The sequence below is a fragment of the Schistocerca gregaria genome, chromosome 7 (assembly GCF_023897955.1).
Source record: "Schistocerca gregaria isolate iqSchGreg1 chromosome 7, iqSchGreg1.2, whole genome shotgun sequence".
Lineage (NCBI taxonomy): Eukaryota > Metazoa > Arthropoda > Insecta > Orthoptera > Acrididae > Schistocerca > Schistocerca gregaria.
Window position 1 is genome coordinate 53,475,020 of NC_064926.1, and position 72,089 is coordinate 53,547,108.

At 41.9% G+C, this 72,089-nt stretch overlaps 1 non-coding gene across 1 annotated transcript; it reads right to left on the bottom strand.

Annotated features, from left to right (window-relative positions):
* Positions 1-38,467: 38,467 nt before the first annotated feature.
* Trnas-cga (transfer RNA serine (anticodon CGA)) lies at positions 38,468-38,542 on the bottom strand. Its single transcript has one exon. It is a non-coding gene; the product is annotated as a tRNA-Ser (tRNA).
* Between the last annotated feature and the right edge of the window lie 33,547 nt (positions 38,543-72,089).

Below are 72,089 nucleotides of genomic sequence, written 5' to 3' on the forward strand. Positions count from 1 at the left end.
CTGTATCCAACACCTTTGCTAAAAATTTCTTACGTGAAGTTGGACACGTTAGTACAGTCATTTCAGATAACGGACCGCAAATCAGACCTGGTGTTTTGGTCACGCATGTTTCGGAACCATAAAATCAAACCTGTTTTTATTTCATTGTACTCACCACATTGTAACCCGTCTGAACTGCTTATGAAAGAAATCAATAAGCTTTGAAAACTTTATTGTCACAGAGAGCATCAGCATTGGGACAGATATTTACACTTATTTCAAAACGTGCTGAATGAAATGCTCCACTGCTTTACCACCTATTCTTGTACTAAAGAATGAAGAACCACCGAACAGAATCAGAGAGCTTGTACCGTTTCCGAATACACGTAAACTTCGACACAAAGGCATAACTGTTTTGGCTATTAAATATATAAAATCTGAAGCAGACAAAAGGAGAAAACTACACGGTGAAGCAAATGGAGAGAAATTATATATTGGTCAGAAGGTTCTCATTAAAGCACATTCATTGTCACATGAGGAGGAACACTTGAGTCACAAATTGCTTCTAGTTTACAATGGACCTTACAGAATGCGACGTATACCGCATGATAATTGCGTTGAAGTTGAAACTCTGCATACCAGAAAGAGTAAAGCTTTACACCACATTTCACATATAAAACCGCTTATTGAAAGACAATCTGCTTTTTAACTTTGTCTTTGCCATAAATCTTTTCACTTTACGTTACTAGTACTCGTATGCTTTGTCATACTTAGAAATTGTTAACATGCAACAATGTTTGAAGTTAAAAATCCAGTCAAGATCCAAGAGAACTTATTTAAACAGAAATTACGAATGCATTGTTATAGGAACAGACGACACAGTGCTGTTATTTGTACATTCTTGCTTGTTAGTTGCACGATTACGTAATGAGACTATAAGCCTCATATACTTAGAACATATACTGGCACTGCTAATGAGATTTTCATGCAACATTCTGGTTTACTTGAAAAGACGTTCTTTATTTGAAGTACTTTCTGTGGGATTAAAGATGACTTAGCATTTGGTTTCATTGACAGCTACACGATTATATCACGACGCTACTAATGTGTGACACAATTTACATTGTTGCTTTTGTGCTGTATCTGCTTTATATCTGCACAGTTGTTTTGAATTCTTCTGGAAAATAAAACATGTTTTAGTAGTACCTTTGTGGTATAGCTACAATAAGACAGCCATTTTGTAGCAGAACAATATGTTACAGTGTAGTACTTTCTTGATCATGGTACTGTACGAAATAACTACGATATCTATACGCATAGCATTTCACTTTTGTTTATGATGAGGTAAGTACAGTGACTTCCACAGAACTTTGCTTACTGACGACGATAATTACGACACTTGGCACATTTTTTACCTTTAAGGAATGACAGAGATTATGTTACAACAAGACGCACAATTTAGCGCTACAGGACACCCATTTGAGTGATAAATTTTATACTTAAAAACGTTTATTTTTAAAGATTTTCGAATTACAATTATACAGAGGTTTTCCGTGATACATTTCATTCCATTGCTGTAATCTGTAACACCTGAGGGTATAATTACATCAATCCTCAGGGGGGTACACGCCTACTTTGTGTTCCATGTGTTTGGCAAGCACAAGGAGCCCTAGATAATATGGTATTTGCTTATACAACTTTACACATCGGTACCATATTTCTGTAACACAGAATTACACAGCTATCTGATTATTTAACAGAGAAACAAACTTCTTTTTCTATGTCAGTACACAGTTTTATAACTTCACACTTATGAAATTGTATTTTGTCTGTACTTTGTGAACTGTTCATATTTTTTCAGAACCATTGTGATACTATGAGAGCTTTGAATGATTTATTTGCTATGGGCTCATGATTTTTAAAGTACGTTTGAGGTATATGACACTATAGAAATGAGCAGAGAATTGTTTTTAGGTTTTGAAATTATTGCAGAAAGCTACGACGTTTTTGAGATTTGGCTGAGTTTTTATGATATTGTTACAATGACGATGTGTATTATGCTGTTGAGGTACGTTTATGATCAATAAGATGGTGCTACCACACATGAGGAATGTGATTACGTGTTGATATGTATATGAATAATGAATAGAAGTTATGGACTCTGGTTTGTGAAAAAAAGATGTTGGAAACCAAGAATCGAACTTTAAGAGGTATGAAATGTGTGTAATTGCGTGAATGTGTCACAATGCCGGCGAAACTTTTTTGGACACTATTATATTTACAGGATTTTGTTTCTACACATTTGTCTCAAAATTCTCGACCTGTGAAATTTTATATGAGACTGTCACGGTAGTGCAAACTGGTGTCGTAAATATTTCGGTAAGAAAGTTAAGTGACCACCTTCACGTAATGCTTCGTAGGCACCCAGCTAAGCGACATTCGCCTTGAAAAAAACTCTTAGAGTGTGACTTTCCGAGGCACAGGTGGAGAAAAAAGAAGAGGCCATTATCCTCGCTATTGACATTCCTTTGTAGAAAGCATCGCAAGTACGACACGCTTATTACTTGGAAACATATTGTACTTTGTGCTACTTACTGAAATGCTTATGAATTGATGGGAAATATTCTTACATCTGCACACCTGTTTATGACAAGTGTCTTTTTAAGAGAATTGAAAGAATTTCTACTAACTTATGAAATGCCACATGACTGCTGAATGATATTTTTATGTTTTGTACATAGTTGCTTATTTCATTTGATATCTGTTTTCCAGGTGTGTTGCATAATTGGTTTTATAAAGTAAAATTAAATGCATTTGCTAATATGACTGGATGGCATGTACTGATATATATATAATATGACTTTTGAACAATATTAAGGTAAATACTTTGTATTTTCTCCATCAAAATCTTTCATTTGCTAACAATGCCTATCAGTAGTTTGGCGTTTCAGACAACACAAAATGTGGAAGGATGTCAACACATTTGCAGCATTGTGTACTTCGTACTGTAAAGGAAGAGTTAAGAGGCGACGATTATTTGTATCTGCATGACAACGGACGAAGCCAATGGACAACTTGTTACGCATATTCCTGTTGAAATAATTGTTTACTTGTTTTCCCGAATCGTCTTCTATACATTTCGTAGCAGAGCTGTCTATTAACTAGGCTTGTAACTTAAAAACCGATATGATATAAGAAGTACCGTTGTTCACGCACAAAAAGACCAAGGCAGCAAGAGAGCGAACAATTACCACGAGAATTTGAGTAAAATTTTCGTACGGGATGTGGAAGTGCGTCTTTGAACCTGTGAGGCAAAGCATACAAATCTTGAAGACAATGCAAAAGACTCAGACATTAGCACCCACTTCAACTGGCTTTCACTTCAACGTAAAAGGGATCTGTGATGAACCAACACTGCATCATGAAAAAGTGTTCTATCTTGGACTAATGTTTGCAATGTTGTGACACTAAGTGGTCACACCAACAAATTTAGTGATTCAGAAGTTGTTTCAGTTGTTCCATACTGATTTGATGTAACATCCTCGCATAAATGAGTATTTTTTTCAAATACTGATAGTAATACGCTTTTACTTTTAATAACTGGAAACAATATATATATATATATATATATATATATATATATATATATATATATATATATATATATCCTCGCATAAATGAGTATTTTTTTCAAATACTGAGAGTAATACGCTTTTACTTTTAATAACTGGAAACAATATATATATATATATATATATATATATATATATATATATATATGTGTGTGTGTGTGTGCGAGTATTTTTTTCAAATACTGAGAGTAATACGCTTTTACTTTTAATAACTGGAAACAACACACACACACATATATATATATATATATATATATATATATATATATATATATATATATATATATATATGTGTGTGTGCGATTACAGTGCCTGATCTAGAATCGCCATAGCTACCCTATCTTTGCACACCGACATACTTATGCAAATTACTTCTTAGGTATATTCTTTTAACTGATATGAAACGCAATTGACTGTCTGTAAGTTACTTTGAGGGTAAGGAATGGTTATCAACAATACTAGAAAAGGCTTCGTTATGAAACATTCACATACAAAAGCACACTGTTTCGGTGACGAAAACTATGAGCTGTCAGAAAAATGTGTCTGTTGAATTTACATGAAATGTCGGTAGTAAAAACGATTCGTAATATCATCATGAAAGCCGCATTTAGGGACTGCAGTAGATTCTTACCTTGCCAACGACAACTTCACGCTACTCTGTCTGCACTGCAGGAATGATGTGGTGAAATAAATCGCTGGGAGTAGTTTTAATTTATTCCTCAGACTGTTTTTTGCAAAGTAAATTTTTATTTCTTTTCTCAAAATAGGCTCCACTGTCTATGCCAAGTGCGGGGCGTGACAATTCAGGGTTTGCCCTATCTTTATGTTCTTGTTTCAATGCGATACCCTTTATGAAGCAATTTTAATTGAATAACAAAGTACTTTGAAATAATATGTAGCCTTTTGATGACACAATTGAAAGCTGGTCTAACACGAACCATAATATATTTTTAGCCCTGTAGTTTATTATAAATTTTACTTTTATCCCCAATACTTAGATCACGTAAAACGAACTCTTAGTTTCCATACTGAAATACTTTCAACTAACAATTGCAGGTGGAAAGTAATTAGAATACTGAACATATGACTGACTATTCACTCTGGATACTAATTCGTAGATATTGTTAGAGACAACGAAATCTGTACACTACCATACATCGCTAATAGCGCTTATTGCAAATAAAACTTTATGCATTGTACCTTCTTCCAAAAGCGTCGTCGTTCTATAAAATCATATCAGTATCATTTTCTATCCTCAGTCATATCAGGGAGCCACTCAAACATGTTTCATTTCTGTGTGGCACATCCGGATCCAAGCTTCTCACTCTGCCATGACACATCACTCCCTCTCTGGTTGACAACTATTTCCGACTCGAGAGATCTGTCCACAAATACGATCTCTGGTAGCCAAAGAATAAGTCACTCCGGCATTTAGGCATGCAAAGATGCTCATAGAGGCAAACATTCCGAACAGCTATGATTTGTCTTGACATGTACATTCAAACATAGAATTGGCAAACATAGCAACAAAGTATAATGGATGTGATATTTACATTTTAGAATCATTTAGCCTAATACAGATAACTTTCAATAATATTGACTTTCCGATATAACTGGTAAGCAATGTAATGGTCTAGATCACTTTAGTATATACACAAAATTTTGCCACACACAGAACTGTGCCGGCCGGAGTGGCCGTGCTGTTCTGGGTGCTACAGTCTGGAGCCGAGGGACCGCTACGGTCGCATGTTCGAATCCTGCCTCGGGCATGGATGCGTGTGATGTCCTTAGGTTAGTTAGGTTTAAGTAGTTCTAAGTTCTAGGGGACTGATGACCACAGATGTTAAGTCCCATAGTGCTCAGAGCCTTTTGAACCATTTTTGATTCTGGCCGTGTGACACACACACACACACACACACACACACATCTACATCTACATCTACATTTACATCCATACTCCGCAAGCCACCTGACGGTGTGTGGCGGAGGGTACCTTGAGTACCACTATCGGTTCTCCCCTCTAATCCATGTCTAGTATCGTTCGTGGAAAGAAGGATTGTCGGTATGCTTCTGTGCGGGCTCTAATCTCTCTGATTTTATCCTCTACTAAATGATCCTGTAACGAAGCGCGCTGCTCTCCGTTGGATCTTCTCTATCTCTTCCATCAACCCTTTCTGGTACGGATTCCACACTGCTGAGCAGTATTCAAGCAGTGGGCGACAAGCCTACTGTAATCTACTTCCTTTGTTTTTGGATTGCATTTGCTTAGGATTCTTCCAATCAATCTCAGTCTGGAATCTGCTTTACCAACGATCAACTTTATGTGATAATTCCATTTTAAATTACTCCTAATGCCTACTCCCTGATAATTCATGGAATTAACTGCTTCCAGTTGCAGAGCTGCTATTTTGTAGCTAAATGATAAGGGATCTATCTTTGTATGGATTCGCAGCATATTACACTTGTGTATATTGAGATTAAATTGCCATTCCCTGCACCATGTGTCAATTCGCTGCAGATCCTCCGGCATTTTACTACCATTTTCCATTGTTACAACCTCTCAATACACCACAGCATCATCTGCAAAAAGCCTCAGTGAACTTCCGATGTCATCCACAAGGTCATTTATGAATATTGTCAATAGCAACGGTCCTATGACACTCCCCTGCGGCACACCCGAAATCACTCTCACTTCGGAAGACTTCTCTCCATTGAGAATCACACGGTGCGTTCTGTTGTCTAGGAACTCTTCAATCCAATCACACAATTGGTCTGGTAGTCCATATGCTCTTACTTTGTTCATTAAACTACTGTGGGGAACTGTATCGAAAACCTTGCGGAAGTCAAGAAACACTGCATCTACCTGTGTGTTACACACACACAGACACACACACACACACACACACACACACACAAAGTTATCCTGCTGCAAGGGGCCAACACAGTCGAAGAAAATATCAAGCATCAGGAAATGCAGGTTGCCGCAATGATGTCCACTATGTCGAAAGTAGTTCTTGAGTCCTCAATTGCTACCATAGGTCCCATATAAGTCTAGATGAACGTCCACATCATGTTACTACTGCACCATGTGCGTGGGTGGTGACAAACTTGGACTCGAGCAACGACTTCGTGTAAAATGAAACTTGTTTCATGCAGCCAGGTGCTACGTTTGCATTCATCCACGATCCACACTAAAGATAATCACAATTAACGAAATGGTCTGATTCTTTATCGAAATTAGTATGGGCAGTCTGTGGCGATAGTCATAGCACAGATCGCCGCCTATCCTGCTGTAGGCACAGAAGATCTTCCGAACGGCACAGTCTGCGATGGAGCGTGGCCGTCCACCGCATTGTCAACAACTTGTATACAAATTCGTAACATCGTTACGTCGTAGCATGCCACAGGGTGATAGCCAGTCTCATTATGCTCGTAACGTTTTGGCGGATCAGTGCATTAAATGATTTTGCAACTAATTCATAACTGCTTCCGAAAGCACGTAGTAAAGTTTACCTGCTCATACATACCCATCTAGATACCGTTCACATGTAGGTGCGCTTAAAGTGATTGACGCGACTGGAGCAACGGTAACTGTCTTTGCATTTCATAGTGAACACGTTTATATCGACATATCAGAATCTATCGTTTTTTCAATAAAACATGCTCTCCACATTTTCACACAGTATTAAGCAGCTTGAACCTTTGGCGTTATTTAAATGAAAGCAACGTAATACAATACTATCTGGTATGCGAGTAAGTGCGAATTTTTTCCTCTTACAATCTTCTAATATTACTTGTGCATATTCATACGAGAGGGATATAAGCGTCTGATAACAACAAAAATACGACTGAGGAGAAATTGGAAAAAGCGATGTATGTTTCACTTGGTAAAAAATTCGAAAAGCTAATACTGCATAATTTCTCTTTATTTTTGACAGGTATAGCTGTTATTTACTGTCCTTAGCATGATACATATCCATGGACTATTCTGCTATCATGACGTATGACAGTAATATTTGAGAAAAACGTTCTATCTGACATTACAAAAACAAGGATTGAAAACAATACATTTTCATACTGTACAAAAAAAATACAGTACGAAATGGGCTCATTGTGAATTACAAGAACAACTTTATACTAACGTTTGAAATAAAGGAAACCTTTACACTGAAGAAGCACATTGTACACGTGGCTACGTCCTTATTCACAACGCTCATATGTAATTCTTAAAAATCACAATATACAGTAAAATGCATTTCTGTACATCTGTTTACGTATGCTTTACATGTTCCACATGCATTGTGGGTGCACCTTAGAAGATGTGTATGGTGCAAATGGAGACAGTATAGCAAAGATGAAGCGCATACTGTTTGTTACAGCCACTGTATGGCTCTTACATCAGTACTGTAATATCAGAAGGTAAATTATTCCCTTTTCAGATTTAAAACTTCAGACTCAGACAGTTTTCCATAGACGTCTGTATCGCTACCTGCAATAAAAGTGAAGAATGACCGGGGAAGAAGGGAGACAGTAACTTGCTAGCGGTATGTATGTGAAGTGCATTACGCACTTTGATCTCACCAATAGGTAACAACTTATGCAAGTATATACGAAAGAGTTTCGTGGTAACAACGGGCGATGGCTATATCTTTCTCTTATTTTAGTGTGTATAAAGAGCTTAGGAACGTGAGGAGGCTTACTTTGCATCGTTGTCGTGGTTCGAGGTTTAATGGCGTGGCCGTTATTTAGACTATAAGCAACGGAAGCATGCTGTTGTGACGCGATGAGTTTCGTTTTAATGGACCATGCTTCTGAGACGAAGAGGGAGAATAACGTGAATGCCTTTGCCCCCAAGTGGAGTTACCACCAGAAACAACCAAGATGCGAAATATTTCTGCGGTGAAGCAGCAGCAGTAGGATATCAAATGGATGTTACGATGCCACATTTACACATCGGTGCGGCCAAATGATTGACATGAATTAGGCCTAACCAGTTTTCAGAGACAGTGATTATGAACTCATAAGAACAAGGTCAGCCCAGGCGAATGATTAGGTTACAATTTAAAAAAAGTGGAATTTAAATTAATGGTACAAACTCTGAAACAACAGACGCTGAGTTTTGTCACACAACTGCTATCACTGGAGCAATTATAAAGAACCTGAGGAAAATGTTGTATGGCCAGAAAAAGCACTGGACGTGCTGCCAGACCAGAATCTTCTCTATTCAAATAACACCCTGTAACCCATGAACTTACAGTGACGCAGGAAGGTCGTATTAGCGCACGTATGGCAGTACCATTATGACCACTAGTATGTTGCTTTACGGTACCTTGTGCTCTCAGTGCACCAGCTCCCGACAGACTGGTTTGGCCCTAGACGGTAGCCAGCTAATGAAAAGTGTGGGTTATGTCTGAGTAAGTTTAAGAAGAGAAAGTCGCATTCATATAGTGTTCCTGTGTCAGCCGAAAAAAAAGTGTTAGGATACTGTTGTTGTTGTTGTTGTGGTCTTCAGTGCTGAGAGTGGTTTGATATAGCTGTCATGCTACCAATTCCTGTGCAAGTTTCTTCATCTCCGAGTACCTACTGCAACCTACATCCTTCTGAATCTGCTTAGTGTATTCATCTATTGGTCTCCCTCTACGATTTTTACCCTCCACGCTGCCCTCCAATGCTGAATTTGTGATCCCTTGATGTCTCATAACATGTCCTACCAACCGGTCCCTTCTTCTCGTCACGTTCTGCCACAAACTCCTCTTCTCCCCAATTCTGTTCAATACCTCCTCATTAGTTATGTGATCTACCCAAGTAATTTTCAGCATTCTTCTGCACCACCACATTTCGAAAGCTTCTATTCTCTTCCTGTCCAAACTATTTATTGTCCATGGTTCAAATGGCTCTGAGCACTAAGGGACTCAACTGCTGTGGTCATTAGTCCCCTAGAACTTAGAACTACTTAAACCTAACTAACCTATCACACACATCCATGCCCGAGGCAGGATTCGAACCTGCGACCGTAGCAGTCCCACGGTTCCGCACGGCGCGCCTAGAACCGCGAGACCACCGCGGCCGGCTATTGTCCATGTTTCACTTCCATACATGGCTACACTCCATGCAAATACAGTCAGAAACGACTTCCTGACACTTAAATCTATACTCGATTTTAACAAATTTCTCTTCTTCAGAAACGATTTCCTTGCCATTGCCAGTCTACGTTTTATATCTTCTCTACTTCGACCGTCATCAGTTATTTTGCTCCCCAAATATCAAAACTCCTTTACTCTTTTAAGTGTCTCATTTCCTAATCTAATTCCCCCAGCATCACCCGACTTCATTCGACTATATTCCATTATCCTCGTTTTGCTTTTGTTGAAGTTCGTCTTATACCGTCCTTTCAAGACACTGTCCATTCCGTTGAACTGCTCTTCCAAGTCCTTTGCTGTCTCTGACAGAATTACAATGTCATCGGCGAACCTCTAAGTTTTATGTCTTCTCCATGGATTTAAATACCTACTCCGAATTTTGCTTTTGTTTCCTTTACTGCTGGCTCAATATACAGATTGAATAGCATTGGGGAGAAGGTACAAGCCTGTCTCACTCCCTTCCCAACCACTGCTTCCCTTTCATGCCCATCGACACTTATAACTGCCACCTGCTTTCTGTACAAATTGTAAATAGCCTTTCGCTCCCTGTATTTTACCCCAGCCACTTTTAGAATTTGGAGTTTTTCAGCCAACATTGTCAAAAGCTTTTCTCTACGTCTAAAAGTGTTAGAAACGTAGGTTTGCCTTTCCTTAATCGTTCTTCTAAGATAAGTCGTAGGGTCAGTATTGCCTCACGTGTTCCCACATTTCTAAGGAATCCAAACTGATCTTACCCGAGTTCGGCTCCTACCAGTTTCTCCATTCGTCTGTAAAGAATTCGCGTTAGTATTTTGCTTCCTTGACTTATTAAACTGATAGTTCACTAATTTTTACGTCTGTCAACACCTGCTTCCTTTGCGATTGGAATTAAAATATTCTTCTTGAAGTCTGAGGGTAGTTCGCCTGTCTCATACATCTTACTCACCAGATGGTAGAGTTTAGTCAGGACTGATTCTCCCAAGGCCGTCAGTAGTTCTGATGGAATTTTGTCTACTCCCGGGGCCTTGTTTCGGCTCAGGTCTTTCAGTGCTCTGTAAAACTCTTCACGCAGTATCGTATCTCCCATTTCATCTTCATCTACATCCTCTTCCATTTCTACAATATTCTCCTCAAGTACATCCCCCTTGTACAGATCCTCTATGTACTCCTTCCACCTTTGTGCTTTCCATTCTTTGCTTAGGACTGGATTTCCATCTGAGCTCTTGATATTCATAGGAGTGGTTCTCTTTTCATCAAAGGTTTCTTTAATTTTCCTGTAGGCAATATCTTTCCTACTCCTAGTGAGATAAGCCTCTACATCCTTACATTTGTCCTCTAGCCATCCCTGCTTAGCCATTTTGCACTTCCTGTCGATCTCATTTTTGAGGCGTTTTGTATTCCTTTTTGCCTGCTTCATTTACTACGTTTTTATGTTTCCTCCTTTCATCAGTTAAATTCAATATTTCTTCTGTTACCCAAGGATTTGTACTAGCCCTCGTCTTTTTACCTACATGATCCTCTGCTGCCTTCACAACTTCATCCCTCAAAGCTACCCATTCTTCTTCTACTGTACTTCTTTCCCCCATTGCTGTCAATTGTTCCCTTATGCTCTCCGTGAAACTCTGCACAACCTCTGGTTTAGTTTATCCAGGTCCCATCTCTTTAAATTCCCACCTTTTTGCAGCTTCTTCAATTTTAATCTGCAGTTCATAACCAATAAATTGTGGTCAGAGTCCACATCTGCCCCTGGAAATGTCTTACAATTTAAAATATGATTACTAAATCTCTGTCTTATCATTATATAATCGGATACCTTTTAATATCTCCGGGAATCTTCCATGTATACCACCTTTTTTTATGTTTCTTGAACCAAGTGTTAGCTATGATTAAGTTATGCTCTGTGCAGAATTCTAGCACATGGCTTCCTGTTTCATTCCTTACCCCCAATCCATATTCACTTACTATGTTTCCTTCTCTCCATTTTCCTACACTCGAATTCCAGTCACATATGACTATTAAATTTTCGTCTCCCTTCACTACCTGAATAATTTCTTTTATCTCATCATACATTTCATCAATTTCTTCATCATCTGCAGAGCTAGTTGGCATATAAACTTGTACTACTGTAGTAGGCGTAGGCTTGGTGTCTATCTTGGCCACAATAATACGTTCACTATGCTCTTGGTAATAGGTTAACCGCACTCCTATTTTTTTTTCATTATTGAACCTACTCCTGCATTACCCCTCGTTAATTTTGTATTTCTAACCATGTATTCACCTGACCAAAAGTCTTGTTCCTCCTTCCACCGAACTTCACTAATTCCCACTATATCTAACATTAACCTATCCATTTCCCTTTTTAAATTTTATAACCTATCTGCCCGATTAAGGGATCTGACATTCCACGCTCCGATCCGTAGAACGCCGTTTTCTTTCTCCTGATAACGACGTCCTCTTGAGTAGTCCCCTCCCGGAGATCCGAATGTGGGACTATATTACATCTGGAATATTTTACCCAAGAGGACGCCATCGTCATTTAACCGTACAGTAAAGGTGCATGCCCTATCGAAAAGTTACGGCTGTAGTTTCCCCTTGCTTTCAGCCGTTCGCAGTACCAGCACAGCAAGGCCGTTTTGGTTAATGTTACAAGGCCAGATCAGTCAATCATCCAGATTGTTGCCCCTGCAACTAGTGAAAATGCTGCTGCCCCTCTTCAGGAACCACGCGTTTGTCTGACCTCTCAACAGATACGCCTCCGTTGTGGTTGCACCTACGGAACGGCTATCTGTATCGCTGAGGCACGCAAGCCTCCCCACCACCGGAAAGGTCCATGATTCATGGAGGGTTAAGATATTATCTGTCCCGAAATGCAGAGTTACAAACCTGGAAGCTGGATATCTTCGAAGAAGGGGGGAATTTTTCACCAAAAAGTGGTCTGAAGCTAGCAATTACCTGGTGCCAATACATCGAAACAGAGTCATAGAGAGAGAGAGAGAGAGAGAGAGAGAGAGAGAGAGAGAGAAAGAGAGAGCTGACATCACAATGAGGTAAGATTACGTATTCAAAGGGCAAGAGTACTTAACCAGTACGCTTATGAAACAAAATGCACCTCAAACTGTTTCTGAAATATGAAGCTCATCAGACACCATCACCTAGGATAGGACTCCAGAAAAACCCACCAGGATGTATAAAGTCACCATAGCCGAATGGTGGTGGGCGAGCATGTCAACTAGTTTTAGTTTCTGAGCTAATTAGCTGCGTAGCCGGCACGATTCAAATTAATACGACGAGACAGAAGATCTCTCAGATGTGCGTTGTTTTGTCTATATGGTCACAGTCAGTAGCAGGCGTCATGTCAAGCGACACCATCAAAGTCAGATAGCTACAAACATACAAATTCAGTTCACAGTACACTATGATGCACCCAGTGACCTTGACCTATTTTTGATTTTGGCTCGAGGAGATGGGGGCATCTTAGCTAAAACTTGTTTGTAGTCTACTTGGCATCTTTGCAACAACAAGTCACCTAATGCTGCTACTGGTGGCTTCCACCTCGCTATTTTGACGTGTGTCACAGCCCAGGATCTCTACCATAAACCGCACCTTGTCGCTAATCACCGCCCACATCGACATCGATCGTAATGGGGGCTATGGTTCGAGTACTGACATTGCCAATGGGGTTGTATCCTACAGCCCTGAAACAGACACGCATTCTGGGTGTGGCTGCCATTCACTGCCCGCGGTGCGCGGCTTCCATCGTCTTCTGAAGCCTCGCTGACTTCAGTGGCCGGTTCTGCCTGCGCATGATGCCCACCCGGCTGCCCTGCTGACATCGACACGTTGAACTATAGTGGCCCGCCCCATATTTCAGCCAACGGTTTCCAGTGGAGATCTCATCGCTGTACTTAACATGAATAAAAGACCATTTCATACACGTATGTCTTCCTAAAGGTGCTGCTTCCCATACAGGCACCACACTTTCAACCCATCTCAAGACCCGCCTACACCGAATACCTAGAATAGTTTTGGGTCATCTTCCAGCCCTAACATCACCAACAGAAGTTGTTGGATTGTCGGCGAAAGAAAGTCAAAACAAAATTTGATATTTCCTAAAATTCGATGTCAGCTGCTAGAACAGAGAGCGTTAATTGCCTGAATATACGTAATGAACTTTTCATATCACAAAAATACTTATCGGAGCACAGGGGGTACAATAATCAAATAAAGCGATACAGAGATGATCTCGCAGTATAAATAAATGCCTTTATGTAAAAGTTGTGTCTATAACACAATCTTTTATCTCAGGCTACAAGCTTTGTGTAGACATACACATTAAATCGGCTATTTCATTGTGAGTAGTGGTTATAAATTACACTAAGCTGTTTTCTCAACGACATCTCTCTTCGCCGTTCAATGCACTTTTTATCTCTAGATTGCAATTTCTGTAACTGTACCCGCCAAATTCTGTGTATTTCTTTCTGGCATGCTTCTCATAACGAATATATATCAGGCTCATAAAAAAATTAACACCGTCCGAACAGGCCATGGAGGCCCATAGGTGCCAACCACCCGCCGTGTCATCCTCAAACCACAGGCGTCACTGGATGTCGATGTGGAAGTGTGTGTGTTCAGCACACCGTTCTCCCGGCCGTATGTCAGCTTACATATCAGTATCATATAATTTTCAATTGAAAGTCAAATTTTGATACAGCAAAGACCTTCTTGACATTGCTCTTAAATTCTCGATGCTTGTACACAGGCCAGTATTTGTGACTAATGTTAAGCACCTGTGAGCCAAAATTGCTGTGGTGTATTGAGAAGCAGAATAATTACCTTTAATGCCAACTGATAATGCCCTTGAAAAAAATTATTTTGTCTGTGGACCACATTACCAGAAATTCTTCAAACACTGGATATCATGTATTGAGCTTGTCAACAAAAATGCAATTATCGTTGAGTTGAAAGATTATTATTGATCTGTGAGTGTTTTAGTTCTATTAAATTTCTCATTTTCTTATCGGGAGGACACATAGAGAAATAGAGCCACGTATGGATAGGGAAATACAGAGCAGTTTTGCTGATATGAAGGTGAATCCAATTTCTGATACTCTGGAATGTTATAATGTCTTCGAAGCGATAACGTTGTCTTTTATCCACGTATTGTTGGGGATGATTCACTTGTTTAGTTAATCCGAACTTACTAACACGTGTAGTTACTAGATAAACTAAATTATGTAGTTTAATTATCTATGTGAAGGTGTCCAATTGCAGTAAATATACTGAGAATATGTTGCACTAACTACTACAATAATTAAAAATTAGTATACATGTCTGTTGACGTTTCGTATTTGCTATTCATTGTACTGCATTGTGTACCATAAACGTTTTTTATGTCTTTGAAGTATTTCTTATGGAAATAGTAGTTGTAGCAGGTTCATGAAACTTGCATGCATTATAGAAGACTGTGCAATGATTCTCAATGCTTACTCTGTGCAAGTAAATATAAAATTGGACATTCTGTTGTATTTCTTGATGAAGCATTTAACTGTCTATTAAAATGATACATCGAACACTAATAAATGTGGGAGTATGTCATACACATGAGGAACACACTTTATTTTTGTGAAATTAAGTAATGTTTCTCAAATAAATATAAATATTAGTGCCTTTGTTTTTGTATTTCTTGGTATACTTATGGATGGCCGCATTAACTTAGATGAACACAGAAATGAGATTAGCAGGTTACAGTGAGTGGTGTGAAACACAGGACACAATAAGTCCTTGTTTATCATGTATGCATGGTACTGCTGTTACGTAACTATATAAACGGTATACTGTTAATAGTTCAGGTAGCTACTGTTAATGCTTTTAATTTCTGTTGACCATGTGTAATAGATGGGTTTGACAGATGTAATGGACTTTAATTCTGTTTCAAAATTATCAGAAGAGTGATCTTAAAATGTTTTCTGATATCTCCAACAGACGTTCCGTAACCCACCAACCATAACATGAGGTACGCTTCGTTTGTACAATTATAATTGAGTTCAATGTTAACATATGTGACTAACATAAATTGTTAAGTTCAAGAATATCACAATTACACACTACAATAAGCAGACATATAGTGTTTGTTCAAATGTGTGTGAATTCCTAAGGGACCAAACTGCATAGGTTGACCGAGCGCCTAGAACCGCGAGACCACCGCGGCCGACAAACTGCATAGGTCATCTGTCCTTAGACTTACACACTACTTAAACTAACTTATGCTAAGAACACACCCATGCCCGAGGGATGACTCGAACCTCTGGCGGGAGGGGCCGCGCAGTCCGTGACAGGACGCCTCAAACCGAGCGGCCAATCTCGGCGGCCGTATAGTGTTTACCATAACCAAGAACTTGGAGTTAATTTTATGTATCACTTTCATGTACGAGGCTCCAAAACTGCAGCATTAAATAAGATTCTGGGTCGAATAATGGAAGTGTGTGGCCTCTGATTTTTTATCTATGTTTTTCTAAGCGTTTGTAATAATCAATAATCTGCTCAAAACTAGTAACGGTGCACAATTTATCGTCTACATGAAAGTATTTTATTACCCACACTGTACACAAGAAGCAAACCAAAAGATGATACCATTTACAAAACAATATATTTAGATTACCCTTCTTATGGTAGTATCCCCAAAGGCCCGGTCCTTCCACGAAATGATTCACCTTAGTTGTCTCACTCCGACTCACATCTGTCCTGGAGTAGAAGAGCACGTTTAACGTTTACCGCTACAGTCGGAATGTATTGCACCTGTTATCATCAAGTAGCTTCCCATCGGGACAGTTAATGGTGAGCGGCGATCAGCTGCCAGTAATACTTAGCTGCATATGATGGAACAAGGGAGACGCATTAGCTGGTAATGACTTTAATAGCCTTGCACCATGCAACGCAGTGCCAGCCACGGTACGTTGCGATCTAAGAGCTCTTACTCGTTTGTGGAAGCTTCGTTCAGCACATCGCTAAACACAAAGAACGTATCCCATTGTCCATTTAAAGGGCACATTGCATTTCATGGAGAGACAGAGTGCTGTCAGTCTCACTTATAGTGTGATTGCAACACTATTCGAAACCAAGTGTAATTTCGAGATTTCCATTTTTGCACAGTTGTTCAATGTTAACATTAATTTAAGTTTTTATGTGACTTATAGGTCTACATGCGTGTACACAGCTTCAAATTCTATTCTGTACCAGAAATAATTGTAGCGTTTCCTGATATAAAAATTTTTCTTCCACAGAAAGGTTCAGTACGTACATAGCGACGTGTTTTGTACGAAATGGAATGGCATTTCAAGGTTGCTGTGCTTCTAATGACCGTCAACTTTTTATACAGACGAACAAAGGGTATCCCAGACCGACAGAGGCAGGCCGCCTTCGGTGATTATACTTCTGGGCCGCCCTGTGCTGCTGCCATTACAGAGCCTAAACCAGCTTGAACGGTCCCCTCCTGGCATACAGCATCCATGAATTCATGAGACTGTCTCCATACCCGACACGTCTATCCGGTCGATACAATTAAAAATGAGACATGTCCGACAAGGCAACATGTTTTGAGTCATCAACAGTCCAATTTCTATGTTGCCGGACCCAGGCGAGACATAAAGTTTTGTCTCGTGTGGTCATCAAGAGTACATGGGTCTTCGTCTCCGAAAGCTCATATCGAATATGTTTCGATGAACGGTTCTCACGCTGACACTTGTTAAGGGACCAGCATTGAAATCTGCAGCAATTTACGGAAGGGTGACATTTCCGTCACGTTGATCGATTTCTTTCAGTCGTCGTTGGTCCCGTTCTGGCAGGATCTTTTTCCTGCCGCAGCGACATCGAAGATTTGGTGGTTTATCGGATTCCTGATATTTACGGTACACTCGTGAAATGATCGTACCGGAAAATCGCCACTTCATCGCTACCACAGAAATACTGGGTCCATGGCTCGTGCGCCGATTACAACACCATGTTCACACTCACTTAAATCTTGATAACCTGTCATTGTGGCAGCAGTAACTGATCTAGCAGCTGAGTCAGACACTTCTTGTCTTATACAGGGTGGCGCATTGATAGTGACCGGGCGAAATATCTCACGAAATAAGTATCAAACGAAAAACCTACAAAGAACGAAACTCGTCTAGCTTGAAGGGGAAAACCAGATGGTGCTATGGTTGGCCTGCTAGATGGCGCTGCCATAGGTCAAACGGATATTAACTGCGTTTTTTTAAATAGGAACCCCCATTTTTATCACATATTCGTGTAGTACGTAAAGAAATATGAATGCTTTAGTTGGACCACTTTTTTCGCATTGTGACAGATGGCGCTGTAATAGCCACAAACGTATGTGGTGTCACGTAACATTTCGCCAGTGCCGACGGTATTTGCTTCGTGATACAATACCCGTGTTAAAATGGACCGTTTACCAATTGCGGAAAAGGTCAATATCGTGTTGATGTGTGGCTATTGCGATCAAACTGCCCAACGGGCGTGTGCTAGGTATGCTGCTCAGTATCCTAGTATCATCCAAGTGTCCGGACGGTTCGCCGGATAGCTATGTTATAGGAAACAGGAAGTGTTCAGCCACGTGTGAAACGTCAACTATGACCTGCAATAAATGATGTAGCCCAAGTAGGTGTTTTAGCTGCTGTCACGGCTAATCCGCACGTCAGTAGCAGACAATTTGCTAGAGAATGGGGAATCTCAAAACCATCAGTGCTGAGAATGCTACATCAACATCGACTGCACCCGTACAATATTTCTATGCACCAGGAATTGCATGGCGACGACTTTGAACGTCGTGTACAGTTCTGGAACTGGGCACAAATGAAATTACGGGTCGATGAAAGATTTTTTGCACGCGTTCTATGTAGCGACGAAGCGTCATTCACCAACAGCGGTAACGTAAACCGGCATAATGTGCACTATTGGCCAACGGAAAATCCACGATTGGTGCGACAACTTGAACATGAGCGACCTTGGCGGGTTAATGTATGGTGCGGCATTGTGGGAGGAAGGATAATTTGCCCCTATTTATCCATAGCAATCTAAATGATGCAATGTATGCTGATTCCCTACGTAATGTTTTACCGATGTTACTACAAGCTGTTTCACTGCATGACAGAATGGCGATATAATTCCATTATGGATGCCCGGCACACAGCTCGCGTGCAGTAGAAGCGGTATTGAATAGCATATTTCATGAAAGGTTGATTGGTTGTCGAAGCCCGCACGTTCACCGGATCTGACGTCCCCGGATTTCTTTCTTTAGGGAACGTTGCAGGATATTTGCTATCGTGACCCACCAACAACGCCTGACAACATGCGTCATCGCATGTTGTCATTGAATGTGCGAACACTACGGAAGGCGAACTGCTCGCTGTCGGGAGGAATGGCCTTACACGTATTGCCAAATGCATTGAGGTTGTAAGGTGTCAGGCAAATCCAACACCTTCCATGAAAACCCTGACATAATAAGCAAATCTACTAGTATGTCACATAGCTTCGAATAAATCGTGACATTAAATTAACCAAAGTAATACGAGTAACAAGTGAGCAAATGGAGTACCACAGACTAACACAAGAATGCCTAAATGCATGTCGTACCTTCCCACCGCGAGGCAGACGCAGTTCCGAGGGGAGAAACGAGGACAGAAGCCGAGAGCAGAACCGTGTTAAGCTAGAAGGCCCTACGATAAGGGAGGGGCTGGACACCCACGGGCCAGCCTACCTGTGCAACTACACAACCCGCACGTTTTAGCGGGAGGCTTTGTCGCGTCTCAGGTACGTCAAGGACAACCCCCAGCCCATGTTAAAAGCTAGAGCCCTCCAGAAAAGCAGTATAGATCTTACGATAACACAAAAGGGGCCACTACCACCCGCAAGTTTTAGCGTGAGACTTTTTCGCGTGTCTGTTACATTAGGACAATCCTCCAGCCCATGTTAAAAGATAGAGCCCTCCAGAAGAACAGTATAGATCTCACGATAACGCTAAAAGGATCACACCTTCTGCAGGTTTTAGCGTGAGACTTTTTAACGTCTCTGTTACGTTGCAAACTTTAAAAAACATTGCCCCACCACGAAAAGTATAACGTTTCTCATTGGATAGACAGAATTTTTGTAGGCGGAGCTTAAGGTTAACATTGAGACCCTGATTGGTCAGATGAAATCATAGCCAGACAGTTTTTTTTAAACTAACTTCGGTAAATTGTGGTAAGGAGAAGTTAGAGAAGAGTGGGTTCCGAGACGGAGAGCTGGATGGCTGGTGCAGCGGCCGCTGTCGCCCTGACGCTGCCTAAACACCGACAAGGTAATGAACGCACGCGATGCCGCATTTTTGAGCACATAAGGCTTCACTCAGAACTGCAGAAGACTCATTTGTTACACCCATTTTTGCGTAATACTAGTGTCGATCGTTAATTAAAACTCATGGTGTTCACATTTGCCACTTGAAGTAAAAATCTGAAACGCAATAATTTTTCTTTTATATAGTTATTGAGAAGCCACATCAGCCACGGTAATTTACGACATGTTAAATAAGTAATTAAAGATAATTGAGGGTCACTGTAGCCCATTTTGATAGTTTTCTCTTTTGTGAAACTTAAATTAAACCTAGATTATATATGTGATATGGCATAGGTCATCCTTCGATCGATTGTAGAACTTGGAAACCCATTCAGGGAATATTCGTTCACATTTTTGTTGAACGCAGTTGGTTTTTACCATCCTGTATTAAAACATTTCCTTTTATCAATAGTGCAATTTATAAATGATGTTTTGTGAGTAGAATAAAGTTACCAATGGTAAACTTAACTGATTTTTCGACGTTATTTTACCAGCTAACTAAAAATAGGAAAGCCTTGAACCCTTTCCACTAAATTTAGTTAGTATTAAGATTCTTTTACAGGGAGTGCAGTGGAGCTGACGCTGAGATCATTTAGTATTTGGTTATATCATCGCTAGCCTCACTGAACTCTTCTGAATTCTATATGTCATGTGTTGTCTGGCGTCTCCTTACCAGCAACAGGTCCCAGGTTCAAACTAGTTAATTCCGTAAAAAACACGCTCAGAGCGTCGTTGCGCGAAAGTGGTAGGGAGACACGATATAGAACAATCAGACACCACCATGAATGTTTAGAAGGTTGACGGACATCATTTTGAGCATTTATTGCATTAATGCGGTATTTACAGGTAATAACACTGTATCAGCATGCGTTCTCAGAAATGATAAGTCCACAAAGGTACATGTATCACATTGGAACAATCGAAAAAAAAAGTTCAAACGTACCTACGTTCTACTTTCCAATTTAAAAAACCTGCCTGTTACCAATTGTTCGTCTAAAGTTGTGAGCCATATGTTTGTGACTATTACAGTGCCATCTATCACAAAGCGAAAATAGTGGTCCAACTAAAACATTCATATTTCTTTACGTACTAGACAAATATGTAATAAAAATGGGGGTTCTCATTAAAAAAAAACACACTTGATATCCGTTTGACCTTTGGCAGCGCTCTCTGGCGGGCCAACCATAGCGACATCTGGTTTCCTCCTTCAAGCTAGACAAGTTTCGTTCTTTGTAGTTTTTTCGTTTGACGCTTATTTCGTGAGGTATTTGGCCCGGTCACGATCAATGGACCACCCTGTATAGACGTTGCCGACTGCAGCGTCGTATTGTGCCTGTTTACATATCTCTGTATTTGAATACGAATGCCTACAGTAGTTTCTTTGGCGCTTCCGTATAAATGTTGGAGTACGTTCAGGGGCGTTATAAGAACGCATGAGTCTGAACACAGTCACAATATTTTCAACCCGAGTCAGATGCTTTCCAGTTTCAGTTACGACGTCAAAAATCCAGCATGTAATAGTCCTCAGCTTCCTCTTGGCAGCGATCATGTATGAGCAGTCACGTAACGTACAGCGCACACAAGAGCAACTTGGGGCGAGAACTTCGAGTTATTCGTCGAAGCAATACTTGGTTCCACATCGAGGAAGTTGTGTTGTTAGCTATGCGTTGCTGTCCAGCAACGTTTGCATCTGCTGCCTCGGTGTCCTATACGGAAAGCGGATTACTCTCTCTCTCTCTCTCTCTCTCTCTCTCTCTCTCTCTCTCTGAGCAGGTGCGGTCAGTGTTAAGTACACTCTTACTGCCCCGTCCACGATGTCCACACGGCGACTGGGGAAAACACAAGCACCGCAATGATATTACATATCTCTGATCGGCCCCAGAATCAAATCGCCCTGCAACACGGCCCAGTGGGGTATCCTTTTGTATGGGTTTCGTGCAGAGCATAGACGAACGATAGCATTTTCGGGACGCTCTGGAGGAGAATACGGAAGGGGCTCTTCTGGATGAAGATGCGGAGGCAAACACTTGTAGAAGCAGAAAAGTGGACTTGAGGACTGAGGAGGAACAGTGGGTGTAGCACTTGGATTTATACTGGTCTGCCTACTACACGTGAGCAGAGTGATTAGCGGCTGGCAGGAGAATCTGCCATATACTGGACCCGACGCCCCAACTCATCAGCTATGGAGGAATTATCGGACAATGTAGGCTAACTACGAAGGAAAGCAGTTACGCGTTTGTTAGGTCCATTGCACTCTTGATTACGGTCCGTGATTTAAAACTATTTAGTGATTCAACGTCAATAATTTGCAGACTGCATACTTTGCATGCAGATTTCATATGAATTTCTGTCACGAACGGAATAATCGCCTCACATCCATCTGCGGTTATGTATTTACTAGAATAACTTATTGAGACGACAGACACGTCCTGCACTTGTTCCTTACAGACTTTGTCATATACATTTACCTCCACTTTATTTGTATTGGTAAATCTTTTCAGTTCGTAATTTATTGCTCGAGTTAACGTGTATTATTTATTGTCTTCCCGATTAACTATTGTGTCCTTGTGTGATGTCACCGCCAGACACCATACTTGCTAGGTGGTAGCCTTTAAATCGGTGTTGTCCGTTAGTATACGTCGGACCCACGTGTCACCACTATCAGTGCTTGCATACCGAGCGCCGCCACACGACAGGTCTAGAGAGACTTCCTAGCACTCACCCCAGTGCGCGTAACTGCTTTCCTTCCTAGTTAGCCTACATTTTCCGATAATTCCTCCATATCTGATGAGTTGGGGCGTCGGGTCCAGTATATGGCAGATTCTCCTGCTAGCCGCTAATCATTCTGCTCACGTGTAGTAGCTGACTTTGCTAGCGATGGTTCACTGACTTCTACTCTCTCATTTGCCGAGACGATAGTTAGTATACCCTTCAGCTACGTTGTTTGCTACGACCTAGCAAGGCGCCAATATCCGTACTATTGATATTGTGGATCATGTACCATAAAGAGCGACGTTCTCCATTAATGGATTAAAGTTAAGTATTCCACCAGCTACGTCCGTTTATATCAATTCTAATTCCCTCGTCATGTTCCAGATCTCACGCCAGCCTGCGTGAGCTGAGACGCGTGCATTTCGGCCTTCTATAGAAAAACACGGTTGGCTCTCCTGTCAACCACAACAGCTTGCATCCAAGGATTGTAGTAAACTAGGATTAAATTTGCCCTAGATTGTTGATTCACTAGTCAGATGAAACATCCTATTTGTTATTAAGTCCGTAATGCTTTTTTGCAGGTACCAGCAACCGGGAATCACTCACGAGAGCCAGACTATTCGTTACATTCAGTCTCTTGTGCGACAGAATAATTTACGTATCTGATTCCATCGGGAATAAACTGTCTCTCGGTCAGTACAAATCACTTTTGTCGCCAGAAATCTTGCCAGCATCTTACATGTTGTTCATGTTAATCACCGTCAAAAGCTACAATTAAACTGAAATATCCTTCTTCTCATTACCAGTTGTAAGTAGGCTGTTTAGGTTTTCTTATTGGTAACGCCGCTTAGCGCTCGGTATGAAAAATCACTGGCTGTGCTGTGCGCAGTCTGTGTTTAGTTTGCATTGTTGTCTGCCATTGTAGTGTCGGGCAGCGGCAGCTGGATGCTAACAGCGCGTAGCGTTGCGCAGTTGGAGGTGAGCCGCCAGCAGTGGTAGACGTGGGGAGAGAGATGGCGGTGTTTTGAAATTTGTAAGAATTGGTGTCATGAACTGATATATATATTATGACTATTAAGGTAAATACATTGTTTGTTCTGTATTAAAATCTTTCATTTCCTAACTATGCCTATCAGTAGCTAGTGCCTTCAGTAGTTTGAATCTTTTATTTAGCTGGCAGTAGTGGTGCTCGCTGTATTGCAGTGGCTTGAGTAACGAAGATTTTTGTGAGGTAAGTGATTTGTGGAACGTATAGGTTAATGTTAGTCAGGGCCATTCTTTCGTAGGGATTTTTGGAAGTCAGATTGCGTTGCGCTAAAAAATATTGTGTGTCAGTTTAAGCACAGTCTTGTATAATTTTTCTAAGGGGACGTTTCATACAGTTCTTCATATAGAGCACCACCAACCCAAGAAATCATAGTCACTAACCAACAGCCTAATTCATGTATGTTGCATTATTTTAATGGTGAAATTTTACGGAGCAATTTGTTTTACATTAGTGGTATAATTAACACAGGTTCTTATGTTGTACTTTGTAAGGATTATCATTTGCGAAATATATTCTAAAATCTACGTAGCACAGGTTCACATTACAAATCCCATCTGTATTCAACCAAAGCGTCTTCTCTTCAAACCGTAGTTGGAGATTTGAAAATGGTAAGAATGGGGCTAAATGTGAGCAGTACAGCATGCGGAGGACAAACTGCACCTATTTCATACGTAATGGATGGTATGGAACTCCGTGACTGTTCCTTTATAAAGTTTTGAATAATAACCACCATCAGTCACAATAAGGGGATTTCATTCATCACAAGGCCGGTTTTGGGCTTGTGCCCATCATGTGGTTTACAATCACGTACAACATTCGGTACTCATTGTTGATGATCACTTTTTAAATCAGAAACAACTAATGTGACGATTACTAGATAGACAGAAATGAAACATTTGAAAGTGACTAAACATGATGTACTGTAAAACATTGTAGTACTTCCATATGGCTGGTGCATCCATATCATTTTCGTATTCTATTTCTCATATTATTTTCTAAAAATATTTCATTTTTTTGCTTGTTGACTCTAAATTATTCATCATTCTAATTACTTATGGTTCCATATATGTCTTTGATGAAACAATGGGACTTAATATGTTAATAACTACATAAGCATATGCACTCACAACATCCAACCAAAACTAAGGTTAATGTCAAATGCTTTGTTTTATGCCTATTTAGTCAACATCGCATTATCTCTTTTCGATTTAAACAGTGATCTCGAGCACTGAGTATGGAAAGATGTACATGAATGTAAACCACTTGAAGATCGTCAGAACCCCTAATACGGTCGTGTGTTAAATAAAATCAATTTCTATTGTAACTGTGTATTTTGCACACTACAAATTTTATTTCCCGACCATCAAATTTTCACATTCCCAAGACTAAATGTAAGTAGGTCGTGCAGAAAAACAACTTTCTCAGATTTTTTGTCGCTCATGTGTCTGTTCTTCAGTAACTAAGCGCAGTGGGTGACCTTCTATTTCACAAATAGCCAGTTATGGGGATAAACCAAGCAGCAACCAAGACGTCAGCCATCATCACATTATTAGACAACCATACGATTTTGTGCCGTTTCATCAACGAAGACAAATCATTTCAAATGCTGTTTTGTGCCTGAAGGGAAATAGCAAAGTCACATAAAATGAATTGTATTTAATTTCATTAAATAATATTTAAAATGTTCCCTCTCAGGAAAATAGAGACTCACACTTGCCCAGGAAGATGTCGATAACTTTCTCAACCTAAGAACTCGTTATCAGTCGCCTGTTGCTGCACAAATCTCTTCGGATGAAATCTTGATGAATCATCTGCAAAGTATAGACCTCTGCTGTTTGCCACACTGTATTAGCATTCATATTCTTTAACAATCGATCTGGAGTGACCGAGTAGACAACATACGAATTTTCCGGAATTTGTATGCCAACCAGTATTAAGTAAATTATTTCAAATATAAATCATTTATATCTGCTTTACGCAGATCTGTTGAATGCATCACACCGATATCTTACCAGAGCCGTCAGAGAACAATTATACACACTAGTGTTCACCGAGCTACACTAAGCTGTTCTCTTGTTTCACAGAAATATATCAAACATTACTCCTTCATTGGTGACTGAAAATGTATTTGAAAGTACAAAGTCAGACGATACTGACGGACAATATTAGTACACCTGAGTGTATTTTTCAACTCCGAGTAAGGGAGAGACATCCGATACGTAAATGCATAAGAGCATAAGAGTGAACTCGGAACGTATGCATCAGAACACCATGGGTGGTATCGTCAGAGCCGGAGTTGTAACGACTGTTGTACAGAAAGAGAAGCAGCAACAGGATATATTTTTATGCTACTTCAATTTTGACAGTCGTAGCTTAACGTCTACACTTACTACCAATCATCGTTTAGAGCGGGTTAACCCTCTTTTTCTTGAGATGCTGCCTACAACAGATGTAACAATTGTGAGTGAAGAACTGTATATAAAATTATTTGGGGATCTAGGTATAAGGGTAGTTGTTAACGATAAATTTGTGGTTGGTTAGTTGGGTGGAGAAGGGACCGAACTACGCTGTCATCAGTCCCTCCTACATTAGACTAACTAATATCGATAAAATCCCACATTAAAAGAGGGAACTACAATATCCAAAAAATGGTAAAGTATTTAGAGGGAAGGAAGGAAGAGGATGGAAGAAGAGGTGAGGGAAAGGAAGTGACAAATGACAGGGGCGTGAAGGAAGAAGCACTGACCTCATGAGGAAATTTGTGGGAAGGCAGAGGGCCGGGGTGAACCACCAAGCGCAAATGAAGCCAATCCAGTTGGGGCGAAGGGGGGAGCAAGAGGGTCTGCCATCTCTTCCACTCACCGATAAGTTGGAAAGTCCCTTCTTTAAATAAAGCGATAAAAACCCCCATCACGAATAAAACGTAAAACGAGATCCTCCCTTGAGGCATTGTCAGCCAACACCAGGGGTAGCGAGTCTGGAAAGCTAAAAGTCCGTGACAGGGTGGCTATGTTTGGGCAGTCCAATAATATGTGAGCCACAGTCAACATTGATCCTCAACGACAGAGAGGGGGGGGGGGGGTCTTCACAATGGAGGAGATAACCGTGAGTGATCCAAGAACGGCTGATGCGGAGCTGGCATAGGACGACAGAGGCCTTACGAGAGGCCCAGAAAGAGAACTGCCACGGTGTTGTAGAATCCATAAGCGCCCTGAGCTTGTTCAACAAAAACAGAGTGTGCCATTCTCCATCCGAAAGGCCCAAAACCTGACGAGGTAATGCCGAGCGAAGGTCTATTTCCGGAATGTCAATAGCAAGAGATGACCTGGTAGTAGCTAACTTAACCAGTCGACTGGGAAGTTCATTGCCAAGAATCCTAACATGGCCTGGGGTCCCAATGAAAACCACTGAGCATCCACTTTGAGGAAGGAGAGGAAGGGGGACCTGAATAGCGATGACCAATGGGTGACAAGGTAAGCAATGACCGATAGGGTGTAAACCGCTCATTGAGTCACTACAAATAGTGAAGGATAGTTCCAAGCAGGAGCGGATATGGTGCAGTGCATGCAAGATGGCTACCAATTCTGCAGTGAAAACACTACAGCCATCTGGCAAGGAACAAGGTTCTGTGCATTGGGCATAGGTGTAAGCAAAACCAGTGCAGACAGCAACCATGGAGCCATCAGTATAAATTTTTTCTGAATCCTGGAATGAACTGAGGAGACACTAGAATTGGTGGCGAAGAGCCATCAGAGGGACAGAATCCATTGAATCGATTGAGAGATCAAGACAAAACTATGGCCGAGAGACGCACCAAGGAGGGGTAAGTGCGTGAGCAGAGAAGAGAGTTGGTAAAGGGAACTACAGGAGATCAGAAAAGAGCGACTGAATGTGGACAGCCATGGTAAGCCCACATCATGGCCGCCGCTGCGGAGGGGTCATCTCCAAGTCTGGATAAAGGTGACCATAATTTGGGTGCTTTAGGATGCAGCGAATGCTGTTGTTGGAGCAAAATTCGCAGTGGTCGAATCCCTGGCTCTCCAAGAAGGCTAAGTAAGGGGCTAGACTGGAAGGCACCAGTCGCAAGTCAGACCCCACAATGGTGGTTGGGGTCTAGGATCTGCAGTGTCGAAGGCGACGTAGAACCATAGACAGGACTTCCATACTCTAAACGAGACTGGACTAACGCTTGGTACTATCGCAAAAGAACAGAGCGGTGGTATTGCACAGACACCTAAAAACATTGAGATGGGACATGCACGTCCTCTTCAGCTGGTGAAGATGAGGGAGCCATGTCAACTGGGCATCAAAGACCAGTCCCAAAAAGCGATGGGGGTTCACTACCTCGAGAGGCTGACCATTAAGGAACATTTCCGGATAGGATGGACTGAATGGCAATGGCAGAAATGCATGACACATGTCTTGGCCCTCTTAAACAGGGGGATTACTGAACAACCCGAAGAGCAGATTGCTCTAACCCTCCCCAATTCCACAAGGGAAAAACGGACCACCCAATTCACAAATAACCACCTTCTCGCGGGTAGGGAAACGGAGAAGAATTGTGGGACGACCCCAAAACGAAGCGGCTGGTGACCTCACTAAGAAAACAAGAAGAATTTAACAAGTAAATGAAACCACATATCTCCATCCACTTCTAATAAACTGCGATTTCTGGCGGAGACCTGGCGCAGCACCCCAAACGCTCTCGCGAACCATCCGCTGCCAGCCGCTTCAACGGACGCAGGAAGGGGCGCCGATCTCCCGTGTCACCGCGTCGCAGCTCGCACCGGCCAGCCCGATGTCGTGGGTTGACTCCTGTTGCCATCAAGTCAACCAGGAAGCCACTACCCCTTTCTACACGGCGCGGCCCACTTGACTCGCGTGGGGGCCTCACATGCGCCGACGCTCAAGGCGGACACGTCATCTCGTGTCTCAGTGCGCGACCAACCAACCGACCGATCCAACCGCCAATGACCGTTGCCCGAGCATCTCGAGCAGACTGGCGGCCTAACGCGCAGACTCAGAAGCAGGAACTCAGCCCCTAGTGGGCGACCACTATCTGAGTTCTGTTACTGGAGGAGTGGCAAGACTCTTATTTTTTTGGCTTAAAGTTTGATCCAAACGACAGACACTAACTACCGCACAAATGCGAACGAGAGACAGACAAGCGACTGGTGACGCGAGACTAACGTAGCCTCACTCCGACTGACCATCTCAGACTGACCACTGCCGAGCTCATAGCGCCCCTTAAATGCACATGAAAAGGCAACGTTTCCCCTTTCACACCAGAGGGAGACGCCAAAGCTGCGATAGCCACAGCGGCGCCAGAAACGGAGGGCGACTGGTTCACACTACGCGCTGCGGCGCGCTCTTCAAAACAGCAAATTTTACCACGGCTCAGCGGCCACAGCGAAGACAACTTTGAGTCGATGACAAAAGGTCGCGGCATTCAAGGTTCCAAAACAGCCACCGACTCACCATGCCTTCAAGGAGCATGCAGAGGCTGTTAGTAAGGTTAATTGGAGAATAGCTATCCAACTTAAGAGGTGGCTTCCCTGGCTTCAACACTGCACCAACATTGCTTTACTGCCACTGGGTAGGGAAGACTCCCTCACTCCACAGACTGTTGAAGAGGGTCAGTATACGATGGCGGCCAGCCACCGGTTAAGTGTTGGAGCATTTGGTTATGTATCCAATCCGGTCCAGGAGCAATGTCAGGACAAAGGGCGAGGGCGCTGTTAAATTTCCACTCTCTAGATGGAGCATTATGTGGCTTCTAGCAGCGAGAAACAAAAGACAAACACAGTCATCCTGAGCGCTCTTTCAAGAGAAGGAACATGGGCAGATACTGACCCGATGCCGAAACTTGAGCAAAGTGTTGAGCGAAATTTTTTGCTACAAAGTCCGGATTGGTAAGGACAACACCATGCACAGAAATTCCTGCAACCCCAGTGGGAGGACGGTGGCCAAAATTTCACCCGAGTTTGGCTGAGACTTGTGAAGAGGGGTGTATGGTCCTATGGCAGCTACAAATCGTTCCCAGCAAATTCGTTTCTCAAATTTGATTAGGTAGTGGGCTCGGGCGCGGAGTCGTTTAAGGACCAGGAGAAGAGCAGTATAAGGGTATCGCTTGAAGTGTTGAAGAGCACGGCGGCTGTCTTTTAGGGCTGCATCAGTTTCCAGAGTCTACCAAGAGACCATCTTTCGGTCCAGCCTGGGGAACCTGAGGAAGAAGGGATTCCTGAAATAGCGGCTGAAAGGATGGCGGCAGCCAAAGTCTGAGCAGATTTATCAACACTGTCGTGTGGCAATACAGGAGTGATGGGAGCAGAGGAGAAGGCACCTGATCAGCCTTAGATATGGCCCAGATGGGAGGGTGATGGAGCGACTCTGAAGGATAGTCAAAACAATCGGATAATGGTCGCTGTCACATAAGTCATCGTTTACTCCCCATTGAATGGAAGGAGGAAAGCCGAGACTGCAGATAGGGAGGTCAATAGTAGATAAAGTGCCGTGCACCACACTGAAGTGTGTGAGAGCGCCTGTGTTTATTAAACAGAGGTCAAACCCTGCCAGAACAGCTTCAACTGTCCTGCCCAGGGCATTACTCGCATGACTTCCCCAAAGGGGGTTGTGGGCATTAAAGTCCCCTAATAGCAGGAAGGGAGAAGGGAGTTGTTGAAGTAGGGTTGTTAGGGCAAGGGATGTGGGTGGCATGTCAGGTGGGAGGTAGAGATTACAGATTGCGATTGGAGTGGCCAGATGGACCCTGACAGCAATGGCTTCCAGAGTGGTATGGAGGGGAACCCATTTACTAACAGTGTCATTGCAGACCAAGGTGCAAACATCACTAGAAGCCCGCAAAAGCCCTATTCGGTTCCGAGGGAAAGCGTGGAACCCACGAAGGGCGGGTGAGTAAGAATTGACAAAATGGATTTCCTGGAGTGCAATATAAGCAGCAGACTATATGGAAAGAAGGGGCTGCAACTCTGGAAGGTGACGCAAATATCCATAATAATTCCACTCCAGGATTCTCAAGCCAGAGTCCGAAGGGGAAGCGAAGGGACTGGAGTCTGTCACGTCGCCGAGTCACCAACAAATATATTTTCTCCTCAAATGAAATTCGTCATATTTAACCTATCACAACTTGAAAGGAATAATGATGTCGATTCTAGAACGCTAATGGGAAAATGAAAATGAACACACCATTAAATCTGTCAATGACTCAGAGATGAGTTGAATATGCAGCAACATAATTTTTTGATCCTTTGGTCAATAACATAAATTGTCTGACAGGTAGCAAACCAAATCAAATCTATTTTGAAATCACTTCTCCTGGATATCTCGTTCGATTAAACTCACGAATTTCTTCTTAACAAATGGTAGCCAGAAAAAGAATGAATAAATGCAGTTCCATTATTGTGACTAAAAATTGTAATGTGTTCATTAATATTAACACTAATCATGTAAACATATCCCTTAAACTGACTGGTTCCATATCATTTCGATATAACGACCATTCAGATAATCTGTGGAACGTTTATTCCTACGGGATAAAACAGCACTCTGAGACACTACATAGACAACTCCACTGATATGGGGATATTATTACTTCAACAGTCCTACATCGCTTATTTTCGAATACAACCACATTTTTTTCTTTTTTTCACTTATCGCAATGGTCACCTTACCACACTTTTTTATTATTATTATTATCAGAATCAATTGGTACTAACATGACACTTCAGTAGACTACAGTCAAATCATTATTTATTATAAGCTGCAAATGGTAGTTTAATTATAACAACAGAATAGTAAATAAAATGGGAAAGGAGAAAAAAGCCCTAGACCATTACCGGCAAACCACCACCAAGCTCTAAAGATATATGCATTCAAGTTGTAAGGCCTCCGATTTTTTTTCTAATTAACTACTCACCCGAAATCGATGAAACTGGCGTTGCTTCTCGACGTAATCGCCCTGTATACGTACAAATTTTTCACAACGCTGATGCCATGATTCCATGGCAGCGGCGAAGGCTTCTTTGGGAGTATGTTTTGACCTCTGGAAAATCTCTGAGGCAATAGCAGCACGGCTGGTGAATGTGCGGCCACGGAGAGTGTCTTTCATTGTTGGAAAAAGCCAAAAGTCACTAGGAGCCAGGTCAGGTGAGTAGGGAGCATGAGGAATCACTTCAAAGTTGTGTTCACGAAGAAACTGTTGCGTAACGTTAGCTCGAAGTGCGGGTGTGTTTTCTTGGTGAAACAGCACACGCGCAGCCCTTCCCGGACGTTTTTGTTGCAGTGCAGGAAGGAATTTGTTCTTCAAAACATTTTCGTAGGATGCATCTGTTACCGTAGTGCCCTTTGGAACGCAATGGGTAAGGATTACGCCCTCGCTGTCCCAGAACACGGACACCGTCATTTTTTCAGCACTGGCGGTTACCCGAAATTTTTTTGATGGCGGTGAATCTGTGTGCTTCCATTGAGCTGACTGGCGCTTTGTTTCTGGTTTGAAAAATGGCATCCACGTCTCGTCCATTGTCACAACCGACGAAAAGAAAGTCACATTCATGCTGTCGTTGCGCGTCAACATTGCTTGACAACATGCCACACGGGCAGCCATGTGGTCGTTCGTCGGCATTCGTGGCACCCACCTGGATGACACTTTTCGCATTTTCAGGTCGTCATGCAGGATTGTGTACACAGAACCCACAGAAATGCAAACTCTGGAGGCGATCTGTTCAACAGTCATTCGGCGATCCCCCAATCACTTCTCTACACTTTCTCGATCATGTCGTCAGACTGGCTTGTGCGAGCCCGAGGTTGTTTCGGTTTATTGTCACACGGTGTTCTGCCTTCATTAAACTGTCGCACCAACGAACGCACTTTCGACACATCCATAACTCTATCTCCACATGTCTCCTTCAACTGTTGATGAATTTCAATTGGTTTCACACCACGCAAATTCAGAAAACGAATGATTGCACGCTGTTCAAGTAAGGAAAACGTCACCATTTTAAGTATTTAAAACAGTTCTCATTCTCGCCGTTGGCAGTAAAATTCCATCTGCCGTATGGTGCTGCCATATCTGGGACGTATTGACAATGAACGCGGCCTCATTTCAAATCAATGCGCATGTTTCTATCTCTTTCCAATCCGGAGAAGAAAATCGGTAGCCTTAGAACTTGAATGCACATTAACAACTGTTTTTATGAAGTTTTCATATTATAGTAATTTTTTATTTCTTATTTTGTATTTTATACATAAGCTAAAAGGAAGAGGACAACGAAATCAGATTATATCCTAAAGAACAACCTAAGAAAATCCCATATCGATTGCAAGGATTGTATATGCTCATGTGTATACATACTTCATCGAACAAATTTTACAATAGAACTAGAGCGATGCTGAGTCAAAACGCTAAACAAAACAAACAGGTAAACCAGGAGAGAACAAGCAGAAGCAAATCATATGGGAATATAGATGACAAAGAAAAGCACCTATCAGACAAATGAAATTAACCAACACCTTGCCAAGGAAAAACAAGATTCAACATGTTCGCGAAGAGGTCTCGATGTGGAGGCATTCGGAAGCAGGTCCAGTAGGCAGAGATCATGTACCGCATGAAGTTCGTGTGCTCTTCCCTCTCCTCTTCTACAACATAATTAAAGAAGCGCCCCAGCAACAACGTTACGGTATGGGTTTTCGACTGTGGAAAGAAGAGAGAATAGCCGGCTGGGGTGGCCAAAGGGTTCTAGGAGCTACAGTCTGAAAACGCTCGACCGCTACGGTCTCAGGTTTGAATCCTGCCTCGAGCATGGATGTGTGTGATGTGTTTAGGTTAGTTAGGTTTAAGTTGTTCTAATTTCTAGGGGACTGATGACCTCACAAGTTAAGTCCCATAGTGCTCAAAGCCATTTGAACCATTTGAAGAGAGAACCTGGGCGCTATATGATGTCCGTAGTGTATACAGTCTCAGAAGGTCGATTAAGGAAGGCCAATTGTGCCCTAATCCAAGACCAATTTGCCATATGACCGCCACAAATAAAGCGATGTGGTATCGTATCTGTAGACGTACAACTATATAAATCCGAGTCGCTAAGCCCGTTACGGAAAAGTCGCTCGTTCGCTGGCATCAAGTTATTTACTCCCTTATACCACCAGGATACTACACGCATCGGCAACAGCGGAAGACTGATATTGAACCAAACTGTTGTCCACGGTGTTTGCGGCGACTCTGTTTCAATAAGGTTTGGTAAGGGACTGCTTCCCAACGAATGTTAAGGAATCTCATGGTGAGGACGGGTCTCAATGCAGTGTCAGCCCCTAAGTAGCTCACCGCAAGATAGAAGTCACGAATGTCTTTTAACTTATAATTCACGCGACCAACATCAATAGAAGGTTCGAGACTAGCAGGAAGGACACAGAGAAATAAACGAGACGTGAATGTGTGAGTTTGTTGAGTCATCGTCAAAACAGTACGTCGCACATACACCATCTGGGACTTCCTTCGTATGTCAGTCAGGCCCAACCCCACAAAAACACGAGGCTTCGTGATCACCTCATACTAAAATCGAAATATATGTCTTTTCCATAAGAAACGAGCAGAAAATTGTTTCTTCGCTATCATCGAGGGAAGTGGATAAATCTGGGCCCCGTAATAAGCTTTGCATAAGACATATATGTCCCGTATTAGGACTTTCTGGAGAAGAGTAAGAGAACTCCTTTCATGTTCTAGTTTCATTCTCTGAATTTTTTCCGTAACATACTGCGTCGCCATTTTGAGTGAGCAAATTAATGATGACACCAAGAGACTGTCAGTGAGAGAGCACCGCGAGTTCCTGCTGCTAATAAGGCGAGTACACCATTTATTACATATTTTTACGAGATTCAAACAGGAGCGACAAGAACTGTGATTGCTGTGTACAGATGCGAGGTGGGGTGGTAACCCTCCGCTCACAGCTCCAGGCTGTGTAGGCTCCCGTAACACAGCTTGAGGCTGCTGTGGGGGGTCGGACGCGGGTATGGGAGAGACGTCGAGCACGTCTCACGTGTCCCCCGATCGGTCCACTTCCGTGGCCGCCCTGGGTACTGCCTGTACCAGGTTGCTTCCTCACCCGTGGTCGAATAGGAAGTCATTCCAATGACTTTCCGATGGGGTGATCACAGTGCCTCCAGGTTCGTCTCAGGAACAGGCTTCGAGCTTTATCTGTAGCTGACGAAGGCTCTGAGCCGGATGCAGTCGTCCACCCTGATCCAGAGGAAACTTCTCGGCCCGCCAGGTCTGGGCATTCGCAGGGGGTGGGTTTTCTGGTACTTGGGAGGTCCATCATAAGGCGCGTAATGGGGTCCCTTAGAAACATGGCTGCCAAGGAGAGGATGGCAGCCACTGTGTACTCCGTGTGCACTACGGGGGGAGTCATTCAGATTGTGGAAAAGGTGCTTCGGATGGCTGCCAAGGAGAGGATGGCAGCCACTGTGTACTCCGTGTGCACTACGGGGGGAGTCATTCAGATTGTGGAAAAGGTGCTTCGGATGGCTGCCAAGGAGAGGATGGCAGCCACTGTGTACTCCGTGTGCACTACGGGGGGAGTCATTCAGATTGTGGAAAAGGTGCTTCGGATACCATGAAGAGTACAGGGTGCTGCCAACAGCACGTGGTGGCCCATATAGGTACCAATGACGTCTGTCGCTTTGGGTCGGAGCAGATTCTCTCTGGTTTCAGGCAGTTAGCGGAAATGGTAATGGCTGCCACTCTTGCTTGCGAGATTAAGGCGGAGCTGACCGTCTGCAGTATCGTCGACAGAACCGACTGTGGTCCTTTGGTGCAGAGCTGAGTGGAGGGTCTGAATCAAAGGTTCAGGCTCAGGCTGTTCTGTGACCGTGTAGGCTGCAGACTCGCGTCATCGGATGCTGGGCTTCCGGGTTCCACTTAAAAGGTCAGGAGTCCACTACGCACCGGAAGTGGCTACACGGGTAGTGGGGTCTGTGTGAAAGGTACTCGGTTATTTTTTAAGTTAGAGGGTCTCAGGAAACCACAAAAAGGGCGTCTGTCTAAAAGGGGGCAGGTAGAATACAGTAAGGTAGTTACAGAAACCATCGGTATTGTAGTTGCAAATTGTAGTAGAACCCGAGCTCCAAGCCCTAATACAAAGACCTGAAGCTCAAATAGTTGTAGGTACGGAAAGCTGGCTGAAGGCGCAAGTAAGTTACAGTTGGTGGTGTTGTATTTATTGCTGTAAAAAGTAGTTTACCTGATAGTGAAATTGGAGTAATAACTCCTACGAAATAATATGGGTAGAGGCTATACATGACAATCAGACTAAACTATTAATTGGGTCGTTTTACCAATCCCCCCGACTCAGAAGATTTAGTTGCTGAACAGTTCAAAGAAAACCAGAGTCTCATTTCAAAAAGATATCCCACTAGTACAATTATAGTCGGTGATGACTTCAGTCTACCCTCTATGTGCTGGAGAAATTATACGCTGAAAGCCGGCGGCAGGCATAAAACGTCAACCGAAATTGTACTGAATGCTTTCTCAAACAATTATTTTGAACAATTACTTCATGAGCCCACTCGAAGCGTAAGTTGTATTGTTGCGAAAGCATACTTCACCTCTCAGCAACAAATAATCCTGAACAAATAGGGAGTATCATGAATACAGGGATTAGCGACCACAAGGCAGTTGCTGCTAGGCTGAATACCAAACACCAATAACCATCAAAAAGAAACGCAAATTATATCTTTTTAAAAAAGCTGACAAAAATGCTCTTAACATCCTTTTAAGAGACAGTCTTAACCCCTTTCAATCTGATCGTGTAAGCGTAGAAAAGATGTGGAATGATATCAAAGAGACAGTATCGACAGCAGCTCAGAGATATACAGGGTGTTACAAAAAGGTACTGCGAAACTTTCAGGAAACATTTCTCCCAGACAAATAAAGAAAAGATGTTATGTGTGTGCGGAAACTCTTAATTTCCATGTTGGAGCTCATTTTAGCTTCGTCAGTATGTACGGTACTTCCTTGATTCACCGCCAGTTGGCCCAATTGAAGGAAGGTAATGTTGTCATGCGACTCATTGCTCTACAGTACTAGCATCAAGCACATCAGTACGTAGCATCAACAGGTTAGTGTTCATCACGAACGTGGTTTTGCAGTCAGTGTAATGTTTACAAATGCGGAGTTGGCAGATGGCCATTTGATACATGGATTAGCACGGGGCAATAGCCGTGGCGCGGTACGTTTGTATCGAGACAGATTTCCAGAACGAATGTATCCCGACAGGAAGACGTTCGAAGCAATTGATCGGCGTATTAGGGACCACGGAACATTCCAGCATATGACTCGCGACTGGGGAAGACCTAGAACGACGAGGACACCTGCAATGGACGAGGCAATTCTTCGTGCAGTTGACGATAACCCTAATAATCAAAAAGATTTCGGGCTTGCAGCCGGTCGTCGTTAGCTTCCATCCACGATAGTTCGACTGGACAACTGCCAGCTATTCTCAGGTGAGCCATCGAAGACTGTCTTCATCGAAGAAGACCATGTAAATATTCCCGAATTCCAATCAAGGACAACTGCGAAGATGAGAAACATACAAGTAAATATCCTCGGTGTAGCAAAGCAGCTTAAATCACTTAATAAAGGTAAGGCCTTCGGTCCAGATGGTGTACCAGTCAGTGTACCAGTACGCTGATACAATAGCTCCATATTTAGCAATTACAGACAACCCCTCGCTCACAGAAAGAACCGTACCTAAAGACTGGAAAATTGCTCAAGTCACATCAATACCCAAAGAGGGAAGTAGGAGTTTATTGGAACCTAGTCAGCACTGGTTCAGATAACATCGTTCTTGCGAATCACAACTAGCACTTATACTCATGAAGTAATGAGTGCCATCGACAGAGGATGTCAAACTGATTCCATACTTGTAGATTTCCACAAGGCTTTCGACACCGTTTCTCACCAGCGTATTATAACCAAACTGCGTACCTGGGGAATATCGCCTCAGTTGTGCGACTGAATTCGTGATTTCCTCTCAGAAATGTTAGAGTGCGTCGTAAGAGACGGGAACTCCTCGAGTGAAACAGAAGTAATATCCGGCGTTCCTCAAGGAAGTGTTATAGGCCCTTTATTGTTCCCGACCTATATTAACGTCTTAGGAGACAATGTGAGTAGCCGTATTAGACTGTTTGCAGATGATGCTGTCATTTACCGTCTTGTAAAGTCATCTGACGACCAAAACGAATTGTAAAATTATTTAGATAGGATATCTGTATGATGCGAAAAGTAGCAATTGACCCTGAATAAAGGAATGTCTGAAGTTATCCATTTGAGTACTAATAGAAATCTGCTAAATTACGATTATGCGATAAGTCACATAAATCTTAAGGCTGTAAATTCAACCAAATACCCAGGTATTACAATTATGACTGCGATTCATTGGCGGAACACTTAGAAGGTGCAACAGGTCTACCAAAGAGACTGCTTGCGCTACTCTTGTCCGCCATATTCTGGAGTATTGCTGTGCGGCGTGGGATCCGCATCAGGTGGAACTCACTGATGACGTAGAAAATACTTCCTGGCAGATTAAAACTGTGTGCCGGGCCGAGACTCGAACTCGGGACCTTTGCCTTTCGCGGGCAAGTGCTCTACCAACTGAGCTACCCAAGCACGACTCACGCCCCGTCCTCACAGCTTTACTTCTGCCAGTATCTCGTCTCCTACCTTCCAAACTTTACAGAAGCTCTCCTGCGAGCCCTGCAGAACTAGCACTCCTCAGTTGGTACAGCACTTGCCCGCGAAAGGCAAAGGTCCCGAGTTCGAGTCTCGCCCCGGCACACAGTTTTAATCTGCCAGAAAGTTTCATATCAGCGCACACTCCGCTGCAGAGTAAATCTCATTCTGGACATATAAAAAGTTCAAAAAAGAGCAGCTCGTTTTGTGTTATCGAGAAACAGGGTTGATAGTGCCACAGACATGATACGTGAATTACAGTGGCAACCATTAAAACAAAGGCATTTTTCGTTGCGACGGGATCTTCTCATGAAATTTCAATCACCAGTATTCGCCTCTGATTGTGAAAAAATTCTGTTGGCAGCCACCTACATAGGGAGAAATGATCATCACGATAAAATAAGAGGAATTAGAGCTCGCATAGAAAAATTTAAAAGGTCGTTTTTCCCTCGTGCCGTTCGAGAGTGGAACGGTAGAGAGACAGCGTGAAGGTGCTTCGTTGAACCATCCGCCAGGCACTTTATTTCGAATAGCAGACTAATGACGTAGATGCAGACGTACGCCGATCCACTGCAGTAGCCCAAGGAACAACCGTGTCATCAATACCTCGCAAGGTAAGAAGTTTGCGTCTACCATCATTCAGTAGTGGACCTGAAATTTTGTAATTTGTGGTAATGACCATGGGACCTAACTGCTGAGATCATCGGTCCCTAGGCGTACCCACTACTTAATCTAAATTAATCTAACTTACGCTAAAGACAACACACACACGCCGGCCGCGGTGGTCTCGTGGTTCTAGGCGCTCAGTCTGGAACCGCGCGACTGCTACGGTCGCAGGTTCGAATCCTGCCCGGGCATGGATGTGTGTGACGTCCTTAGTTAGGTTTAATTAGTTCTAAGTTCTAGGCGACTCATGACCACAGATGTTACGTCGCATAGTGCTCAGAGCCATTTGAACCATTTGAACACACACACATCCATGTCCGACGCAGGACTCGAACTTCCGACGGAGGGAGCAGAGCGAACCGTGACAAAAGGCATCAGACCGCACGGCTATCCAGCTCAGCAGTGCACCTGAACTGTGTCAAAAATCATCGATTACAGTCTTCAGTCGTGGTATCTCCGCAGGATTCAGTGTATGCATGAACAGCTGTAATATGGAACGCTGGGTTGCGAGCATCCGAAGTAAGGGTTCCAGAGATAACAGAAACAAAGTCATTGACAGCGGGCTTCCTTGTGGCACTCCCCTACGGATATTTATGGGGTCGTCAGTTGACTATTATCCACCGAAGACGAAATTCCCGCAATCAGATTAGAGAGCACTCGCCATGTATCAAGAGCAAAACCAACTGTCTCCAGAATCTGAAGCAAAAAGTTTAACACGATCAAATGCAATGGCACAAGGGAAGAACGTTACAGCAGCAACGGAAATCACGTCACGACACTCAGCTATAGAAGTAAGAATGGTACGACTCGGTACGCAGCTTTGATGCTTTGCAGCAATCTTCTCCGTCAGAGCCGACATCCTACTATTTACTGTCCTCGCCACAGTCTTATAACCAAAGTTTAACAAAGTAAATGGCGGAAGCTATCACGGGTAGCCGGTCCAGGACGTTTCGGGATTAAAACAATTTTTCCCACTTTCAAAGGGGTGAGCACTACTCTACCATGTAACACTTCATTCAGAAGGGACGTAGAAGTAGCACTTAACAACAGCCAAAAGCGCACGTATAATTCCTTGGGAAGTCCATCCGGACCCAGGGACTTTTGAGAAGACGGTACCACACCAAGTTAGTAAACTTCCTCAGGCTGAAAGGCAGCTAAGAGCAGTTCAGATGTAATTGTGATATCCAAGATGCTGACTAGTGGATCGCAAAGCTTTTCGCTGGGCTCATCGATCTCCTAGTTGTCTACATAGTACTGGTGTAATATACGCACTATATCAGATTGCACCATTACGGTACGTCAGTTACTTGTCGTGAGAGAATGAATACAAGCGCGTCGGTAACACGTCTGATGACTAAACACACGATATAAGGAAGTCATTTCTTCCGTCACAAATGAGCATGGCTTGGATCGCATTTTCAAACTTTGCATTTGTATTCTCGTCAAGGTCAACGATTTTGCCTTTACACTCCTAACATCCTCAATTCACAGAGGTGGCGCGATCCGAAGCAGCATAAAGTTCACGCAGGATGCAATACTAATATTCATAAGTTCTCCAGAAGTCTCGCGCTTTGGCAGCACAGAAAAGTATCAAAGTTTCCCGTACCCTCTGTTTTGCTAGCTGTGTCCACCAGTCAAGTGTGCAAGAGTATTTCCCAGAGGATCACAGAGTACGCTCCCACACGACTCGCATCACGTCATCGAGAGAGCTTTCAGCTAGGTGAGCGATGTTTAACATCCACGGAGGGCGGAACAATTTTACTGGTTACCGTTCAAGACATAGTTGTGGTCACAGCACAGTGATCCGTAAACGAAGCTGGGATGACAAACACTAATAATACTATCACTCCGGCAGTCTGATAAGTAAAACCTATCTAACCTGCTACTAGAAGTCGCAGTAAAGTATGTAAATGTAACTACCGTCGGGTATTTACATATCCAGACGGCTTTCAGGCGTAAGGAAAGGACCATTCATGTAGTTCACGAGAAAAATTAAAATCTGGAGGTTGATCTGTCGGACGCAACACATAGTTAAAATTACCACCCAACAGAATTTCCGGAGGACTCTTACGCAACAGACATACAATTTCCTCTTTATAAAGACGCGAACGATCTAATGTGCGATCTATGCCAGAAGGGTGAAACCTTCACGTCTCTTCTATACCTTTTTTGTTAATCATAACCTTCCCTTTTACAATAAACTATGTAACCTTTTCTTAGGATTTCTATCTCTTGCTAAAATATAACAAATTAAATCTTCCCTTTCAAATTTTTTCTCTTTCTCTATCTTCTGGTACAAATTTAATTGCTGCTTATTAAAAGTGATTTTCTGATTACTTCGACGAAACACAGAATGTGTCGTCGTCGTGGCCCTCAGTCGTTACCTGCAATAACCCAAAACTGTTCCTTACCTTTTTTACTGTTACTCGATCGCCACCTGACTGCTACATCGAACTGCGACATGAATATACTTACTCTGTTTTACTATACTCTATTAGCTGCTGGTGGGCTTTCATAATAAGTGGCTGTATTTATTACCTAAGCTGACGTTATCCTTTAATAGCAAATCTGACGTTATTCAATGGTTAATTTGACTGAAATTACGTAATTCATAAACTTTTTCTTGACAACAAAAGAATTTTGCAATGTTTTACGTTGATGGTTTTTCGGATGGATTATAATTAGATGCGCAATATTGCTGGCAAAAGACAATTATATTATGAATGAAATGATTTTACAAACGTTCAAATGGGACTTACTTATTACAATAATCTTACAACTAGCAATGCGCAAACATACCTTCAGCAGTCTTGAGTTTCTCAAAAAATTAATTCAGTAATATTAGTTCCTCTTATTATAATAGATAGCTGATGTCTCTCTATATCTGTTGTAAATCATAGCTAGTGGCTGGCAGGCACACCGCTCTTCTCAATCTCTCGCTTCAGACCTGCTATCGACACGCTTCACTTCTCACTTACTACTGACTTCCTACGAACGCTAAAGGGCATTGTGTCTCCTGCCAACAAAGCTTTCTGGTGCAGAAAATGCCTGCTACCATTACAAAATGTATCAATGCGCGTACTTTCGCTTTCTTTTCTTAAAATGTATCCATACGCGGTTTCTCCCGCCCTTTTTAAAATTATATCAACAATACTTTTTGCAGACATTCCCTGCCACCACAATTATTTCCAAGATGACAAATATTAATTTTTCCTACTTTATCCTATTAATAAAATATAAACATCTTTCATAAACTATGATTTGACAATAAACAATAGAAATATACACGTCTTACAAGGGGAATATGAAACATCCAAGGTAAGACAAAAAAGTTGACAACCTATGCTTCTGCCAGAATCAATCATTTCCACATCGGAATGCATTCCCGAAAGAATAAGGCGGTCACCTTAAAATATTCGTGTGCTACATTACAGATCGAATGAAAACCAGGTAAGGAGAAATTTCTAAATAACACCTCCTTTAAGAAAACTATGTTCGCACATGAATCATAAATGAACTGACGCAGCGAAGCCAATCGCAGTTCTGATTTCACAACGTTAACATTTAAGGAAAGGAAGTGAAGGCTTGGGTCATTGATCACAGCTATACAGTTATGTACGGAACATATCAAGCCGAATTAGGTACACAGTTGAGCGGCAAGGTCCATTGCGGAATCCACATATGAATCAGACGTCGCGGGACCAGAACCCCCTTCATCACAACCTTTTTTTCTTAGATTTCTTACGTGTTACGTCACAGTCAGGTTGTTTACGCTGCTTCTGTCGGCTATGTGGCATGGCGGCCTCTGCAGACAGAGGTGTGGGAGGGTACATAGGCACAGCTCCCTGCCCCTCAGGACAAGGGTCATGTAAGACAGGTCTAATTACTAAGGCGAAAGCATTCTGTGGAACTACCAATGGAACCGGTGATACTTTGTCACTAATTTTATTCTCCCCGGGAATTGCTGTAGGCGCAAATCCGGGACCGGCGGCGGCTGAAGACGAAGAAGGAGTAGGAAGATATTGAATTGTCTCAGACTTTAACGAAGGACTCTGAGACTAAGGGGGGGGGGGGGGGGGGGGGGTACTCCGCTCCTTCTTCATACAAGCGCAGCTCAGAAGGAGCCACTTCGCGAGCAGGGGGCATGCTGCAGATAACGTCTTCACCACTCACCGTACCTCGGACGGGAGGTATAGTAGCATCGAGGGGAGCAGGGGACCCAATCGATGCAGAGGACGTTGGGGCAGAAGGCACGGCCCAATGCTCACCCTCACCATGTTGATGAGTGCGGCTTCGCTTGTTTGTCACTGTTGCGGGTTCTATCCTGGGGGCAACAGGGTTTTGAACCTGTCGCGGAGGTAAAGGCGGAAATTCACTTACAGGATTATCAGAACTATCTTCTTGTTCATTATGATCTGAAGCAGAAGTACGTCCGACGTAGGGAGTGGAAGGAACAAGATAGGCAACTGTCAATTGGAAACGGTGAGTTAATGACGGATTTAATACAAAAATCCTCCGGCGGTAATTAGTCCTAACGTGTCCACTTGCATTACATTCTGTAGGAGCTAGGTTCCCCCTTGATGAGAATACATGACACGAACGCGGTAACCACACACTTGTAAATGTCATGGAATATTACGTTTGACACGCATTTCCACGGAACGAATTCCACCATAACACTGTAATTTGTGTTGAGTAGACAAGCGTTCGCGACGGGCGTTTTTCGTCGTTACCATGTACCATGAGAGGTCATCAACTTCCGGCGGGAAAGTGAACAATCGAACAATGGCATAGTCAGTTTCAGCATCTGCGAGTGACACCATACTGAAGGACTGTACCACCCTGTCGCGACAGTAATCCTTCAATATGAAGGCGATCCATAAATTTCACATAAAACACGTACTCGTCTGCGTCAATATAAGCGGTGTGGCCCTGATCAGAGGCCACATGAATTTCATCGACATACCAGTCGTGGATTTATAGACGGACTGCACGTGCCGCATTGTTTTATCTAAAGTAAAGCTCACAGCACCTTTTCGTGGAAGCATGATAGCCATAGCGAAGCGGCCTACGCCGCTGCAAGTAGAAAAACGCAGACAGTAAGTCGGACAGGAGGCGCTACACACTCGGCAGACGAAGCAACACTAGCGACGAAAACTGCACACAAGCGACGCTCCGGCAAGTGAAATAAAGAAGTACCTTCCCGCTCGGCGCTCGAAGCGGAAAATAACCACTAGATGAAACTCACGATGCGTTTACATGCGCGTTTGTTTAAGTTGTAAACAGCATTATTTGTGGTGACATGAAAATTCCCTCGTGGCGGGGTAGGTGGTTTGTCATTAGTTGTTAGTATCTATTTTAGTGGTAGATTGTGGCTTTATCATGCAATAATTTCGTTTCTGGTCACATGGGTCCTCGTGTCAGAGCTCTCATTCATAATAAATGTAGGTTATGTGGTTATCGAGCGGGAGGGGGGGGGGGGGAGTGGTTGTAGGTGGGGAGTGGAGGATAGAAGTACAATCTTGGCGATCGCTGGCCTCTAGATAACGTAATTAAAATGTGCGACGCCACAGTGATGTCCGCAAACTTGCGCACCAGCAGCAGTAGTCTAGTGGCGACATCCGCATCAGGATCCACGCTGGCAGATGGGACTTAACTTCTGAGGTCATCAGTCCTCTGGAACTTAGAACTACTTAAACCTAACTAACCTATGGATAACACACACATCCATGCCCGAGGCAGCATTCGAACCTGCGGCCGTAGTAGCATCTAGAACTGCGCGGCCACAGGGGCCGGCCCCACGCTGGCATTTTGGCAGTGCGGTAGCTCCGTCTTATCGACAGGTTTAATACAATAATTGAGGAACATGTTCTCTCAGGACTGAGCACGGACTTTGAACCATTCCTATTGGATAAGGGCAAATTAGGGTTGGGTGGGGGTTGGGGGGAAGAGGGGTTGCGAACTTGCCTCCTATTGGACGGTTTCCCCCTCTCACTCCCCTCGCCTCCCCCCCCCCCCCCCATTCGTCACTGTTGAGTGACCGGCCCCTTGACGACAGTGACAAAACTCTAATTTAACACCAAATGCCATTTGAGGTTATCCAGTTCTCACACTGCCTCTCCGTTGATCGATACTGAATTCAATTTACAAGAGGAAGGAAAGAGATAATAGAAAAAATTACCTGTTAATATCTTTGCTACCACTGTTTTACAACATTTATGAAGCTAGGGAATAGGAGCGCATTTCGTTGTAGTGTTGACACACATGTAATTTCGCTCTTGAAGACGAATATCTATAGCAAGTAAAATAGGTTACCTTTTATATAAGTTACCAGCAAGTCTAAATGGTAAGTTCGTGAGAGTAGTTTCTTTACTCAGGGAAAGCATTTGATTGTGTGGGCCACGCATTATATTTGCGTAAGTTGAGACATGATTTGATTAGGGACAAAAGCTAGACAATGGTTCACTAGAAAGTAGGAACGAAAATATTTTGCTCCAGTATCAAGAAACAGAGAAGTGATTTGAGTTTGACTGGCGACGCGTGTAGTGGCGGCACAGCACTTCTCTGTTCTAGGCGACTACTTATTTTGTTATAAATCAATGATCATTCACTACTGTCCAAATATTTTTCTCTTTGTAGATGACGCATCTGTCAGTGTACGTGTACCTTAATGAAAATGATATAGATAATAGTTAAATTACAGAACAGAGCAACGCCTAAATTCAACAAAACGCAATGCAAACAACTACCGACATACAGTTCTTGTAAAAGAGAAATTTTGCTGTCCCTAGCTGGTCAAACAGTCGGTGAAGTCGACCACATTGAATTGTTATAACTGCAACATGGAAGGTATCCAGAAGGCATAACGTGCATGATCATTTACATAAACTGAATAATGCAACCTTCAACATAAGAATAATTTTTCGATGACACCGAAAGAGGAACGTCTGTTTACTTATGAGGCGTGGTTATAAAATACCAGGACCGTTGCTATAAAACATTGTCTTTCAGAGCATACGTGTTTAGTTATTGTCACCCCCAACATCCATACAACACTCCACGTCAATTTTTCCTTGACGGAAACAATGCTAGAATTTTTCGATCGTACATAACGGGTGAAATTCACGGAATGCTCGGCCAGACGACTAAAGAGGTTCACCAAATATTGAGAAGCTTTACTTTGCCAGAAAACTCCTTACAGGCAATGCGGTGTGAGACGGTGCTTTATCTTGTTCTTCCACTATTTGGGCAGTTTCTATTAACTTATTTTCTGACAGAGTTGATCAACAACTTCAACGTAGTGATGCTGGTTAATAGTTTGACATTCAGCAATTCTGTGAAGGTACACAATTCCATGTATGCATAAAGAAATCATTGTCGCTTTGAATCGTGATTTGATCACTCGATCGTTTTCGCCTGCGGTGAAATTAGGTCCCTCCAGTGAATAGACTGTGGCTTAGATTCTGTATCATAAGTGGAAAATCAAGATTCGCCACATGTAGTCTCTCTTTGCGAGAAATTAGAACGTTTATAACATTATAGGCAGGGCCCCTAAACAACTCGGGATTTTGACAATCCAACGCAGCAGCTGAACACAATTTTGCACTATATCCCTCTGGATGACATTCAGCAAGTATGCCAATTAGTATTAAGGCAAATAACTGCTTGTGTAAAAGCCGGAGGTCGACTAAAGCGTTACTGACTTCCTCAATTTGTGAAGCTTTTGTTCTTGAATAAATCATCCATTTATTCTGAAATTGTAATCATTTGTTTGTCTGTAAATGTACACCACATCTACCGATTTCGTCCTATTCCGATAAGTTCTTTGAGGTGCGTTGTTTTTTTTCCTTAGAGTATACTGAAACGTCCCCTTAGAAAAATTTTGCACGACTGTGCTTAAACTGACACACAATAGTTTTTAGCGCAACGCAATCTGACTTTCAAAAATCCCTACAAAAGAATGGCCCTGACTAACATTAACCTATACATTCCAAAAATCACTTATCTGACAAAAATCTTCGTTACTCAAGCTACTGCAATACAGCGAGCGCCACTACTGCCAGCTAAATACAAGATTCAAACTACGGAAGGCACTAACTACTGATACGTATAGTTAGCAAATGAAAGATTTTAATAGAGAACAAACAGTGTATTTACCTTAATAGTCAAAATATATATGGTAGCTCATGACATCCAGTCTTACAAATTACAAAACTCCGCCATCTCTCTCCCCACGTCCACCACTGCTGGCGGCTCACCTCCAACTGCGCAACACTACGCGCTGTTAGCATCCAGCTGCCGCTGCCCAACACTACAATGGCAGACAACAATGCAAACTAAACACAGACTGCACACGGCACAGCCAGTGATTTTTATACAGAGCGCTACGTGGCGGCGGCGTTACCAATAAAAAAACCTAAACAGCTTACTTACATAGCCCCCATGCTCCCCACAAAAAAATTTACAAATTGTTTTGGGCAGTGGCCAATACAGATTTGAAAAATTTTTTCATAATTACAATAACAAAGATATCAAATGCACACACTTATTGATACAATGTTGGTGAAAAGCTAAAATTTTCTCACAGTCCATAAAGACAGTCCTGATCGTTCATCACAGTAAAATTGCATTGTTTTTCTCAGAGTCTGAGCAATAAAAGAAATTGCACTTGGAAGTAGTGGATTTCTAAGCAGTCTTGAAGAAGTAGTGTTGTCCTTCCAACGGAAAGACTGTGCTGACTCTTGACATGCAGACAGGTAATGGGCCACAACAGAGCTAACCCAAAGCAGAGTCAGTCGACGTTGAAGACTATCGGTAGGTAGGTCATCACAGAGCAGACCCATTGTAGTCCTCGTAGAGATTACTATTGGTGGGCCACCAGAGGTGCAGACCCACTGCAGTCCTTGTAGAAATAATGGTATTGGTGGATCACCAAAGGTGTAGACCCACTGTAGTCCTTCTAGAGATAACCAGCAGCCATCTGTTGCGACTGTGCAGGCGCACAATCACCATTGAAGAGTCTTGCGGATAATATAGCAAGTCCACTCACAAAAAATGTTTTGAAATGTCCTTAGAACCAGCAATGCTGTTATCCAGTCCCTTACTGAATTATTAACACACATGCAAACACTATCAGTCCCTACTTCTCACATATTGACCATATACTATGACCAACAGAAACGTGTGCAGTGAAATGTAATTTAAAAGTTACTTAATTTGATGAACTGGTGTCAATTACAATTTTATAACATACGAATACAATAACAAAGGTACAAAATATATCATTAAAGAACATAACAATACAGATAACATTTGTAGTAGTACAGGCTTTACAAAAGAATCGAAATAGCAAATACATCAGTGTTACAAAAATTATGACATAAGTACATACATAAAAGATCAGAGTAACTTTTGAAACATCAACCTAACACATGAGCATTAGAACAAAATAGAATAAATAATGCGTAAACATCTTTACAAAGTAAATAACATGTTATTAATGCAAATCATATTTGAGGATAACAGTACTCCTCATCATAGTGAATGTAGCTTAGTATTAGAAAAATTCTGCAACATAAGTCTTATCAGATAAACATATAAAGACAGGAAGAACATAAATACACAAGGGTACACAAACACATAGTGGGATAACAGAAGGAAAGAACAGGGTTTGTTTTTAGTATAACATTTGGTACTGCAGTCCAACCCAAAACTGCAGTCCATAGATCTTTCGTCTTATTTCAACATTTGTTTCCGCCTAATAAATCCTATCCAAGCATGCTTTCTGTATTCTGTTCACATCCTCTTTCGAAAATAGTTTTTCTCCACTATACACTACTTTTTTTGGCCAAACCATTTTCTTATAGCTTCTCAATGCTTTCCTTCCAATTCATCATAGTTAGTTTCTTATATAGTCTACCCCTCTTAAGCTAACTTAAACCTACTGAGCTCAGATGCTAAACTAAGGGACGACGCAATGCAGCAGCACAAAACAAATAACACAAACAGCAATGACCCAAACAAAATGCAGATTTGCAAAGCAAGCAGCAGTAAATGTAATAACTTATATCTAAACATGACTAACCCACAAGCAGAAAAAATAGTATACTAAAGACAACAATGCAGATAAGGGAAAGTTATAATCACATCTTAATGTCTATGTAATTAAAGTGGTGCACCACAAAAACTAATGCTACAACAAATTACCAAGTACTTGAAAAGAAAATTATATATACAGTTACTGTTATTAGTCGCATCTTATTGCTCTTTCCATTCCAAGAGCTCCTTTTTCGAAGAGTGTGGATCATAAAATAATTATTTAATAGATCTGTTGACAGAAAGTGTTCACATTAGCAAATGCATTTAATTTTATTTTATAAAACCAATGCTGCAACACAGCTGGAAAACAGATAGCAAATGAAATAAGCAACTATGAAAAGCAAAGCATAAAAATATCATTGAATAGTCATGTGACATTTCATAAGTTAGTACAAATTCTCTCAACTCTCATAGAAAGACGCTTGTCATTATCAGGTGTGTAGAAGTAAATAAGTATCTTTTCCAAGTAATGAGCGTATCGTTTTTGCGATGCTTTCTACAAAGGAATGTCAATAGCGAGGATAATGCCCTTTTTTTCTCCACCTAATGGCTTTCTTTTGTCAGACGACTACCTCTCAGCTGGGCGCCCAAAACGCATTGCGTCAAGGTCACTTACCTTTCTTACTGAAATATTTATGACAGCAGTTTCCGCTCCAGTGGCAGTCTCATATAAAAAATTTCACAGGTCAAGAATTTGCGTTACAAATCTGTAGAAACGAAATCCTATTGATATAATAGTGTCCAAAAAATTTTCGCCAGCATAGTGATACATTCACGCATATACACACATTACATAACTCTTAAAGTACGATTCTCGGTTTCCAACATCCCTTTTCACAAACCAGAGTCCCTAATCACTACTCATTATTCCTTACCTTATTACACATATACATATTCGTCGACACTTCTTCAATATTTCATCATAACAGATACGTAGCATAACCAAGTAACTCATGTAGCATTAGCTTAAACATACCTCAGCAGCATAATTCACATCGTCGTCGTAATAATATCATAACACCTCAGTCAAATCTCAAAAACGTCATAGCTTTCTGCAATAATTTCAAAACGTAAAAAAATCTCTGCTCATGTCAAAAGTGTCATCTACCTCAAACGTACTTTAAAAATCATGATCCCATACCAAATATGTCATTCAAAGCTCTCATAGTATCACAATGGTTCCGAAAAAATGTGAACAGTACAGACAAAATACAATTTCGTAAGTGTGAAGTTATCCAACAGTGTAATTACGAAAACATCTGTCACTGATGTAGTATAATAAATGTTTGTTTCTCTCAGTTAAATGATCAGATAGCTGTGTAATTTATGTGTTAGAGAAATGTGGTACCGATGTGTAAAGTTGTATAAGCAAATACCATATTAGCTAGGGCTCCTTGTGCTTGCCAAACACATGGTACACAAAGTAGGCGTGTACCCCCCTGAGAATTAATGTAATTATATCCTCAGGTGTTACAGATTACAGCAATGGAATGAAATGTATCACGGAAAACTTTCTTTGTAATTCAAATATGTTGAAAAATAAATAGTTTAATGCGTGTCCTGTAGCGCTAAATGTGCGTCTTGCTGTAAGACAATCTCTGTGGAAGTGTCGTAGTTATTGTCCTCCGAAAGCTAAGTTCTGCAGAAGTCAATGTACTTACCTCATGATAAACGAAATTGAAATGCTTTGCGTATAGATATCTTAGTCATTACGCTTATTGCCATGATCAAGTAAGTACTATACTGTACGTATTGTTGTGCTACAGAAAAGGCTGTCTCATTGTAGCTATACCACAAACGTTACTACTGAAACATGTTTTACTGTCGAGAAAAATTCAGAAAAACTGTGGAGATATAAAACACATAAACTGCAAAAGCAACATTGTAAATTGTCACTCATTAGTAGCGTCGTGATAAAATCGTGTAGCTGTCACATAAACTAACCACTGCATCATCTGGTATCTCACAGAAAGTACTTTAAATCCAGAATGTATTTTCAAGTAAACCAAAATGTTGCATTAAAATCCCATTAGCAATACTGGTAAATGTTCTAAGTATGTGAGCCTTATAGTCGTTACGTAATCGTGCAACTAACAAGCAAGAATGTACAAATAACAACACTGTGTCGTCTGTTCACTATAACAATGCATTCATAATTTCTGTTTAAAAATGTTCCCTAGGTTCTAGGCTGTATAGTTAACTTCAAAACGTTGTTGCATGTTAACAGTTTCTCAGTGTGACAAAGCATACTAGTAACGTGATGTGAACAACTTTATGGCAAAGACAAAGTTAAAAAGCAGAATATATTTCAATAAACGGTTTTACATGTGAAATGTGGTGTAAACCTTTTACCCTTTATAGTACTCAGAGTTTGAACTTGAATGCAATTATCATGTGGTATACGTCGGTAAAGAATACTGGAATTTTTCTCAAGGTTAGCGTCTATGTTACTTTTCTCTCAGCCAGCCGGCGCACGTGGCTGCCTGCGGTGCGGGTCATTGTCTGTCTCCTTGTTGGCGGGCGTCGTTATTGGGATTAGGAGACCTAACTTCTAAAAATTCACCTTGTCGAGAAGGCCCTGCCCTGTTTGAAGCTCGCCAGTTCTGATGCAATTCACGTCTGTCGTTACGATCATATCGTCTGTCGTCATGTCGGTAATTTATGTAATTAATTTCTTGTCGGTCACGTGGTGGAGAATTGCTCCCTGAATTTTCACTGCACGGTGGACCGTTGCCTCTGAAATTATTCTGTCTCCCGTGATAATAATTGTTTTGGTTCCCATATTGTCTGTTTCTATGATTGTCTCTGTCATGTTCATTACTACGGAAATACGATCTTTCTCTGTATCTATTACTCTGCCAGTGGTTTTCATACGGGTGGTGTCTATTTTGGTCACGATTTGTGTTGTGAGAATAGCCTTGTCGTGTCCAGTTGTTATTTCTTTCATCGCGGAATTGTGACGGATATGACCTGTAATTATTGTGCTTCTGTTTTCGCGTTCCGCGATTGTCAGTGTCAATTTCTAATTCTTGTAAGAGTCCCTGAAAAGCTTCAATGTTGTCTTTGCAACGTCCTGCCAAAATAATATGTCGTAAATGTTCAGGCAATTTCATTAAGCAAACGTGGATGAGTTCTGTGGGGCTGTATGGGTTTGAAAGATACTGATTCTTATGTAACATGTCTTCAAAATATTTCAGAAGACTGGAAAATTCAGATTGTTCGAAATGTTTCATCATCATGATGCCATGTTTTACTCGGTCTTGTGTGGCTTGGGACCAATATGCTGAGACGAAGGCATGGTAAAATTCTCCTTCACTGTGGCAATCGTGAATGATCGATCGCATTCTTACAGCTGGTTCATTCTCTAAGTAGCCGCACATAAATTCTAATCTGTGCTCTAGTGACCAGTTGGGAGGAAAACAATGAGAGAATTGATGGAGCCACGCTTGTGGATGAATGTCGTTGCCAGAATTCTTAAATGTTTTGAATTTACGTGTAGTAATGAACAGCTTATAGTCAAAATCATCGTGTCGGCGGGTCGCATATCGGTCATTGTTACGTCGTTTCGGCGGTTCAATCTCAAAATTCGGTGTACTTTGCCAATTTCTTTCATTATCTCCAAAGTGCCCTGTGTTGTTATTTTGTGGCAGTTCCGTATTTTTATGTCCCTCTTCCCGTATTGGAGTGCGAGTGTCCTCTGAAACACGTAATTCTTGTATTACCTGTGTCAACTGATCTTGTACTTCCCGGATTTCTCTTTGGTGCTGCGTATTAATTTGTTTCTGATTTTGTTTGAATTTCCTAATTTGTTCGAACTCTTCTGTGTCATTAAGGACTACCGGTTTTGTGTCATTCAGATTATCATCTACCTTCGTAGATAAATTGTTTAGCTGATCCGAAAGTTCCACTACTTTCTCTGATAATGAACTAATGTCCTCCATGTGTCTTTCTGAACCAATTTTCAGAGTATCTACTGTGTCCTTTAAGTTTTCTTGAGTTTTTACAAGTTGCGTAACCGAATCGGTAGATGCAACTGAGTCAATTTTAGCTTGCAAGGTCTCATGATTTTCATGAACAATTGTTTGCAGTTCTTTTATGGCTGCTTCGTGATTCTGTAATGCGTTTTCATGCCGCGAAAAAATTGGTTGGAAATGCTCCCAAATTTGTGTTTTTACGTCATTACAGACTTGTTGACATTTCGATTCGATGTTATGTAACTCATTAGTTAAACCTTCACGTGTTTGTTCAAGTGTGGTGTCTAACTTTTGAAGCTTTTGTTCCATTGTGTCTAACGTTTGAAGCTTTTGCTGTGTTTGTCTCTGATTTTGTTCCATTGTGTCTAACTTTTGAAGATTTTGTTCCATTGTCTCTAACTTTTGAAGATTATGTTCCATTGTGTCCAACTGTTGCTGTGTTTGTCTCTGATTTTGTTCCATTGTGTCTAACTTTTCAAGCTTTTGTCCCATTTGTTGCATTAATTGTAATAACAGTGCACTGGTGTCTGAAACATGTTCCTTAGTGCTATTCGGCAATGCATTTGAACCGCCAATATTCGCAGTTTGAAAAACAGAAAATGTGTCCTGATTTATTTGAGAAAACGGTGAGGACCCAAAATCTGAATCTACAGTATTTGCAAGATTGTGTCCTGTCATTTCGGAATCGTGAGGCGAGCTGTTGCCGACCGATCGATCGATAATGCTTCCCTGTTCACTAATTGTTTCACTGCCTACACCATTATTTGCAGCCCGCTCCATTTCCCTATGCGCTATTACCAAATTACTACTTTGAACGTTAGTGAATTCATTACATGGTGACGCTAACACACTGCTTTCGTCTTCACTGTCATTTCTCAGTTTACTTTGGAGCCTAGTGTTACGTTTTTCACACGCCATTATTGTCACAATTTTTCACACGACAACACAGAAAAACACAATTTGAAGAACAAAAATAAGAGAACACATTAACATAGCACTGAAAATAATATCTAGTTAATTGCAAGCGCAGCTGCGAAATACTTCGTGCAAAACTAAATGCATGCCACAACTATTTTACTGTACAACAATGAAAGACTGGAACTACAAAGGAAATTCTCTCTATGATTACGCGCTAGCAATAAACAAAGGCTACACTAACTACACAAACTACAAGAAAAAATCAGAAGATTCCAGTGAGGTATCCTTGGCTAAGGGTCGACATATGAAACGTCCCCTTAGAAAAATTTTACACGACTGTGCTTAAACTGACACACAATAGTTTTTAGCGCAACGCAATCTGACTTTCAAAAATCCCTACAAAAGAATGGCCCTGACTAACATTAACCTATACATTCCAAAAATCACTTACCTCACAAAAATCTTCGTTACTCAAGCTACTGCAATACAGCGAGCGCCACTACTGCCAGCTAAATAAAAGATTCAAACTACTGTTTTATTTTAAATATTTAAAAGGACTGTAACATTTACATAAGAAACCTAAACAAGAACTACTACGACGTACAATATTAATATTACTCAGTTTCATCACTGAATTCAGTCTTAACACCTCTCATGAAAGTGAGAAATATTTGGTAACAAATATTGGGAAAGTGAAATATTGCAAAGAAACGATCACAAGGTAAAATGAAGTCAACAGCGGGGAATCGTCATCACCTTAGAGCTCAAAATCAAGTCCTTCATCCTCGCCGTTTTGACATTCGTCTGTGTCCATGATCTTCTGCCGCTCCAAATCATCATTGTATAATATTAACTTTTCCTCCTCAGGGCATGCCTATCTCCAGTGTAGCTGTAAGAGCCGATTGATGTACATAATTTTAGCTTTAATCAATGAGAAGCCTTTCGGAATCTCCTGAGTTTGTATCGTGGTGCGTTTACCTCTTTTAAGAATAGATTTCGCCTCTCCACTTTCAAAATGGAAGGATCCTTCTCCTTGCACAAGACATAATTTTCTGTTTGCTGCTTTCGTGATGATAATTCTCTTTGACTTTTGAAACTACAAGTGCCAGGATCCAGGAGCTCTGATGACGTCAAAGACTAGCTCTGAGCACTATGGGGCTTAACATCTGAGGTCATCAGTCCCCTAGAACTTAGAACTACTTACACCTAACTAACCTAAGGACATCACACACATCCCTGCCCGAGGCAGGATTCGAACCTGCGACCGTAGCGGTCGCGCGATTCCAGACGGAAGCTCCTAGAACCGCTCGGCCACAACGGCCGACTTTGGTGACGTCAGTGACGATTTTCTCCAGTCTCTCACTTTTCAGTTGTGCGACCTCAAATGCACCACTGTGGCGAATTTTTTCATTATGCCGACGTATACTGCAGGGTTTCCGATCATGCTTAATTTTGAAAACTTTGTCTCCATTTTTACAAAAACTCTATCATGGGCTATGAAAGAATGACCCACGATCGGGCACCACGCTTCTACGCTCTCTACGTGTAATGGAGCAGCGTACAGGAACCAGTATATCAACATCCCATTCATTGTTGTATTCTTGATTTGTCCACCGAATCCTACCGAAAAGAGGCGTAGTTTGTTTACACCATGCCAACTGGTGTTAAGCAGCTGATAATGGAGAGGTGAAACAATCTGATTAGACCCCTTTGCTCATCCGTTCTACAGCCAAACATATAAGGTAACATTGTGTTTTGTCTGACTGCTCGTAGAGGAACCTTGGAAAACCGTGAAATTATAGTACATCTATCTGGAATAATAAGCCGCTTGATCTGGGACTTTTGCAAGGACTCAATTTTCCTGGTAGTCATAATTTTAAACCAGCTGACCTTGTATGTCTTCCTTCAGTCTTTCATTAAAAAAAAAATCGCTCCATACTTTGTCACTGTAAGCTGATGTTCCAAATTTTTCTTTTCCATTGGCCGATTTTCCAAGGAAATCAAGCTTTGTAGGGACTAGCATGAAGAGCATGTGTCAATATAAGCTGCTCCGAAACCAATATTAAAATTATTTCAGAATATTGTCTGGTAGTAGTCATACTTCGAGTCCAGATCAGGATGTTTGTCACAGAACATTTCCCACTTTATTTTTATTCTTACATCTAAGTGACTGGCCAAATATTGGCGATGTAGCACTTTACCTCTTGAATACTGACAACTGCATTTTTCCTATCTTCGTACAACTTCGTTCTTCTGTCACCTCCTCTTCTTTCAGCGGTTGTAGGTAAGGAATCGTTCATTATACTCTGACAAATTTTGTTGAGTCTCACGTTTTTGATCTGAAAAATCACCATGAAAGCAGCTCTGAAAACTCTGACGTATACAGAAATTCCTTCGCATTTTTATGGGAGCACAAACACCGTAATTAGTTGCTTTCTTGATCCTGTGTCTCCTGTAAGCATAGATGTTCGAGGAGACGACACAGTGACAGGTTTTCGAATGTAGCTGCTCAGCCATTCTCGGTTATTTTGTTATTAAAATTTTTGATGGATCCATCTTACGTCCTACTTCGTGAGTCCTTTACATTTCAGCTTTCGAGCAGGATGTTTACAGTTTGGCATCTGTGGAAACTCTTTCGGCTGGTACGTACAGATAAATAGAAAATGAAATTGAAAACCAGCTGATAGTAGTTTTATGTCAATACAATCGGAAGTTAAGTGTTTCTGTCTCCAAGTTCGTTGAATTTGCAAGAAATGTGTTCCATAAAAGGACAGGTAATGTTGCTAGGTGATTAATTCCAACCACATTAAGCCTGAAATGAATATTAGAATATTACTATAAGAAGTGGTCTTCCTTACCTCTTCCTTTTCCCGACGTTTCCTTTCCATTACTGTACATTCCGTCTTCTCTTCCTAGAAGTAGACTTTCTAGTGGCAACTTCCCTCTCATCATTAACGCTCTATTGTCGTCGGGTTCGTCGAAATGTACTTCAATAATAGAAATTTCCTCTTCTTTATCCGTGTCCATTTTGAACTGTGCTCCAATAAAACTGCCTACAAAGTCGATTTAAAATACACAGTGGAACGAGTGTGCTGGTGGGTCCTTTTGTCATGTAACAATGCCCTCTCGCACTTTCTTTCCTACATTGTAGCAATAGAAGCAAAAACATACGAGATTCTACCCGGTAATGCCAACCCAAACATTTTAGTCACCTGTAGCTAAAAATCGGAACTTTAAAAGTGTTACGTGTGACAAGACGATATTTCCGGTTCTTCAACCATACCCTTTGTTGGCGGCCATTACACCATTACGAGTCTGCCTCTTCAGCAACCAAATAGGATTTGCCCGCTTTTGCAAAGTAACACGTAGAAAACAAAGGCGCACGCGATTTTCACACCACTTTTAAAAACACTTAGAACCGGTTTCGAAGCATTATCGATACATTAGTACATACACCGTAAAAACTTGTACAAGGAAGTGCCTCTAACTCAATTTTCTATTTTTGGTCACATTGCCGCTTTTGCAACTGCGCATTTGGGGACATTATGCGGAATTGTCACTCGGAGAGGAACTCGCTGTGGGCGACATGAAACCAGCCAGAAAGGACTGACGACAGAAAAAGTAATAATTCATCTGTGTGAGAGAGATATGAATTAGGACTCTGTTCATTCCGAATGTTGCGCTACAGCTGCAGTAACATATAAGTAAACAAGAAAAATTGTGGCACGCTATTTAGGTGGTTTTATAGATTACGTATGATCCCGAACCTGAGACGTCTGTTGATACAGCTGTCCTTACACCATTCTGTACCATGACACAGACATGGCCAACGAGTGTCGAGATTGATACATGTCATAAGTCAGGAGAAGGGCACGCAGATTTCCAGAGGAGATGTGGCACCAAGTCTTCAGAGCAGACCAGCCACCAACTTTGGTGAAGTACACTATGCGATCAAAAGTGTCCGAACATCCCCGAAAATATACGTTTTTCGTATTAGGTGGATTGTGCTGCCACCTACTGCCGTGTACGCCATATCAGCGACCTCAGTATTCATTACACATCGCCAGATAGCGGAATGGGGCGCCCCGCGGAACTCACGGACTTCGAACGTGGTCAGGTGCTTGTGTCAGACGTCTGTATGCTAGTTTTCCACACTCCTAAACATCTCTAGGTTCATTGATTCCGATGTGATAGTGAAATGGAAACGTGAAGGACACGTACAGCAAAAAAGCGTACTGGCGAGGCTTACCAATCAGACTAGAAAGCTGACGGCTGTAACTGGCAGCTATAGCCTCACTGCTACAGCAAGAAAAAATGCAATACTGATAAAGTTAAGGAACTGGCAGTTTCGTCAAATAAAGCAGGACACGAGGTGTCAGCTGACAGTTCTTTATTGGCGCTAGCGAAAAGACAAAGTCCCATTTCTTACAAGCTATAGAAAATTTGCATAATGATTGGAGTAGCGCGTTTGAGGATTAAATAATATGTATAATGGCTGTAGGTACACGAAATCTGCATAGCACCGTGTAATAACTTTAAAATTCAAATAACATCCATAAAGCAGATTCTTATTTATTGTAAATCTCAGATGCAGCTTGTTGTTTAAGACAATAAAAGAGAAAAGATGCAAACGAAGGAATTAACCATGTAGGTGTGAAGTAGGTGTGTAGTATGTGTACAGACAAACGAATGATTATAATTGTAGGAAAACTGCATAACTCATTGAAGAGTAAGGTTTCACAATCTGAACAAGTCGATGGAGCGTGATTGTAGACATGACATTGATTGACAGATTTGTTTGATGTCGTCATGTAGGTCTTCATTCTAAATTCTGTCAATTGGCGCCTTAGATTACAAGGTCCTAGGCTGGTTTGAGGATCATCCAATAACACTCCAAACGTAGTCTACTGGGGAGAGATCTGGTGAAGGTATGATTTGGAAGAAAACGAAGAGATACAGTAGATACGCTATTCCTTTGCGGACGGGAATTATCTTTCGGGAATGTAAGCCCAGGACAGCTTACCATGGAGGGCAACAAAACGGGACGTAGAATAATGTCGACGTACCGCTATGCTGTAAGAATGCCACGGATGACAATCAGAGGGGTCCTGCTCCGAAATGAAATTCCATCCCAGACCAAGACTCCTGGTTGTTGTGCGGTACGGTGGGTGAATGTCAGGTTCGTATCCCGTCGCTGCCTCGGTGCTTCTCCACACACTTCTTCGCTGGTCATCGGGACTCACTTCGAAGAGGGACTCGTCACTGAAAGATATTCTACTCCAGTCAAAGATATCGGATACCCCAGTGACCAGTGAAGAGCATCCTAGGCCTACATGTCAGCAAGATAATGTCTGCCCGTACATGGAGTGGGTTTCTACTACTTGTCTTCATACTCGGCAGTTGCTACTTTGGTCAGCATGGTCGCCTATTTCTCCCTCGTTGATAACGCTTGGGGCATTATGGGCAGGGCTCTGCAACCAATTCGGTACTCTGACGATCTAAAGCGCCAATTGGCCAGAATCTGGCACGATACCCTCAGGAGGGCGTCCAACAACACTATCAATGAAACGCAAGCCGAATAACTACTTGCGTATGGGCCAGAGGAGAAGCAAAACGCTATTGACTTGCCCAGTTTGTGGTGCTCTTTCTGTTTAAAAAAACATTTAGCTTTTCTGAAACTTTAATCATTTGTTTGCCTGTACATGAAAGTCACATATTCCAATTTCCGTCGCATTCGGATAGTTCCTTCGTATTGCGTCGGTTTCTTTTGTCTCGTAGTATATTTTGTGCATATTACAGGAACTGTGACAATGATACGAAACTCCTATAGTTGTCAGATTAGATTATTTTTGAAACAATCCTAAAAATTACGAGAGTTTTGAACCGTAGATAGCACGGAAAGACGAGCAGTTCGGCATTCACTCTCAGTTCCTGCTGACGTGGAAACTAAGCGATTAATTTAATTGGGTATATTGGCGTCGCGGGCTAACACAACAATTTCCGCTAGTCGTGTCCTGCCGTGATTTAAGTAACTTCCTGGAAACATGATAAAAGTTGTCGGCATTTAGATGAAATTTAAATCAAGTCGCACAGTTCTTTTGGCACATTCTTACATTGCTTCGGTACAGATTCATCTTTTCTGTATATGTGTTAAGTTGCCAATGATGACATGTTCTCCTATAACAATAGCGAATTAGAACTATCATTAATCATATAAACTGGTAAAACCTGCTGTACTGTTTTTTGACGAAAAACATCTTTATGATATGTATATGTGGACATTACTTCAAAAACATTCTTGGGATGCTGACACATTGTAAGATTGCACCCAGGAAACACGAAGCTGGACTGAATTATCACTCATATCTGATTGCCCTGGTTGACGTCCAGAATCGATCGCTTGGAGTCTGATACTTTTACTGAAGTTTCAGACCAGGGTATTGGCATTCCGTGTTATCCACGAGAAACACTTCTCAGAACAGTTCCGAGATTATGCGGCTTGCAATCAGGGTGACGGTGAATTCTGCTCTCTAGGAGAGCACCTACAGTTCCTCGTCTTTCTTTCATTCTGGAACTAATGAATGACAAGCACCATAAGTAACGGAGCTTTACTGCGATTCCCTTTCAATTTAAAATGGCGCTTTTTACAACGCATATACTCGAGTTAGACAATCAGGTCCCTCTAATCTTCTGTTCGCAGGCTGACCAAACTCTCCAGCAATGTTTATGAATCGATGTCGTAGCGGAAGAAGTGATATTACTCTGTAATCAAGAAAACAGAAAGAAACGCTAAGTGTTGCGTTATGCTTAATTTACCACTTTTTTCCCGAAATTAGAAGGTACGTGAGCACTTCCGACTCAACAAACACAAAGTATTTTTAAGGCGAAGGATCGGTAAACAGAACAACTGGTACAAAAGCAAACAGCGTTCTGGCCACCTACGCAGTTGTCTTCTTTCTGGCGCCATTACTGCAAGAGACAGAAAGAGTAACGTCAGCGGAGGTATCAATCTGTGTTGTGACATTCGCAAATGAGTGCTTCATGTAAAAGACATACGAATGTGGACGTAATATCCACCAGGAAATTGATGTTTCATTCTTTCATTGTATTATTCAATTCATGATTAGATGACTATGTTGAGTTATTATTGGTCCGTATTAAATTCGTTCGGTTACAAGTTAGCCATATCTTCTAGCCTCAAACACGATAACTGTGTTTATCATATCATAAAGTGGAAGCGTGTGATTTCCTTTTACGCGTTAAGCTAAACCGCATTACGAGTTAACAGTTTTTCGATTCCGTTCAACGTCTAGGCATAATGCTTAATTGTTCCTCCAACTAATTCAACCACCAAATGTCACTATTAAAACAAATGCTCTACAAATACCAGGTGCAATATTTAACAAACTGTTTGGACAGACACGTTCTCTGATTTAACTAGTATGGGGTTTCGAATATCATCGGCAAATTAGTGCCACCAGCGTTACTAGCTGGCATCAATTAACAAGACGCTTCATGGCGGTCCCTCGGACTATACTGCACAAATTAAAATTCCTCGTCAGTCTTTCACTGTCAAATCTGAATTTTAAATTATTTCTTTAAATGCAGTCCTTTCGTTTACCAGTTTTGCGACTGATAAACTTCTCGCTAGTAAAACTGTAGTACGTAAGAAGTAATAGTTACACAGTCATTTTTTGTTTCTTCCTAGATAAAAAAACGTCTATCTCGTCATAATGGCCTCATTCTGAACGAACACCTGCAGCTGCGAAATAAAAACTTTTTCGACTGTATAAAGCCGTTGCTTGATCTTTGATTCAGATTTACTCATGCAGTTTGCCGAAAGTTATTTTCCTGTTACGTCTTTGCTGTTTTCTTGTATGTCATAACTGACGTTTTTTTTTTACTTTACAAAATGTATCTCTGTTTAAAACAGATAAATATGTAACTTCATCTTATATTATTAGTGCTTACGTTATGCCTAAATCAGCTTCATTACAATTTCATGTGTCTAATTTTGGTTGGTTGGTTGGTTTGAGGAAGGAGACCAGACAGCGTGGTCATCGGTCTCATCGGATTAGGGAAGGATGGGGAAGGAAGTCGGCCGTGCCCTTTCAGAGGAACCATGCCGGCATTTGCCTGGAGTGATATAGGGAAATCACGGAAAATCTAAATCTGGATGGCCGGACGCGGGATTGAACCGCTGTCCTCCCGAATGCGAGTCCAGTGTCTAACCACTGCGGCACCTCGCTCGGTGTGTCTAATTTTGATTGTAGAATAGCCTACTTGTTTCTGCGGCTACTAGGTGGCACTCGTAGCAACACCATGTTTACTTGCCCACACTTTCTGACGTGGGCACTTCAGTTTTTTTTTTGCAACACGTGTTCACTCAGGTACGAGCAGCCCTTAGCGGCTCTCCATCTTATCTTATTTACAACTTTTCATGACGATGCTTTTCCGGCTTAGATTTTATTACAATGTGACTTGTAAGTACTGCATATCTTTCCAGTCAGTACACACTTTAGTTATTAATGTCTTATATACCTATTATGATCTGGAGCAGTTAGTTTAATTCTGAAGACGACGGTTATAGTAGCGGCGAAACCTGGTCAATTTTGACTTAATATTTGTGACCGAGTGCTCATGTGTTCTAATGTCTTCCTAAATATTTCAATATCTGTAACGTTTCGGGCATTATTACACATAATATATTTCAGAGTGCTTTGTTGATGTCTCTGGAGGTCCTGAAGCAGTGGTCGAAATGATGACGAGTCTACATCTTGTGACACGACTTTGTCAGGTTGGTAGTCGTAATTCTCTCACCAAGGGCTCTCGTGTAATTACGTTTGTGACACTCGCAAACACTCAAATTATTACGTTGTTTGATTCATTCCTCACATTATTGGGCGGAATGACCAAATTCTGGTCAGTTACTGTAGTCCATCGGGACGGTTAGTGTTTTTGCTAAACCCATATGACAAGAGTATCAGGAACGAATTGATCACTGACACCCCAATGAAACCAAATAGTCTTGAAACCCTTACATAATAATCTTCCGCTACAAATAGCAAATATTAGACCAAAAAAATTATAAAATCAGTGACCTTAAAAAATGACTGTGTACAGTGCTTCAGACTATCCGTTGAAGTACTTTGCGTAGGTAAGAGGTCGCACTCATTTACAGGCACTCCTTGCGATATTGTACGGGTCCTGTAGACTCGGGTGCACAACTTAGGTCGGTAAGTTTGCTATGGACTATTGATTCACGAGTCATAAATATTCAGTGTAAATCAGAAACTGTGGCGGAAATTCTTTTTGGTAACATTAGCGACTGTAGATCTACAGTGCTGAAATTTAAAACAAGTAATGATTTTTCAGCCCGCTAACTTCAGTGCTAACGTTGTTTTATTCGCGTGTATTGTAACATCTGTTACCTCTAACTAAATTTCTTGCAAATAAATTCATATGCAGCTGGTTTTATATATGTGTAATGTTACTGATACTTAAATATTTCGCCAAGAACGCACGTTGAATGTTTAATTTCTCCTTCAACAGTTGCAGGATATCTGCTGTCCGTAGATTAGTCAACAGTTCAGTTACACATTCAGCTTCTAACAGTCACAGCATTTTTGACATGACTTATACTGTATAACAGGAAAGGAAAACTAAATTATTATTGAAAAGAGCTGTCATACATTGACATGCAACCGAATTACAGGATCAGTCCCAGCCACTGCGACGCTCACGTTTGAAATTTGTCTCAAAGATACCAAGAAACTTCCTGTGTAATGGCGTAAAAGCGTGGTGCCCTGAGACTGACAACGATGACACTTGATGCAGGAAGGGTTCGAAGCATGCGAGAAAAAAGGGCGCAGATCAAACGTTCCAGTGACATGTACGGTGGATTAATTACTTCACACTGACATAAAATTTCACATAATTATGCCAAACATCACCGCGTAGCTGTCACACTATAGGAACATCGCTATACCCTCTCTTACACATATTTCGCCACTTCATTTGACGCCTCTGCGATGGAGGGCAGAACTGCGGTGCCAAGAATTGAAATTACGCGGTCTTCTTGTAAGTGGCCGAGGGATACAATCCAGACAAACGACGGGTCGTAATCGGCACAAAAAAGGACGCACGGTGTGGCAAAAAGGCCGTCAATAAAACCAGCTCTTTCCCTTGTGTGATAATTCCCACAAATTTCGCAGTTGAAAACTACACTTTGCTGTGCAGTGAGCGATAGGGAGATATTCTTCACAACCTCTGCTGACATCATGGGACGCTCCTATCTTTCTCTAACGACATTGTGTAGCCGTATCCCCATTGAAAGCAATGACACCCTCTTGGAGCGCAGTGTGACCGTAATTTTGTCTCTCGTGTACCTGCTAGAATCACTAGGGACGGCTCGAAACGATTCGGCGAATTTTTTAACGTTATCCTAAGCAGCTGAGGATGTTTATGCTTTTTCAGAGCTAATATTTTGTGTGCTTCTGAGGTGTGATCATGGGGCGATGTGATGTTGACATAAGCGTGAATAAAATGCCAAGGTCCTCTTCTATGGCCACCCAGTTCGGCAAAACCCGCCCATGTTTAGCGAGAATTTTAAAAATGTACCTGTAAAGAGAGAACTCGTGACGACGACCTAAATGCTTGCATACCACCAACCCTGTTAGCGCTCTTTCATTCTGAATGGGCTACTATCAGGCGCAAGAAGGCCGCTGTAACGGGTGAAGAGCAGTAGCCGCAGCCTTCCTGTAGGCGCCTTGTACTCTCGTTCTGGGTTCTGACTGTGCAGGTACATTTTTAAAAATATCAGTAACATTGGGAGTGTGACACCGAGGGATTTGCTGAAGTGGAGGGTATTAGAGGGCCCATTTGGAGTTTCATTCATACATGCGTCGACATAGAACGCCCCACGATCACCACACAGGACGACAAAAGATAGAGCATTGATTGGTACAAGCACCCTTACCTGCTTCGGATCACATACAAATTTCGTCGAATGATTTGTAACGGTGCCTAGTGGCTCCACAATGTCCATAGAGAAATGATGAAACGCCAGAGGGTGTCAGCAGTGTCGAATGTCGTGAAGAACATCTTCCTGTTCCTCATCGTATTGAAAAATGTCATCTTCGAACGCAAAATATGTGGCAGTCAACGTCCAACGGAGGGGAGTGGTTTCATTGACAACATTTATACCACCCCGTGTACCTTTTTCGCACCGTTTCCGAGCGGTGGTGGTCTGAAATGTTTCCTTCAATCACTCATAACAAAACCACGAGATTACATCTGAGGACGTGGCGGCTCCAACCTCCATCGCAGAACCTTCAGAACAAGTGTAAGAGGGACAGTGACGACCTTCCCATCGTGTGACACGTCCATAATGGCATTGGGAAGGATTTTATTAATATATGTTGCCTACGTGACGTTATTAACTGACTTTAAACGTCATATGAACTTGTGGGCTGTGGACTTTCTTTCACGTGTGTGACATTTTGATATTTGAAGCACAGTCTAGCCCGAGGATGGTTCAAATGGCTCTGAGCACTATGGGAGTTAAGGTAATCAGTCTCCTAGGACATAGAGCTACTTAAGCCTAACTAACCTAAGGACATCACAAACAGCCATGCCCGAGGCGGGATTCGAACCTGCGACCGTAGCTGTCGCCCGGTTCCAGACTGTAGCGCCCAGAACCGCTCGGCAACCCCGGCCGGCGCCCAAGGATGACTTCGCAGGGCACCATGCTTTTGCACCATAACAGAAGAAGGTTGTGAGCATATTTTAGCCAAATTTTAAACATAGCGATCGCGATGGTGGGAATTACGGGGTTTCGAAGAAGTTATCTTTCAATTCTGCTGCGCAATTTACCTTCGCGTTTTCTCTGCACGTGTCTCCTCGACATTGAAAGTTCTTGAAGAAATTGTGAATTCCAGGTGAGGATGTACATGAATTGTAGGCGATACTGTAGACACATCTTAAAAGAAGAATTGCAGCTAACAGAGGTTATAGTTATTCTGCATTACATATAAGGGGAAGATCTCTGTTAAACAATAGGCAGTGTAAAACTGGTAGACTTCAGGAGCAAACTGCAAGCATTCAAGAACGGCTTAGCTTACAAAGGAAATTTATATCAAAGATACGTATGTATTTGGAGAGCTCAACTTCAGCTTGAAGTCTTCTCCTTTTAATTTCTTCATCTTATAATTATACTGAAGGGCCAAAGAAACTAGTGTGCCTGCCTAATATCGTGTATGGCCCCCGCGAGTAACCAGAAGTGCCGCTACATGACGTGGCATGTACTCAACTGATGTCTGAAGTAGTACTGCAGCGAAATGTGAGCATGAAGCTAGCATGTCTGTCCATAAATCCGTAAGAATACGAAGAGATGGAGATCTCTTCTGAAAATTACGTTGCAAGGCATCCTAGATACACCCAATAATGTACATGTCTGGGGAGTTTGGTTGCCAGTTGAAGTGTTTCAACTCAGAAGAGTGTTTCTCTAGCCACTCTGGACGTGTGAGGTGTCGCATTGTCCTGTTGAAATAAGTCCTGTCGGAATACGCAATGGACATGAATACGAGGATCATACAGGATGCTTGCGTGCGTGTCCCCTGTCAGAGTCATATGTAGACGTATCATCTCACTCGAACTTCGTACGCCCCACATCGTTACAGAGCCTCCACCAGCTTCAACAGTCCTCCGCCGATATGCAGGGTCCTCATGTGGTTGTCTCTATACCCGTAAACGTCTATCCGCTCGATACAATTTGAAACGAGACTCGTCCGACCAGGTAACATGTTTCTAGTCATTATCAGCCCATAGTCGGTGTTGACGGGTCCAGACCAGACATAAAGCCTTGTATCGTGCGGTCAACAAGGATACACAAGTGGGACATTGGCTCCGAAAGCCCATGACGATGTTCCATTGAATGTTTCGCTAGCTGACGCTTGCTGATGGGCCAGTATTGAAATCTGCAGCAAATTGCGGAAGGGTTTCACCCCCCCTCTGTCACGCTGGACGATTCTCTTCAGTCGTTGTTGGTCTCGATCTTGCAGGATCTTTTTCCGGCCGCAGCGATGTCGGAGATTTTATGTTTTACCGGATTCCTGATATTCACAGCACACTCGTCTAATGGTCGTATAGGAAAATCCCCACTTCATCGCTACCTAGGAGAAGCTGTGTCGCATCGCCCTTGCGCCGACTGTAACACCACTTTCAAACTCACTGAAAGCTTGATAACCTGCCATTGTAGCAGCAGTAACGGCCAGATATTTGTCTTACATAGGCGCTGCCTACCGCAGCACCTTTTCTGCCTGTTTATATATCCCCGTATTTGAATATGCATGCCTGTACCAGTTTCTTTTTGTGCTTCAGTGTATATTACGTTAATATTTGATACCCATCGGAATTATTTAAATTCCCAGTAATTCTGTTGCCTAGTTTCGTACTGCTCAGTTTCTTAGTTATGTACATCGCAATACTTGTGTCATGTGCCATGTAGGAAAAGGTATTTGCAAAAATGTGATTTCTCTCAGCTTTTTCTTTTCAAGTATCACTAGTGACATACATGAAAATGTTATCTTTGATACAAAGCAGTATTTATGAAATGGTGCAATAATCACTCACGATGAACTAATCTGAAGCATACAGAATTCTTGATGGGTCATGAACCGCATTCGATGTACAAAAAAGTGAGGTGTATTCCATTCGATCCCTTTGTTTGACGTTTATGAATCAATTTACAAAAGAGGTCCTTAAAGGACACTTGCTTCTGTATACATACTAGCTATCTGCTAAATAATAATCATGAATAGCCAAATTAACAAACTTAACCTGTATAAAAGAACACACGTCGTATTGTGTGCATACGTACGCTGCTGCAGGAGTTCATATCTGCAGTGCAAGAGTAGTTCACCAGCAGAGTTCATAAGACGTAAGGACTTCCGGTGTACTGCTTAGTGACCTGAAAATTTAAGGCACAACTGCACTTCTCGTTGCTAACAAAATTCTCACCCTCAACACGAGGATACCTACCAGTCGACGAAAATACCATCAGGGGCCTATTTTCTGTCACCACTAACTGCTCACCACACACCTATTTTTTAGTTGTGAAGCAAAATTGGTATATCCGCTGCTAGTCTACATTTTCGTGATTAACATACCTCTGCAAACGGAACAAGGTTCGTCTGAAAACAAAATGAGGTAAAGATTCACTTGACTGACATGCACTTATTTCGAATTACAGTCGTAAACCCTAACCATGTGTGCGTCATCACCAGGTTTAATTTCTCGCACTAGTGTTTCATTATAAGCCCTGAACACAAGCAACTTTGTACAGAGGTGTAAGGGATTTGCGTTTTCTGTGCAAACGTCTAAGAGGACTTGTAGTGGTCTTTTCCAGGCACTGTGCAATGTAATCGAGATGAGCTTCATCTGCACTGTGCGTCATCTTATTCACTTCTTGTCACGAACACTTCCCGTTTCACGAGGCTTATGGAACATGTCAGGTACGTCAAGACCCAGAATTCGAACATTCGGAAACTTCTCTTCAGACAGTCCTCGGAAAATACGAGCGGACTCTGTACCAAGGACTCCCGTGTCTGGTGGAAGCCAGCTTTTATAGCCGAGCGGTTCTAGGCGCTTCAGCGCGGAACCGCGCGACTGCTACGATCGCCGGTCCGAATCCTGCCTCTGGCATGGATGTGTGTGATGTCTTTAGGTTAGTTAGGTTTAAGTAGTTCTGACTCTAGGGGACTGATGAACTCAGATGTTACGTCCCATAGCGCGTAGAGCCATTTGAACCATTTCCTGGAAGAGGAGGCGAGGGGGGGGGGGGGGGGGGGGGGGGGGAATGGGGGCGAGCCGGACTCCCTAGCTCTAAGAGAAAGAAAGAAATATACTGCAGTCAGATGTTTATCTTTCAAGAAAGTGGTTTAAATGTCGCTATCACGAAGGTTTTCAGCATGGTCTGAACTGGACCTTTTTAATCGCTACTTACAACTCGTCATTCATCTTCCTAAATATTAAAAAGTTTCCATCAGGTCACGCCCCCCCCCCCCCCCCTCCCTTTCCACCTTGCAAACTATTGTATGGAGGCCGTGTATACACATTCACATACGGATCGTGAATAAACACTCATTGTGGAATGGGATAATTCGGTCTGGCCATTGTTGCGTTCGCAGACATCGCTGTTACACTCGCGATATTTTGTTCGCTTTTCGAATAGCATTAGACGAAAATGCACATCGAATGTTACTAACGGAGACACGCGGGATCGATTCGATCGTACTCCGTGGCACCGCGCGTCCGGTCATCAGGTAAATGGTTCACCCTGTAACATTGTATTAAGAAAATGGTTCAAATGGCTCTGAGCACTGTGGGACTTAAAATCGGAGGTCATCAGTCCCCTAGAACTTAGAACTACTGAAAACTAACTAACCTAAGGACATCACACAGATCCAAGCCCGAGGCAGGACAAACCTGCGGCAGGTCGCGCGATTCCATACTGAAGCGCCTAGAACCGCTCGGCCACATCGACCAACTAACTTTGTATCAAAGTTCACGAATCATGGGAAGCACGTAAATATATGAGGTTTGTAGTTCCAAAAGTTGACATCTGCTTCCTAATTCAATCTTAGAAAAATGAAAAGGAAAACTGATTCCAATGTTAACAGTGCTCATATATTTGTTTTATTTATTTATTTATGCATTTAATTTACTTGGCAATATTAAGGCCTTCAGGCCCTCTCTTACATCTAACCAGGCATACTCAGATTGAACATTAAGTTTCTACAAAACGTTAAGGACATATAACGTGTTATACAGTATTAATGTTAAAGAAAAGTAAATAGAGATTACAACAGTAGTACAATGATAATTATAACAATCAAAAAATAATTATAACAATCAATAATAATAATAATAATAATAATAATAATAATAATGACCATGTATATGAAAGTGAACATATTTTTCTTTTATGAATGTCGGTCCTATTGCTAGTTGGGAATTTTCTCGTTATGTTCTTGCAGCTTTTGAGTTATTCTCATCGAGCAGAGACATAAGATGATAGAATGGGTTGAAAGAGATATAGAAGAGGTAGATAGGTTAGAGGAAGAGAAACAGAATGGTAAAGTTCGAAGCTATGATGGACAGGGGAAAGAAAGAGATGAGGGGGCACAACAATGGTGGCTATACCGTCCCTCTTGAATGTTGAGTGGTTCTGGATAAGACGCAGATCACAGGCGAGCGCGTCCCATAGTAGTATGGCTGAGATGGAGAATGACACGGAGAAAGATTTTGTGTTATGTAAAGGTACAGCCAAGACGCTAGACGTATCCAATCTGGCATTGCGGTTGTGGAATGATGATAGGTGTTTAATGTGAGAAGATAAGTATTGGGGGCACCAGTGGCAAAGAAATGGATGAAGTATGCACGTCGTGTGGAGATCGGGTACTTTATGTGGCGTATCCAACCTAGCTGGGAGTATGAAGGACTGATATGATCATACAACCGTATACTACACACGTATCTAACGCAAGAATTCATCACTAGCTCGAGGCATCTCGAATTTTCACTATTTGTGCCGTGTTGCACTACATCACAGTAGTAAAAATTAGGCAAGAATAGTGTTTGGACTAATTTTTGTTTAACATGGGTTGGAAATATTTTTCTAAATTTTTGAATTGCATGTAGGGAGGAGAGCGATTTCCGGCAAGCTGTGACTGTTTGTTCTTCCCAGTTTAGGTGCTCGTTGTTGTTGTTGTGGTCTTGAGTCCTGAGACTGGTTTAATGCAGCTCTCCATGCTACGCTATTCTATCTTCTGCAAGCTTCTTCATCTCCCAGTACCTACTACAACCTACATCGTTCTGAATCTGCTTAGTGTAGTCATCTCTTGGTCTCCCGCTACGATTTTTACCCTCCAAGCCGCTCTCCAATACTAAATTGGTGATCCTTTGATGCCTCAGAACATGTCCTACCAACCGATCCCTTCTTCTGGTCAAGTTGTGCCACAAACGTCTCTTCTCCCCAATCCTATTCAATACTTCCTCATTAGTCATGTGATCTACCCATCTAATCTTCAGAATTCTTCTGTAGCACCACATTTCGAAAGCTTCTATTATCTTCTTGTCCAAACTACTTGTCGTCCATGTTTCACTTCCATACATGGCTACACTCCACACAAATACTTTCGGAAATGACTTCCTGACACTTGAATCTATACTCGATGTTAACAAATTTCTCTTCTTCAGAAACGCTTTCCTCGCCATTGCCAGTCTACTTCGACCATCGTCAGTTATTTTGCTCCCCAAATAGCAAAACTCCTTTACTACTTTAAGTGTCTCATTTCCCTCATCATCACCCGACTTAATTCGACTACATTCCATTATCCTCGTTTTGCTTTTGTTGATGTTCATCTTATATCCTCCTTTCAAGACACTATCAATTCCGTTCAACTGCTCTTCGAAGTCCTTTGCTGTCTCTGACAGAATTACGATGTCATCGGCGAACCTCAACATTTTTATTTCTTCTCCATGGATTTTAATACCTACTCCGAATTTTTCTTTTGTTTCCTTCACTGCTTGCTCAATATACAGATTGAATAACATCGGGGAGAGGCTACAATGGTGCTCATCCAAGATTATTGCAAGGTCTTTTACTGTTTTTTGGTATGGTAGTTGGGTACCATTGAGGAGTATTAGAAGGACTGTATCGCGAAAATACCGGCTGATTACCTTTGGATGACATATAAGTATGACCTGGGATTTCTTGGGGTTTCGTTTCAGACCTAGGTTCTGTGCCCATCGAGAAACAGAGCAAAG